Raw genomic sequence first — 72,089 nt, forward strand, 5'->3', positions numbered from 1 at the left:
CTGTAAAGAGCACTGAGCCATTTTCTTTGGTTTCTTGCAACACAAGCACCACAAGATGCAAGGACAGGATCACTGTCTATCCGTTTACTTATTCTTTAGGATAGAGCATTGGTTCCTAACCCACGATGCAGCTGTTCATCATCGCTAGCGAGCAATGTGACGAAATCTGGAATTAGATTGGTCTTAAGTGAACGCTGGTTGCCATAGTTTGGAGGGGCTAAACAATTCCTGCCCTAAGCTTGAGATAACTGCCAGGCAGTGCCATGCTAAGGGTTTTAGGGGCCTCTGGCAAAACATATTCTGGGGGCCCCTATATTGAATAAAATAAATTTTTATAACCAATATCCTTCCTATTCAAGCTCGAATGATGCCAAACAGTATATGTTAAACTTTAACAGGGTCACGAAAATCAGTTGAAATATGTCTTGCCCGAGACCCTAAAAATATTTATGATGGTACTGGTTAGAGAGAGTCCGAGATGCATGTAGGCAGAGAGGGAGAGAGGTTTAGAGGGTAAAATAGACAGGAGTTTAAAAGAGAGGACGTGCACTTTCCTAGGGGGCCTCTTGAAAAGTGGGGGCCCTAGGCACTTGACCACTTTGCCCATTTCTTAAAACGTCCCTGATGCCAGGGTGTTTAGAGGATGCAGAATTGGTTCTCCACTTATAATATTACCTAGTGCCATCTTCCCCCTCTTAAACACAATGGTTGACTGCTCACAAAGGTGATGCTACACACTTTATCCTAGGTTGATAACTCAAGACAAAGAAGACAAAGTGAATGTACTCGGATCTCTGGCTAACCAGGGATCCATTAAATTGTTTATTAAACGTAGTCTGGAGAAAAGCTGCACTCCTCCTCAATTCTTCACAGTCTTGTTAATGATTTTGTAAACTACTCTTGAGATGGGGAAGACATTCCAAAGAGATTCAGTTTGTACACACCCAGGTTGGCACATTCAAAAGGAAATGTGATCTCAGAGTGAGTAAACAAACCTTTAATTAAACCCTTCACTTGGCACTCTGAAATTAACTAAATGAACCTGATAGGGAGTTTCCAGGATCAGGTATAATTGCCTTAAAGGAACTTCCCAAAGGAGCTGTGGAATTCCTTAACTCTTGTCCTTTTTCCTCACCCTCCCAGTATATCAATTCAGAGTAAGCGAGGCAAAGTGTTACTCAAGTGTGAGGCTAGATTTGTTCAGTTGCAATTTAAAACATGTATTTATATAAATAACAATCACTGCTCATTTGGTTGCAAGTATTTATCATTAACCCAACATTGGTGTAAGATTTCAATTAGGGGTAGACGGAATGTTCTGTTCCACCAGCGGATTTTTTTTTTTTTTTGTTGTTTTTTTTGAAACCGTTTATTGCAATCTCAAATATATACAGGTATGGGCCTACAACCTTCCGGCCGGCCGCTAAAATGACGACGACAAATGGCATACATACAATGAGGCACTGAACTTTACATAGACACTAAGGCAGGAGGTATCCACAACGCGGGCCATGTGGCTCTGAGCCCACAATACGGTTTCATTTTATACAACACAACAACATAAATAAACACACACCCGCAAGGCAACCCACGATCAAAAGCGGCAGCACGTGCTCCTCAAATGGGGGACCCCAAACCATCCACTGAAAACCCCCAAGCGGGGAAGGGAAACAGGTCCGGGACTGGGAGAATATTGTGCTCGGAACTGAGGGAGGGAGTAAACTAGGGGGATGGAGCTGGGGAAGCGGGAGGCAGCAACGGCGGCTCGCAGATACCCCCGCGGTAGGCGTTCCAGGGGCCCCATATCTTCACCCATGCCCCAGGCTTACCCCGCGCCACATACACCACCTTCTCTCGGAACATGCACCAATCCATGTGTTCTTTCCAGGCCGACACCGCCGGGGACCTCTGGGATCCCCACAGCCGCGCAACGTCCCGTTTAGCCACCATATAGCCCAGAGTCACCCATCGCGTCTGCGGAACCGAGTAATCGGTCGGTTCCCACACATTCAGCAAACATCTCCTCGCTTCAGGCAACAGCGCGACATGCGTAACCGCTCGCAGGACCTCATGCACACCACGCCAGAATCGCTCCACCCTCGGGCATTCCCACAAAATGTGCAAAAAGGTCGCTGAAGCACCACACCCACGCCTACACAATCCGTCCTCGGCATAGCCCATACGCAGAAGCCTTGGCCCCGTCATGTACACCCGGTGGAGTATCTTAAGCTGGACGAAACGAAGGCGAGCCGGGATGGCCACCTCCTTCGGAGAGGCCACCGCGGAAATCCAGTCCTCGTCGTCCAACTCCAGCCCATCGGCAACCCAGGCCTCGCGGAGGCCAGTCAGTAAGCCCGAGCGATCATTTATCAATTTCTTGTAAATGAGGGAGATCGTGCTGTCCGGAACATGGCCATCTAGCACTCGATCCTCCAGGGGGGAGGACTCCGGGATGGAGGCCACGTCTGGGAAGACGGAGCCCAGCGCGTGACGGACCTGCAGGTACCGAAAGTATTCACTGCCCCGCAGCTGAAACTCCGCCTGCAGCGTCTCGAATGTTTTAAATCCTCCCCTCGTCCAGAGATCCCCCACTGTACTGATGCCTATAGTGTCCCACTGCTCAAAGCCCTTCGAGGTCCACAGAGAGCCCAACCTCTCAGACGCGTACAGCGGTGACGCCCGGGTCAAACGGTCCTTCCAGCCCATAGCTGCATTAGCCGCGTGCCATACTCGCACCATGACACGCGTGGGTCCCGTCAAGCGGGAATCGGGCACACTAGCGTAGAGCGCTCGATTGTAGTCGCCACCGGGCAGGAGCATCTTGTCCATTTCAAATGCCGGGTTTAGGGCGGGCCCATAGAGGCCCTGATTAATTGCAGCCAACTGGGAGGCCCAGTAATACCGTTTAATATCCGGGAGGGCAATCCCTCCATCGTACCACGGGAGCGTCAACTTTGCCAAGGCTATACGCGGCCTCCCATCCCAGAACAGGCGGCGCTGTAGACCCTCCACTTCACGGAAGTAGCGCGCTGGGACCAGGTCCATAGTGTTCTGGAGAGCGTACAGGAAGCGCGGCAGTGACATCATCTTGAACAACGCCGCCCGGCCGAGCGGCGAAAGTGGCAAGCGCCGCCAGCGCGCGACGTCCTCCTTCAAGCGCTGGAGGGGGGGAAGCAAATTTCGCTCGTAGCGGGCCACCGGGTCCAGCGTAATGTAGACACCCAAGTATCGAAATCCCTCCGAGGCAATCTGGATCGGACAGCCCCGCGGGAGGACAGGAGCCTCCCCGGAAAGCACATAGACACAGGATTTGGCCCAGTTGATGACAAGGCCTGAATTGCGGCCAAAAGAGCGCAGAACATCGACCAGGACAATCAGTGATTTGCGCGGGGAAGCTAAGTACAAAAGGATGTCGTCTGCATAGAGAGACACGCGGTCCTCATACTCAGGGGTCCAACGGAGACCTCGGATAGAAGGGTGCCACCGCAGCCACTCTGCCAGGGGTTCCAAGGCCAGTGCGAACAGGAGCGGCGACAGGGGGCAACCCTGTCGCGTGCCCCGTCCCAGCACGAATGGGGCCGAGACTCGACCATTCACCACCACCTGCGCAAGTGGGTCCGAGTACAACAATTTGACCCAGCTGATGAAACCCGGCCCGAAGCCAAACTTCGCCAGCATCGCCCAGATGTACGGCCACTCGAGTGTGTCAAACGCCATAGTGGCGTCCAAAGCCGCCAAGATGGCCGGCTCCCGCACGAACGGAACACGCGCTAGCACGCCGTGCAGGCGTCGCAAATTAAGAGCCGTATTGCGATGGGGGATAAAGCCGGACTGGTCTTGGTGGACCAGGTCGCCCACCACGCCGACCAGCCGGTTGGCGAGCACCTTGGCGAGGATTTTAGGTTCCGCATTCAAGAGCGAGATAGGCCGATAGGATGTGACCCGATCTCGAGGTCTCCCCTCCTTGTGGATGACCACGATGGTAGCCAGACGCTGGTCCGGCGGGAGGGAGCCCCGCGAGTGGGCCGCAAGGAACATTGCGCGGAGGTGGGGTGCCAGTACATCCGGTCGCAGCTTGTATAACTCGATAGGAATGCCGTTTGGGCCCATGGCCTTGCCAGAAGCGACCGAGCGGATGGCGAGGGCGATTTCGTCCGAGGTGGGGGCGGCATCCAGCGACTCCCTGTCCTCCACAGAAAGGGAGGGGAGCGCGATGTCACGCAGCAGGGCATGGGAATCCTCCTCCGAGCAGGGAGAAACCGGGGAATATACCTCGCGGAAATAATCCGCAAAGCAAGAAACAATGCCTTCCGGCTCAATGACACGCACGCCATCCGTCCTCTCAATCAGCGGGACCACACGACTCGCTCTCTCCTTCTTATCCAGCCACGCAATCAACTTGCCCGCCTTATCACCCACATCATACAATCGCCCCTGTTGCTCTCTGCTGAGGCCCCTGGCCGCCTCCGTGACGAGGGCCCTATAGGCCGCCTGCTTAAGGTGCAGAACGTGGAGCGCAGCGTCAGTCACCCCACTCCCCAAATCACCCTCCAATTCAGTAATTTCGGCCTCCACCCGGGTCACCTCCTCCTGTGCGTGCCTCCGGGCATGGGAAATAAAGGAGAGGGCCTCCCCTCTCAGTACCGTCTTGAAAGCCTCCCACAGGGAGATAGCCGACAGGACTGACCCCACATTCTCCTCGAAATACCGTTGCAAGGATTTAATCAAGTCAGCGCGAATAGTGGGGTCGCGCAGGTACCAAGCGTTGATTGGAGCTACCCTGCCCTCCCCCCTCGGGAAGACATCAAAGTGCAACAGGAGCGGGGAGTGATCTGAAATGCCCCTCGCCAAATGGCGCACCTCCCCCACCCTCCCGGCATAGGCCGCAGGGACAAGGATATGATCAAGCCGCGAAAGGCTACCATGGGCACCCGAATGGAAGGTGTACTGCAGCTGAGTGGGATGCTTTAAACGCCAGCAGTCTACCAATCCCAGTGTGTCCAAAAGGCCCGACAGCCACGCCTGTGCCCGGGGGAGGTCCCTAGGGGGATAACGATCCATGGTCCCAGAAACCACCGCGTTGAAGTCCCCCCCAACCACCAGAAGCCCCCCCGGAAGGTCAAGAAGGAGGCGTCCCAGGTCCGCAAAGGTGGTGGACTGTAGCCCCGGTGGGACGTACACTGAGACAAAGACGACTACTTTGCCCTCCATTCTCCCCACCAAAACAGTGTAGCGTCCCCTCTCATCATGGCGCACCTCGTCTATTTCTAGCGGGAGCGAGGTCTTGACCATAATGCCCACCCCTCGTGAGCCTGACGTAAAGCCCGAGTGGGCCACCAAACGATAACCACGTCGATTCATGGCACAAAAGGAGTTACCAATAAGGTGTGTCTCCTGCAGAAAGACCACATCAGGCGAAATCCGTTTCAGATACTGCAGGACCACACCCCGCTTAATCCTATCCCCCAGCCCGTTAACGTTCCAGGACAACAAAGTCAGGTCCCTACCCCCCATCACATACAGAAGCCATCATTTGTCCCCCCGAGAGCAACTCAAAAACACCAGTACAATAAAGGGTTTGCCTTGCGGTAGAAACGAACCACACCCCACCCCAACCCACCCATCCCAACAGAACTCCCCCCACCCTGCACCCCTGCATGAGCCCGAACAGCCCCCCCAAAGTGCAGTGTGCCTGTCGCCCCGTAGAAGAAAACTAACTAGTCCCCCAGAGGAGGAGGGAGATCCCCCAAGAGACCCCGCACGACCTCCACAGGAGGGGAACTTACCCTAACAGTCAATGGTGACAATAACACAGCCCGGAGCAAGGCCTACCATTAGTCCCTTAGTCCTGATCCGGCGGGCCCTCCCCACCAACCGCGCCCCCCCCGCCCCCCCGGCCCCGATCTCCAGGCAAAGTGTCCAGCCAGTCCCCGGCCGCCTCGGGACGATCAAAAAAGTGCGTGCGGCCATCTACCTCCACCCTCAGCTTAGCTGGAAAAAGCATTGAATATTTGAGATTCAGGTCTCGTAGGCGACGTTTGACACCCAGAAAGCTTAGTCTCTGCTTTTGGACCGCCGGGGTGAAGTCAGGATAGAAATTAATATCCATGTTATCAAGTCTGACTGGCCCTTGGAGCCTAGAAGTCTGCAGGATAGCGTCTCTGTCCCTAAAATTGAAGATCCGGGCGATGAGAGGCCTCGGAGGGGCGCCGATCTTAGGCCTACCCCCGGGGACCCTATGGGCCCGTTCCACTGCAAAGAATTTGCTCAGCCCCCGAGGCTGTAGGTGGGTGAGGACCAGGTCCTCCACGAACAGATCCGCTGCCTCCGCCTCTCGTCCCTCCGGCACCCCGATAATGCGGACGTTGTTTCTCCGGGCCCGACCCTCGGAATCCTCCAGTCGACAATTCATCAGGGCGCTCGCCTGGCCAAGCCTGCGCACCTCCTGTTGGAGGGCCGCCACGTCAGTTGTGAGGCCCGAGGTAGAGTGGGCCAAAGAATCGACCCGGTCATTTGTTTTAGACAGATCGGCTCTCACGAGGCCCACGTCCACGAGGGCCGAGTCGATCTTCTGCGCCAGAGTGTCAAAGCGCTGGTCCACCGAGGCCTTCATCTCGGCGATGGCGCCCATGACGTCCCGGAGGGTCAGGTCCGTGGGCGGAACAGGAGCATCAGTCGGGCCCGTGGGGGACCTACGCAGCACCTCTGGAGATCCCTTCTGGAGGGTGTAGCGGTCCATGTTATTGGATTGTTGGGCCGTGCCACGACGGGTCGACTTCACCTTGGCCCGGTCGCCATCTTGTTTTGTGGCCATGGTCGCAATCCCCAAATCGAGCCAATCTCCTCAGAAAAGGGGCAGACAATCCCGTTCAAGGGCTCCGGGGGGGGGCGACCACCGCTCCTCAGGACGGATCGCAGCCGGCGGGCCGGCAGGGCAGCCCAACGAGGCCACAGCACCGCACACCGCCCCGCAACCCAACCTCGCCTGGCAGCAAGGAGGGCGCAAAAGCGAAAGTGAAAGCGCGGGGTACGCGAGCCACCCAGCCTTGCCCGCCGCTGTTGTTCACTTTGTGTCCGGATCGCCCCACGACTCCAGTACGGGGGGCCGGCGTGGAGAAGGCCGCAAACCTCAATCGATGCTCCTGCCGGTGTCCGAGGTCCGATTTAAAAACGGAAAACGGGCGTCACCTCTGCACGGGTTCACAAATACAGTCCCCTCATCTGGGACAGGATTCTGTCAGGATTTATACAGGAGGTCGCGGAGGTCCTCGGGAGCCTCGCACCTACGCGGCCATCTTGGTTGCGCGCTCTCCACCAGCGGAATTGGTGGAATTTTGGCGACTCCACGTCACTCTTTAATGCGGAGTTCTGGCCAAATTGTGCCACTCGCCACATGGCGGAATTATTCTTCTGCTGGGCTCCAGAACATGTGGGATGGCGAGCCAGTTTCTATGTTTTTTCTGCTCAACGACTCATAATATGCACCAAAATTTTCAATTTGTGGTAGAAACTGTGTTGCATGTTAAATTCCACCTCCTTTTCTGAATCCCGATAAATCAGAAATTGCCTTAGCCAACAAGCTATAATAATGCAGCCGCTTTGACAATTCAGCAAGAGGTTTATTACCCGATAAAGGAAAGGCTACAGTTTATGCCCCCATACACCCTGCAAAATTTGTATGTAGGCCATTAACCAGGTATCCTAATAGTAATTCAGCAATTTAAGCAACCTTTGACCTACTCTCTGCTGTTGTTCCCCAACATGTCTTCCCCTGCCCTATTTCAAATCCCATTAAATACACATCAAAAGCAAATTCACATCACCCCAACCAGGATTGGAAAGAAACAACTGTAAAAATGAAAGAATAGCAGTGGCGGCCTCTGCAGGTAAGCATGGTGGGCGGTGGAGCAGGGGGTACGTGGTTTTATTTATTTATTTATTTATTTTGCCTATTCCGTCGTTTGTCACTTTCACCCCCTGACTCCCGCTCTGCTCCACCGCTCACCGCACTTACCTGCACGGGCCGCCACTGCTGAATGGTTAAAGCTGGCAGTTCTTGAGCCTCTCATTACTCACTAGAGACAACCTCTTCATACCGTGGCCTGGTCTAGTTACTTATGGACTAATAAACTGCTCTCCATCCCAAAAGAGAATCCGACTTTTACACATACACCTGCACTCTGATGTGCTCATATCACTAACTGTTAGCACATAATTAGTTGTTCCCAATACTCTAATAGTTTCTTCAATAGTATCATGAGTGTCCTGTATATTACACTGTGTGAAGTTGTTCACTGCATGTCCTACTTTCTAGTTTCGATGTTGAGATTGTTGAATTAAACCCCAATTAAAAGTTTTGTAGAGCTAAAGTGCTTGAGCTAAAAAAGAGGAAACAATACATTGATGAGCAGTTGCATGGATTTTATGCAGGCTCTTGCATGGCACCTGGACTGCCTGGACTGAATTGACATTGCCTGCAAAACCTGTGATTTTATCCACAATATATAAACATGTTGATAAGAAAATATTCTTATGCCTCTACCTTTAAAAAATATTTGAGTAGAAACAACACCTCCCATTCACTCCCACCCCAGACCTTCACCTGGTTTGAGTGGTTCACACTACTACACTTTAATAAGTGAATAGCATTAAAACATTTGCCTCGGCCTCCTTTAGGTGTCAACCCTGGTTCTACGCCCACACATTCCGCACTTTGGAACTGTGCCCTCAGTTACCAGCCTTACTGGCACAGGCACTTGCATTGTACTGGCTGATGCTCCCACGCTTGTCTGGCTCATCGCCATGACCCATATTGTAGCAGACACTCAGATCTAGCTTGCAACAGTGTTTACCTTATCTGATATAACAAACAGGGCTACAAAACAATGCACACTTTACAAAAGTTTTCAGTGTATCCCAAATCCATGTCTTCATCTTTCAATCATGACCTACTCACATGTATATGCCTCTTTGACTATTGGCAAACCCAACACCGCATACTTCTGTTTTGATATATCTCATCTTTCTTATCCTATTCCCAGCACTTTTCTTTGTTTTCTTCTCTTACTTAAACATATATTGACCTTCAAGTGATTGATTTTAATTAAACAACACAATACAAATCTTTTAAGATACTTAAACAACTGCCCTATTCAAGTCACAGGGCCAAAACATTGTGATCTGGATTACTCATCCTTAAATAATAATTCATCTAAAGAAGTGCAAACCACCTTTTTAACATGCATAGTTCTAATAATTGGAAGATGATGGAACAGAAGAAGCCACAGCAGAAAGCTTTGACCTGGTTTAAACCCAAACCAACCCCAGACTGGCAGTAAAGACCTTCTCTTTCAACAAAATTATAGTCCTCAACACAATTATTTCCAGCAAATCTCTAGGACCCATCATAATCTTCAGGCCAAAATGGGGAGGAATGAGTCTTGTTTGGGCGATTGTTAATGTTTTCTCACAACATTTCGATAACAGCAGGTCCGAGCAGTGTACTACAGTCAGTTGGAGGGAATCGTCCTGGCTAGGACTACGGATCCAATCAAAAACAATTGCACAACATGTATTTGTTAAGCTCACATTCACCTGTGGGAGTCCTGTGGGTGGATAACAGATTTCTTCTTTTACCCGCTTGTTAGACCCATCAGCCTTAGGGTGGTCTTTCCCAAACCTTTTGCCTTCCTCCTCCATTTTTTGATGATCTAATTTTTGTTGGCCTTGGGACTCTGCGCGCTTTGCCACTCCTAACCAGGGTTAAAGTGCTGTCTCCTTAAAATATGGTAACACTGGCTTGTTCCCAATTTGCATACTTAATTTACTTATAAGTTCCTAGTAAAGAGGTACTAACTGTATTCAGAGCCTGTAAATTAAATGTTATTAGTGGGCCTGCATCACTGATTCTGCCACCCACTTGAGAATCCCTTTTAAACATGTCTCTGACCTGCCAGTTCAAAGCCTATGGGTGCAGTTTAAACTGTCATTTCGATCTGGCAATGAATCTTTTGCCAAGCCCAGGCCTTCCTATTTAATATATATATATATAAGTCACAACTAAAAAAGGCCCAGGACATCTTTGAGGGCAGGGTGCAGTGCATTTACAAAGTAGGACATGTGATTTTAGTTTTTACATGTTCTGGTAGTAAAAAACTCTTACATTTGTTTTTCACTACTGCAGGGCCTATCCCTCACATATGATAACATTGTAGTTACCTTATTACATTTTGTAAGTGTAAGTTCCAAATGGATATAGGTACCCAATTCACGTTTTGTGTCTCTGAAATCCTAATTTGAAATCCTAATTTATAGTGAAGTTGAATTTAAAATTGCAATTTTAAACATGCCACTTTTAGAAAGTTGGCATTTTACTGACTTAGCCATTTAGTGCCTGTAGCTTCTGTCCAGTCACTTGACTGGGTGTAGCTGACAGTTGGACTTTGTGTATTTCTCCTAGACAGCCACACACAATAGGGATCTAAGGTGAGTGTGGATGGGCCGTCACTGGCATGATGGGAGGGAGGAGCTGGGCTCAGTCCCACTTACACCAGACCAGGCTGTGTCCTGCCTCCACACAAAGGGCTGCATACCCCTTAGAGTTAGTCTGGAGCCAGGAAAGGGAAGACAGGATGCCCGTAGACTTCAAAAGGAAACCTCTAAAAGCTTCTCGTCCACTTCAAAGGCACAACTGGGTATGAGTACTGGCTCTTTGATACCAACACTTCAGTACACATCTGGACCTGTGGATACTCTGCCAGGAAGAAGGACTGTTATGCTACTGAAGGACTCCCACTCTGCTGGACTGCATTCTGCTGGACTACTGCCTTGCTGTGCTGCTGCTTACCTGTGCTGACTGGCTGCCTGCTGCCCTCCTGCCTGGGTGAGAAGGACGGAACCTACATCTCTTGAACCCAGATCCCCAGAGTGACTTCAAGAGCTAGCTGGCTGGCCTCCTGATTTGAGTTTCAGAGACAGAGGCTCCAATAACCTTGCACCTGCACCTGGACTTGCCACCCCAGACCTGGACCCTTGGAAGTTGGCCTAAGTTGCTTTGCCAGCATCTGTAGATCCAGCAGAACCCATGCATTCCCTCTGCTCCCCCGAGCAGAACTGATGCATCTCTGCTGATAGAAGGATCGGACCTGTCGACTCGAAAAGACCCGCAGTGCAGCCGCAGCCTGCATGGAATTTGGAATTGCCGCTGATTGATGCATACTCAGTGCAGGCCCTCGCATCTCTCATCGTTGACATCCCTGAAATGACTACAGACTCTGCATCTCAACCTCGCAGCTCTGCGGAAGCGATGCATCACCCTGACTGCGAGATGCATCTCCTACTGCGGACTTTACAATGCATGCCATCATCAATGAGATCTTTAATGACTATGCAACAAGACCTCGCAGCGCAGCCTAACTGCATCTCGGAACCAACGCATCACTTAGTTCAGCGAGCCTAACTGAGTGCCTGTATCCAGCCCGCACTCCATCGCGGTCGGCCTGAACTTGTGATTATGTCCCGGTCTGGCGCAACCCAATATCCACAATTGTTTTTTTATGCCCTTTGGCACTATTTTTACTAAAATCTTGAAAACTGGATATCTTTGTTTCTACTGATTGGATGTTTGTCTTTTTGGTCTTGTTTTAATAATTAAATATTACACTCTGTTGTGGGCTTCTTTTGTGGTGCGTGTTTACTGTGTTACTGTTTGAAGTTTTGCACAAATACTTTACACATTGCCTCTGAGTTAAGCCTCACTGCTATGTGCCAAGCTACCCGAGGGTTGAGCACAAGTACATTTAGGGTTTGCTTCTGGGGGTTTGCTTGTGAGTTCACCCTGAAGAGAATTGTGTTTGTTGCTTGTGGATGACTTACCCCCCTCAACCGGTAACCAAACTTCTTACACCAACTCTACCGATTCACTACATTGTCCTCAGAAGGATGAAAGTCTGACTGAACCTGCTGAAATTCAAATTTGTGATCATTGGTTTAGACAGAGGATTTTGCATTGGATGCATTAGCCCTCTGAGTTACCGAAACATAACATGCTACCACATGAAACCAATAGCATGAGTAAGGTCCCCCGCTCCATAGCAATAAAGAGATGCAAGAATGAAAGTGCCTCTAATCAAGATCAAAAATGCAGAACAAATCAAAACTGATAAAGATAGTGCTAATTGGCATGGAGATTTCTCCATAAGTGTAAACTGTACTTAGTGTCTAATTTTGGAAGAGGGCTACAGACACAATTTGTCTCACAAATGTGGTGATATGGTATCTTGTCTCAAAAGTGCAACACTGGCCCAAATTAGAGATCATTGAAATTAGTGAAAAATCTACTATGAAAATACCAAAAGTACATCATCATTTGCACCTGACATAAGAGGGCAATAAACTGATGTTGCCACTTTTGCAAAATGTGCCATGTTAAAAGTAAAAAATTGGTGAAAAATTGGAAAACTTTGCGCTGGTGTTTACTGCCACATATGATATATCATAAAAAGATGACATTAATCCTTGCCATCTGCTCGCAAGGTATTACTCATCATCAGTATTGTTTCTGCAAGATACAGATCATGAATCTGAATGTCAAAATAATGATAATACTATTTATCGAGGAATTAATATCGCAGATACCAGAATATTAAGATTAGAAAATATCAAGGCTAAGTATATTATTTCGTTTAACTGTAATATCAAAGTTGTAAATATTATTAACCGTTTGAATATGATGTTTAATACATTATGAGGTTTTTATTATATTGTTTAAGGGATATTTATTTTAATTTTACTTGAATGTTTAATTTTAATTTTTTGGGTTATATTTTATGGGGTATTGGGTGAGTATTTTAGTATTTGGTTTCTACGTTTTTTTTTTGTTTAATCTTTTTCTGAATTTTTGAAATGTATTTTTAATTTTAATTATTTTTTTTAGATATGGGGTTTAAAAGGGGTATTGAGTGGTTAGTACTTTAAAAATCATTTCTTTCAAGTATTTGTTTCGGTGTTTAAATAAATGTTTTCATTTTATTTTGATTTCTTTTTAAAACATTTTTTATTTATTAAGCTGTGGGGGTTTGTTGGGTTTTTGGGAATATTATTTCTTGATAATGTGTAAAATGTGTAAAATAATATTTTGAACATTGTATTTTTTTGCTCCTTTAGTTAAAATTTACATTTTCTTAAAATGGTTTAATATTTAATGCATTTTAATTAAGTCTTAACATTTGTGTTTATTTTTTAGTAATTTGCACTTTTTTAAAAATAAGTTTGGAATAATAAATAAATATATAACTTTCTTTTTAAAGTAATAAATACTTGAGTGTTGGATTTTACATAATCACGGCCAAACGTCTCTTCTGGTCTCTGTTTTTCACGTCACCCGCGTCTGTTCCTTGCAAGATATTTCCAACATATATCACTGCTACTTTATGTGAACGGCTCTATTCACTCAATATCAAAACACACCAGTGCAAGCTTTGGTCTGTGTGCAACTGGCAAAAAGTACAGAGACATAGAGCACAGTGGAGTATAGTAGATTGTTTTAGAGTAGAGTGTAGTGATGCAGGGTAGAGTGGACTGGTGCAGAAAGAGTGCAGGGGGTAGAGTGCAATGGTGCAGAGTATATTAGAGTGGCATAGAGTGAATTGGAGTAGAGTTCAGGGGTGTAAAGTGGAGTGGTACACAGTAAAGTGCATTGGCATAGAGCGTATTGGCCTAGAGTGCAGTGGCATAGAGTGCAGTGTTGCAGAGTAGAGTGGCGTAGAGTGCAGTGGTGCAGAGTAGAGTAGAGTGGCATAAAGTGCATCTTCATAATGTAAAGCGGTGCACTGTAGAGTAGAGATGCGTAAAGTGAAGTGGCACAGAGTGCCGTGGTGTAGAGTGAAGTGGTGCTGAATATAGCGCAGTGACGTAGAGTGGAGTGATGTAAAATGGAGTATGAATGGTGTGGTAGCATGCTGCCATTACAGACATAACATTTTCAATTGACGATAATGAGTGGAAATGTCATCACCTAGTGTATTGAAATATTTGATCGTATTAAAATTATTGTTTCCCCCACACTTAAGAACTGCAAAAAAAATTGCTTAATTTGTGCTTTCCTAATTCTGATATATTCTGAAATATCTGCACAGTTCATTTACAGACATTTACATTTTGTTGTGTGCTAGAAAAAAGTCTTTCTTTCAAAGCAACATTGTCACATATCCTTTCATAGCACAATTGTCACATAAATCCTCTTACTCTGAAGTCATAGAAAGAAAACATCAAGCTCCCTCAGAAGACAGAGCCTGACATCTGACCTCTGTCTTTGACTGCACAGGATATGCGACAGATAAGAACAGGATTTAAAGACTTGCTTACAGAAATCAAACAATCGGTAGAAGAATACAGTAGATAGGGTGTGCTCCATGGGAGGGACGAACTCAAGCTGAACACCCTACATCAAACACAGTTAGCAAATAAAAAGCAAGCAAGTATGAGTTACAAAGTACAAAGCGAATGGTAAGCACTGGCCTGAATGCATTACCAGAGAAACGTTCCAAATTGTCCCTAGATATCTTTAGCAAGCCTCGAACTAAAAATTGACCATTTGCCTCATTTAGAGTAATTGTCAAGCTGCAGTTTATAGGGGTGTTCGTACTAAGATAATGAAATGAATTTGTACTTGTATAGCACACTTATACCCCGGACCGGGGTGCCCTGGCGCTGTACTCATACCACTGTGGAACCCTGCCTGGCTTTTCCCTGTGAAATGTCCACTTCTGGGCACCCCCAAGGTGAAGCCAGGCATCCCAGCGCTTTTGGGGCAGTTGTGGAGATTAAGCAAGCTATTGCCCAGAGTTGCAGAGTAGGACCCATGATTAGAATAGGCACTGAGGCAAGAATTATCAGGTCCAAGGAAATTGAGCCCAAGACCCGCCAATGCGGAAATTGAACCCTGGTCCCAGGCCAGACCTCTGCATCAGGGTCTGCCGCTCTAACCATTGAGCCACACTTCTCCACAGATATGCCATGAAATGCATTGCTGTCTGCAGGTGATGCTGCTGGCATGCTGGAAGACACCTTCAAGCTTCTCAGGCCCACTGTAATAAGCATATGGGCACTTTCCTACCCTTTATGGGTGCATTGCCCATACCCACATATTCTACAGATGCATGGTGGCATTGACACAACAGAGTTTTCCTCTGCCATGGAGATTGAAGCTTCCTTGTGGAACTCCACTGCTCCCCTCCCTTCAAAGCATGACAGCCACCTTTTAGTAGAGGTGGCTTTCCACCACTGGTGCTATGGAGGTGTTTCCTTCACCGCACCAATGAATAATACGCCCACCTTTGCAAAATTACAATCTGAAATCAGTGGTCCTGAGTGTTGTTTTCCCATGGATTATTTATTTATTCATCATGTAAGTATATTTTAAATTATATTAGAACGTAGGAATGTTGAGCGCTCCATTGAAGAAAATGGAGTGCTCTGGGCTTCTAGGCCTAGTGGAACCCCGGAGTATCAACATTCCAATGTATATTCACAGCAACATCTGCTAACAAAAGCCTCATGGAGCCCGAGGGGATTTCAATCCCGTTGGGCTCCATGAGGCCTTTGTTTTGCAAATTAGAATAATCTGCCCTCTAGGTGCGAAGTGTTCTAATAGCCTTAGAGCCCTCCGTATTAGGCTCTACTGGCCATTAAACACCCGCTGGAATTGTTAAAGGCCCTCTCCTTCGGCTCGGTCCTTTAACACTGGAGCGGGCCAGTTAATGGCTGATAGAGCCCACTATGTCGGGCTGCAAGGCTATATTCTATGCAGATTATCCAGGTGTAACTATTGGCGAGCAGACAAATACATTGCTTGCCAAACCATGCAGTAAGTAGATAAAGAATTGATTGTGTAAGCCAAAAACAAGCTCTGATTTACTTTAAATTCAAACTAGTCGCAAACGGAAGATGTCTCACTCTTATACACCTGGGCTTATTTATAGCTTCTTGTGTGGATGCCAGCACCCTAGGCTTCAATAAACAAACTAAATCAATGATAAAAATAGAAGACATAATCATAATATCATAAATGCACCCTGGCGCTAACTCACTCTTCCAGTTGCATGGGTTTTCCCACAAGCCTGGGAGAGCAGCATTCCAGGACTCTGCACTCATCTGCCAAACAGAAGCATGCCTTCCTCTAGCTGCTGAAGTCAGGGCACAGTCTGCCGGATCCTTCAGTCCTGCTGGTTACACCGATACACGCCAACTGCTCTGCGTTGGAGAACAAACTGCTTGAACTCGGCACTCAGATGGGGCAGGTGTGTGAAAGAGGACATTGATTGGGAGTCTCCTATGCCACAGTATGCAGGTAGGCAATATTATCCTGATAGAATAGTATACTTATATTATTGGCTACCATTATATCATATAGGTAAGCGTAGAGTTAGTATTCTTACCTTGAAGACACATATATTGCCAAGGTGTATTATTATTATTAAACCTAAACCGCCCTATATTCAGTTACCTTCACAATGTAGCGGTAGACGATATTCTGGGGTGAATATTTCTGCAGGATGATATTAAATACTCAATAATGTTGGACAACTCCTACTGGGAGTTGAGTTAAGGCACATACATGCAACGAATGGGGAAATGGTAGGCATGATGAGAAACAAACCATGTATGCACTTGGAAAACAAGCATTACATTCAGCAAATACTAGATTCCTCAAATGTGTTACATGCACCTGTGCCTTCCTCATTGATCCATCTTTAGCATACAGAATGCCTGCATCTGATTTGACTCACAAATGCTTTATCTAATTCTGAGTCTGTGGACTCTAGTCGGGTAAAGAAACCTGTCCAGACATCACTGTGGCTAAACTGAGTCGTGTAAAGTAACAACTCATATTTGTGTAGATCCAAAATAAATTAATTTGTTACATATAACGCAGTTTTGCCCATTCTCAGCAATGTAAAGTAATATTGCGTAATTTAAAGGTACTCAATTTATCGACTTCCGGATACATTGAAACTGACCTTGGTGAGATTCTAACTTGTGACCTTCTGTTATCACTGAGTTTGACCCATCTCTACTGTCCTTTAAAAAAAATGAAAAATTACTTGTTTCAGAAATATTTTGGTTCTTTTTTCTCCTTTGGTGACGCAATTATTGTAAACAACTTTGGAGTTGTTTTATTCTGTGCAGTTGACCATGTATAGTAAATTGTTATACCTTTTGAGCTGCACAGTAGTCCTTTAGCCAATATTTGTCGTTTACTAAATATCAGAGAGAAGTAAAAAATGACCACATGACTTGCTGATCATCGCAGAAGCCAGCATCGAGTGCAGAACTTGTTGGGCTATTTTGATGGCTGATGGAAAGACACTGGTGAACTGTCACCGAAAAAGGTTTGTAGCACCTCATCACTCGTTCCCACTGTCAATGAAGGGTGTCGCTGCAGTTTAAAAAGTGTTATTACTTTGGAATAGAACTCTGACTCAGCAGTTAGAATTCTACGACTTCTGTTGGACTCATTAGAGCCTAATTCACAAAACTCCCAGGAGACTAAACAGAAATTTACCCTGGAGGCATGTGACTATTGCTTATGAAAACTGTGGCTGTTGCAGCATCCCAGAACTGCTTACGTTTATGCGTACGGTAATCTAGAAAATGTACATCAAGTGTGTGGAAATCTAGAAAATGTGCATTTACACTTGTGTAAATATAACACACAATGCACTTGGACTGAATAACTATTTCATTTGTTTGTCCACGAGGAAGTGATTTTTGTCTATGTAGAAACTGCTTACAATTCTACCCACTAATTCTGAAGTGTCTAGTCTTCCTTCCCAACCTGAAAAAAACTCAACAAGCCACCTTTTGTTGGTGCCCCCCACCCCCGCCCCCCCCCCCCCTGCAGCACCACAGGCAGCCCCCAGGAGTAGACTTACTCAGAAAAGTCTGTGATACCTGCAGGGGCTTTACGCAAGCCCCTGCACCCCCAGCACTTCAGGGCCCCCCAAACCCTTCAGGGTCTCCAAACCTTTCAGCCCCTCCCCCCCAATTAGGCCCAAGGCCAGTCAACTGTGATATATGAAAGACTAATGGGGTGCCCTTCACATTCTGGTTGGGGGGGGGGCATCATGTAGTGTTATGCCACTGGATACCGGCGGAATTTTTGTAGTGAGTTAATCACTTTATGAGCTAAAGTCCCACCATTCATGGTTTTGTGATTCAGGAACAGGTTTAGTATTGTAAGTGCTTCTATCTGAATTATTTAAGCATTACTGGTGAACTAGATTCTCAATACGTTTTGTTGAATCTATGTAGCTTCCATAAATTGAATTTGACTTAATTTGATTGCGCTGTAGTGCTGAACGGCTAAAGGTGTTTTGAGAAAGCCAATATTTTTAAAAGGAAGTAAAAAAAGAAAAAAATCAAATGGCACGTGATGAGAAATATTTCTGACAATGGGTTAGAAACAATTATGAAAGAGGAATACAAAACGAAGAGGTTTTATGCTTTTCTAGCCTGGTAAATGATCACTTATATCTTTGTTATAGCATAATATTCATATCTCTGAAAGGCCTGAAAGATGCCCATGGGAAGCATGTCAAAATAAAGAGCTGCTGATCCCGGCAACCATAGCAAAAGTCTGTTTTCCCTGGCGGCAGTAGTCAGAGTAGGCTTGGCACCAGATCTGACGATGATGATGTCTAGAACCAGCCGGTTCTAGACATCAAAGTAGAAGTCAAAGTGGAAGTCTTTCTTTGCTGTCCATTGTAGTCCTAAACCAAAACTGAAGAAGATGCACTGGTGTCAAGTTGGAACAAGCATGAATTGGACCCAGAAATAAGGGTCTAGGATGGCTACAGAGAGGAGTATGGGACTTGCTAGATTGAAAAATGTAATCGTGAAAATGAGACTAAAGTGGAAAGTAGGTAAAATTATTTTGAAGAATAGAAAATTTGTGAGACAAAAAGCAACTGGATCCGATGGAAACATTAATAAATGAATGGTGTGAGCAAAACTGACTTAGGGGTTCAGTTGACAGTAGAATTCCTGGCACTGCCTGCAGAAAGAATTGATGACACTGAAAATTGCTTCATTTTTTGCGTAAGAATTTTAACTGACCGCTGGTGAAAGGACCTCTGGAGTGCACGTGCATCAGGTTAATAATACATGTTTAGGAGTTATGCAATGTGGTCAGTGAAGTGTGTCACACGAGTTACAATATTAAGGAAATGGTTGTATGTAAATGTGAAATAATTAAAGGGAGTGTTAGAGGCTTAGGTGTGGGCGTGCTTTGAGAGATGCTGGAATCTACATCATCTTGCTGGAATGTGTGACACCTGTGGTTGTAAGGTGTTGGCAATGAGGGCTTGGGAGATGTTGTGCAATTAGGCTGAAACTGGCAAGAATGTACCCTGAAATGTAAAGGTGCATGGGGTTTTTTGGGGCACCAAGCCAAGGTGGGTTTCTCCCACAATTGTGTGCACTATTTCCTGATTTGCAACTGGCAAATTGGCCACAAGGATATATCCATCCGCAGGTATTACAACAGTGTTTGTGTTCCATGCTATTCATTAACAAATAGGCATTAGATCAAAGAGAAGAGAAGTTCACACCTTTTATTACGTAGACCATAGACTTATATCTATGCTATCTAGGATAGTACAAGGAATGAAGTTTCTAAATCAATGGGTCTAGGAGTCTCCGAGAGGAAGGAGGCAACATGGGAAACCTTTCTTTCACTCTTGAAAATATTGATGCACCTATCATCGAGGTACATAGGTGTGGAGTTAAGAACCGTCAATCTGTAATTGCCTTTATTCAGGTGACTGCCGGTACTAGTAAGAGCAGTGGGGCAGGGTGGGGGGAGTTGACAGACGACGACGAGGGAAAATTACATTAAAAAAAGAAAACCACTTACCTTGCGCTCGCCGCATTGCCGACTTGGTGACTTAAAAAAAATTGATATTTTCCCTCGTCGCCACCTGTTATCCCCCCCTCACACCGCCCCCACGTTTTACCGCTCTTACCTGCACCGGCCGACACTTTTGTATTCATTAACTTCCTTGATATTTTGCCCTCAATATTATGGTAGTGTGATAGCTTTGAAACTATATTGGACACAACTTTTTGACTGCCTTCTTTAGGGTCTTTGCAAGGAATCCATATAAACGAAATTCCAACGAGTGAAAAAGAGCTAGCTTTATCCAAAAAAGATTGCTCCTTGCCCCAAGTTTTCAGTTTAGCCCCAAGAATTTCCAAACAAATGAGCGTGCTACAGTAACAGTTTACTGTAACATAGTCAACCCCAAAGTTACAGACATAAGGAATTTATAACAGGGCTCTGGATGTCTTGCATCTGATAATAAAATAAGACTTTAACCCATATTTAGGATATCAACAGTTACCTATAGCTGTAATGTGATGAATGATGAACAATAAGACATAAAAATAGGAAAACAATGAGATTATTTATTTTCAGTCCTGCTCCTTAAATACAGGAAAGGGATATGAAAAAATTCGTAAATTGACGTAACCACAAGCAGTTTGTTTGGGTAACACCAGTGGAATAAGCCAAAATATCCCTATCTCCTCTACTGACATCATTTGCTGTGCAAAAAAGATGTCGAAGCTTATGTTTACTAGTGGTGTGGGATTACTGACCATCTTATTTCTCACGTCATTTAGGTCATGATTACTCGTGGCCCATAATGTGACATTGTGCTGATGGGAATTATTATTATTGTACTGATTTTTTGGAGTAAACAATTCTAGTGTTTATAACTCCAAAGTGCACCTGTCTTCCAAAATAGCAGGCCTTTTCCCCCTGTTTAATTTCAGGAGGTTGGCCTACTGAAATTTCACAGACTTCATTACACACATGTGGCCTCATTCATGAGGAATTGGCGTAGGGCAGTGCAGCAAGTCTTGTTGCTCTGCCCTACGCCAATGTGAAAGGGCAGGAATGCACCGTATCTATGACATATGGTGCATTCCTGTTGTTTCCCCTTGTTCTGGTGCACAATTTGATGCCTAGCGCCAATGTAGCCCCCCTTGCACCATGGTGTAAGGATGCCTCCGTTGCAGGCAGGATTATTTTGGGGCAGGAAGGGGTACCTACCAGCTCAAAAGTAATCCCAAGGGGCGTGGTCAAGATGGCGGCTGAGTAGGACGTGCCTGTTCGCCGCTCCAACCTCCGATCTGGGCCCAACCTGCATAGCTGCAAACAGCGGATCTACAGACATTGCCTCGGACTTTGTTTGGGTCCGGGACCCGCTGAAACACCGCTACCCTGAATCTGGTGCGGATCCGGTGCTTAATCCCGGAGATCAGTTTGTGCCCGCCCAGGCGAGTCCCGCGGTCTGCCTCGCAGCCGAGTAGGGAAGAGGGTGCGAGCGGCGATATCCTAAGACAGACCAAGCTGGAGACTCACCTCCCCCCGAGTGTTGGTGCTGGAGTCGGGGGGGGGGGGGAGATTGCAGAGATCCGAGTCCTGATGGCACGTGAAACTTGGAGTACTGCAGTGTGGCTCCGGATGTGGCGCGGGCATGGCAGCATGGGCCTGAGGCCGCTGGTGGAGCTCCGCTGCGCCCTACACAGGTGAGCCCCTCCTGCAGCGACGACGAACTATGGGGCGATTCCTTGGAACTGCGCCCCTTCCCTCCAACCCCCGCAGAGTGAAGCGGAGGTGATTAGAACCGTGCTGGGGCCTGGGGGACTGCCGAGGGTGGCCGCGCGGCGACAGACCCGCACCAGCACCCGCCCCCCTGACAAGAGCTCTGCATCGGTGGGCGATCTGTTCTTTGCTGCGCAGTGTGGGAGGCGGATGTGAGGCCCTGTCCGGGGCAGCTGCATCGACTGAGAACCTTGCGCCCCCAAGGAAGGAAGAGTGGTTGGGCAGGCCACTCACCAGCAGCCCGCCGCATTCATCGTTGCAACCTCTGCTGCAGGGACTTGAAGCACTGAAACACTACAGAGGCCTCCATTGGATCACCACGGGGGGGTCGGAGCTGGCCTTCTACGCGGCGGCGACAGCAGCACCTGGCCGTGTTAACTGACTGGGGGCCCCGCCAAGCTTACTTGGGCACTGAGACACTGGTCCTATGATCGCTAGAGAGGGCCTTGTGGCTAGGACCAGGAGAGGTATCCGGAAGGGGGGTCCAACGCCGCCTGGGTTGTGTGGCCCCATCTGACAATCCCACGCTTCTTCACTGGTGGCCGGGGGGGGGGGACTCCTACCCTACAAGGGCCACCAACAAGTCCCGCAAAGATAGGTCAGTCAAGGACCTATTACTCAAGGCCAGGGCTGGAGGTGCCGAGATGGCCCCGGCGCAGAACGAACTTTCAACAGGAAAAGGCTCGGAGGATCCGGAGGGGCCGGTTACGCCCAGTGTCCTGGAATCTTTCTTTCCAACAAAGGAATTCCACACTATGAAGAAAGATTTGACTGCAGAGATTCGAGAGATGCGCAGGGACATTGATTCGGTGGGGGAGAGAGTCAACGAGCTGGAGAACCAAACGACAGCCAGAGACGACGAAGTATCCCAACTTCAGCAAGAGGCCCTGCGCCTTAGGGACCAACACTTAGATCTACAAGCCCATGCGGAGGATCCCTAAAACCGTTCCCGCTGGAATAATATAAGAATTCATGCGGTGCCACAGGGGACAGAGGCACAGGATATCGAGGCCTTTGTCATGGACCTTTTTCGCCACATCTTAGGGGGCCCTCCTGACCTAAAGATTGAACTGGACCGGACACACCGGGTGGGACTTAAGGGGCCAGTGACTGCCCCCCCAGACATTTTGCCATGCGTGCATGACTTCAAACTTAAGGAGCGTATCCTGCGGGAGGCTCAGGCCAACCTTCCCATCGAGTTCCGCTCCTGCAGGCCTCTTCTCTTCCAAGACCTAGCAACATCCACGTTGCAGAAAAGGCTTCAGTTCCGTCCAGTTACGACGTTCCTGCACTCAAAGGATGTCTCCTACTCCTGGGGCCATCCATTCAGACTCATTTTTAAATGGGAGGGCAAGCTTTGCCAGGTTCGCTCCCTTCAGGAGGCTACAACGCTTCTCTGTCTCCCAGAGGACGACTGCCCTACGTCGGAACGGGGTGCTCCTGCGAGGTGTCGAGCGGACCCCACACAGTGGCAGCCAGTTGGAAATTCTCTGTTGGGCCTCTGCCCGGACACGGAGACCATCGCCAAAGAACATACGGCTGTCCTACAATCCCTGTCAGAAGACTCAAACACGGCTGACTGAACTATGCTGGTTAAGGTGATGTCATATGCACTCATTCTGGGATACACTTTGCGGTATTTGATTGGGCTCTGTGCGGGGTGGGAGCAGCGGGGAGCTCCTGCTTTCCATCTCACGTCTCACCACAGGGCGACTGCCCGGGACTTTTGTGAACTTTTAAGTAAATGTCCTTCGTTGTTAGTTGTTTGTTGAGGGTTTTCGGGTTTCCTCCTCCTGCTCTTAACTCCGCTGGGTGGTTCTTAACTCTTACTGATGACTCTCTTCTGGCAGCGCGGGCAGGGGGGCTCTCATATATAGCGCACTCAGGGACCTTTCCACATGCTTTCTAATATCCATGTCCTGTCCCTTAATGTCAAGGGACTGAACAATCCCACCAAACGGAGGGCTGTCTTGTCTTTTCTTGAGCAGCTGGATGCCCATATCTGTATGCTTCAAGAAACACACCTCCTCTCCACAGATACCCACAGATTGAGGTCCAGGGCCTTCCCTCACCAGATGTTCTCTTCTAATACTTCTAAGACAGCGGGAGTGGCGATCCTGGTCTCTGCTAAGTTCCAGGGACAAATAGGTATCAAACAGGCCGAGATTAGGGGTAGGCTCCTGGCACACTCTTTTACTTTGGGCGCCTGTGTATTCACGATTGCTACAGTGTATGTCCCTAATGGTGGACAAAAGCGTTTTATTAGGGACGTCATACACGAGCTCACTAGTCTACCAGACAAGAATATACTTCTAGGGGGTGACTTTTATTTAGCCTTTGATGACGCAGTGGACTGGGCGGGGCAGCGGTGGGGGCAGTCCTGGGCCCTTTCGGGGGATGAGAAATGACTTCTTGCAGAGGCTGGACTCGCAAACATATAGAGATTGCATCATCCAGGAGCCAGGGAATATACCTTTTACTCACACCCTCACAAAACATACGCCAGAATTGACTATGTACTCACCTTTGATTCCCTGACGCAACAGACATGGGACATAGAGATTCTTCCCTGCCCCTTATCTGACCACTCGGCTGTGCGGATATCACTGTCCCTCCAGGATCGACGACCTACTCACAGGTTTTGGCGCCTATGCGAGACCATGTTGCAGCGCCCCTCAGTAATAAGGTAAACTCAAAAGTGCATGACTGATTACTTAGAGCATAACGACTCCCCCACCATATCTGCAATGACCCTATGGGAAGCACTGAAAGCGGTAGTTAGGGGGGAGTTTATGGTCATAGCAGCGGCCGCCAACAAGGACAGGATGGAGAAACGGGAGCGCTTAATGGGAGAGGTGGCCGAACTGGAACGCATTCATCAGACGACAGGGGCCCCTAGGGTCTGGAAACTCCTTAAGGCAGCCAGAGCGCAGCTGGCAGGTTTAGATGTTGACCAGACTGAGTACGAAGCTCTCTGCCTAAAATACACATTTTATGTGGGGGGGGAGACAGGGGCAGGCATCTCCTTGCTAATCGGCTCTGTGCGCAGTGACAAGCGTCCCAAGTCACTGAGATCCAGGACCAACAGGGGCGAGATTTGGATACAGATCCCGAGATCGTGGACACATTCCGACAATTTTATGAGACCCTCTACGCGGCACAAGCCCTTCCCAAGGATGGGCCAACTCACTATCTTCAGGGAGTCGCCACAGCCAAATTATTACTGCGCCAGGCGGAGGAGCTTGAGGCTCCCATCTGCCTGGAGGAGGTCATTTCTACAATCTCCCGTTTGAAGCTTAATAAATTACCCGGCCCAGATGGGTTCTCCTCAGTTTTTTATAAAAAGCTCTGCGCAGTGCTAGCCCCACGTCGGGTATGGGTTTTTTATTCGATCGGGTCTAATCCGGCTTCCTCCCTCCCGCCCTCCATGCTAGAGGCACTGATAACTGTGATCCCTAAACCGGGTAAGGACAAGCGCCTCTGTGGGTCTTTTTGCCATATACCCCTTCTCAAGGTCGACCTGAAGATTTTTACAGGTCTTCAGGTGAGCAGACTCGCTCGACACCTCCCCGAGCTGGTCGATCCAGATCAGTCCGGGTTTATCCCTGGACGCCAGTGTTCCAAGAATACCAAACGGCTTCTTCATCTAGTGGACAGGTCGGAGCGCTTCCCAGTGGAACGCATGATCCTCTCAGTTGACGCTGAAAAGGCGTTCGACCAGGTCCACTGGCAGTATCTCCAGGCGACCCTGGCCCATTTCGGCCTTCCAAATCGCTATATCGACTGGGTCTTTAGTAGCTACACAAACCCCACAGCCACGGTGCGGGTGAATGGGACGGCGTCATCGGCCTTTCCTATCTGCAGAGGGACTCGGCAGGGATGTCCGCTGTCGCCGCTCCTGTGCGCCCTCTATATGGAACCCATGGCTCAAAGGGTCAGAGATGACCCCGGTATTAGAGGGGCGTGCTTCGGGGGGGCGGAGCACAAGCTCTGCTTTATATGCGGATGACGAGGTGGCTACATTGGAGCATCCTCGGGAATCCTTACCTGCTTTCTTGGATGAGTTGGACAGGTTCACCCTTGCCTCGGGCTTCAAGATTAATGTGCACAAGTCACAGGCCCTGGATCTCTCCTTGGGGTCGGAGACGCGGGGGATCCTACAGCATTCTTACCCGATTCAGTGGGCCCGTGACTCCATTCCTTATTTAGGATTGCAAATTTCCGCCACTATTACGGGCTTCACAACGTCAAACTACACAGGAATCCTGAGACAAGTCCGTGCTTCCCTTAGGAAGTGGAGAACGCATCCTCTTTCATGGTTGGGCCGCATAGCGGCGGTGAAAATGGTGATATTGCCTCAAGTTCTCTACCTGTTTCATACGCTTCCGGTGGGGTTATACATTCGCTGCAACGAGATGTGGAGCGTTTTATCTGGCGGGATCAACGGGCTTGGATGCGCCGGGACCCCACCTATAGAGACCCAGTGGAGGGGGGTTTGGGTGTTCCTGACCTTTTAGCTTATTAGCGGGTGGCCCAAATGAGGGCGCAAGTGAAGTGGTCACGCCCGGAATCTGAGAAACACTGGCTGTTTATGGACAGGTCACTTGCTGACCAGCCCCTATACGGAGTGTCCTTTCTCACGCATGCAGGGCGACCTCGCAATTTGTATCTCTCCGCGGTGACCCGTACTATCCTGCTAGCTTGGGACAAGGTTGCGGTTCCTAGGGGCCTTACGAAACTTCCGTCCCCGATCACGCCCATAGTACAAAACCCTGATTTTAAGCCGGGTCTCGACCCTAAGAGGTTTCACCACTGGACCACAGAAGCTTGCCGCTCCATAGGCCATCTTTTTGATCTTCCCGGACCCCGTTCTTTTCCTGCGCTTTGAAGAGATCATGGCATTCCGGAGACAGAACAATACGATACTTACAGATCCGCCACTGGGTTCTCCACAGTGATGTGCGGGAGGGCGATGAGAGTCCCCTTACCCTGTTTGAGAAGTGGCTGCTCACACAACATAGTGACACACGATTATCGTCCGACTTATATAAGTTCACTAGAAACACTACTGAAACTGGGAAGACTCCTGGCCAAGTTCGATGGGAGGGGAGCTGGGTAGGGCCCTGACACCGAAAGACCGGACGGACATTTATTATAGGGCCCAACGCACAGCACGTAACGTCTCTTCCATTGAAACTGCCACTAAAGTGGCCACTTATTGGTACCTAACACCTGTGCGGTTTCACAGAGGTAACCCCTCCCGCAGCCCACTGTGCTGGCGAGCCTGCGGTTTATTGGGCACCCTTACCCACTTGCTGTGGGAGTGTCCCTCTTTGGGGGCATATTGGCAGTAGATCCTTGACGACGTAGACTCCCACTTTGACACTCAGATCCCTAGATTCCCGGCCTATGTGCTTTTGGCCCTCCCTAACGCCATCACTTTTCCCCTTAAATTTCAGAGGGGTAAACAGATGGCCCTTGCCCTGGGGGTGGAGATCCAAAATGTTCTGACTCATTAGGGTACCAAGACAGTTCCTACACGCCTGTGGTGGTTTCATAGGTTGTGGGCCATTTTGGGAATGGAGAAGATCTCTCTCTGACTCACCCAGGGGCTTCTTTTCCCAAGCTGTGGGCTCCCTTCCTCACGTTATTCACCTCAGAATTCACGGAACTCACCTGCCCCAAACACCTGCGACAACTGAGACTGACGGACCCCCCTAGATTGTCTGCCCCGGCCACCCCCACTGCCTACTGTGTCCTATAAGGCTTTTTCCTAGTTTGTTCTTAATAGGCCCTTCTGATAGCGATGTGTTTTTCCTTGGGGAGAAGGAGGGTGGGGAGGGAGGGTGGTTTTTCTCTTTCTCTATGTTCTCTTTAACTGGTCGATCATAGCCATACGGATGCCGAGTTGCAGCCCGAAGACCATAGAGTGTGCTGGCTCGTTCGCTATTTTTCTGTGTTGGAAATCAATAGAAGAAAGTTAAACAAAAAGTAATCCCGAGATGCGTTTTCCTCTTTCCATGTGTGCTGCAAAACATTTCTCCTCGTTACTCCTGCTCTGGGAGAAGTGAGGTTTTGGCCCTGCCCCAGGTGTACATGATTAAGTAAATCTGTAGCAGTGTCAAAATCCATGGGTGTTGCATGGGAAAACCCACCGCAATGACCATTGAATGTCTCCTTAATGCAGACTAACGCAAGACAGTGACATGCGCTTTTTTGTCTTACTCTATATCTGTGAAGCCATGCAAATACATGCAGAGTGATTTTGCGTCACCTCATAGATATGATTGAAAGGCTTACGCCGCCTGACCATCAAAAAAAGTGACGCTCCGGTGGCGCAAGCCTCTCATAAATAAGCCCTTTGATGCCATATACATATCATCATGTATAATTGTGATCCCAGCGCAAACAGTTGTCTGCATAGGGACACAATATAACAGGCTACTTGTAATCAGGCCTTTAGAGTCGGCTGAACAGTGATTTGCAGGCAGATGTGTCTCGTTATTGTATTACTGTACATCAGCATGGTCAAGTGATGTGCAATATGCTCATAGTAATTGTGATGGGACTGTGGGGGGTGGTATACAACATATGCCTCATTTACTTGAGCAATAAAAATACAATATAACAGGAGTGTAGAGAGCTAAATGTTTCCAGAATGTCCATCAATGCATACAAACCTAACACTGTGTAGGCTCTAGTTTCTAAATTTCAGACATGAAGATTACTACCAGCCGAAGGTACCCGAATGGGTTATACTGCATTTGACAAATAATACACGACTTAACAAGCTAACAGCATGGCCAAAAACATTGTCATTCCCTCAAACATTTATAAATAAACAGAAAGCAGGTGGTAAATCCCTTTAATGCGGTCTAAAGTGGCCTATCACCAGAGTGCACACTGTTGTCACCATAAATGGAGCTGCTGCTCACACATTGAAAATGGGGTACTAACAAAAACTTGGGGACATATCAGCAACAACCGGCGATAATTATGGCTAAGCGCACTTAGCGCTAGGATAATTATCGCCGGCTAGCGTGGATTTTTATCGCTGAGATAGCGTGCTATTAGAAACACTTATCTCAAAAGCGATAAAAATCCTAGCGCTAACTGCCAAACGTGGGATTATCGCTGGAAAGCCAGCGATATTCCCACGAAGTTTGGCGATAGCTTGCTGATAGGGTCTCACATACTTAGCCATGATATCCACCTTCCATAGGATATCATGGCTAAGTCAGTTTCAAAGCAGGCGTAAGGAAAGTAGCGATAAAAGAGGTTATCGCTACTTTTCTTGTTGCTATGCTGCTTTGCGTGAGGCTTGATAATAGGAGAAATGTTATTTCTCCCGTTATCTTGGGGAGGAACGCCCATTAGAGATGCAAAGATGGGCGTTAGGAATTCAGGCGCTAAGGCAAGGTTTCACGCGATAGCGTGACCTTGCTGATATAGCGATAAAATTATCGCCATTTTTCGGCCGAAAACGGCCGCAAAAGCGGCGATTATTTTATATCGCCACCTTGTCGATATGCCCCTTGGTTTTTTACGTGATGCTTTGTGCTGCAGTCCTGCCCTTCCTAAGCATTGTAAAAAGTAAGCCATTTGAAGCGGGTGTTGGGTGCTCGCAGGGTTGGGTGCAGGACCTGACCATCCCGGTGCAAAGCACAGTGATGGATTTTACTTACATATGTTTACTACCCCTCCTCGGGTATAAGACATACACTAGGAATCTCCAGCAATCTCTGTCCTCGGCCAGTCAGTCAAAATTCCTTATTTTGCTATTTCATAAATAGCATTAAAAGCATTTTACATACAAGTTAAATAGTAGGTGTTCAAAATTACACATTACAATAAAAGGAGACAGCTGCAGGGCTGAATCTACCTTCATCCCAGCTCTCACCCCTCCTTCAACACCCCCTTCCCGTCAGTGGCGACGAACTTTTAAGGGGCCCCTCTGCAATGTACACAGAGGGGCCCCTGCCCCGGATTTTATCCGGAGCGCTCATACCCGAGCGCTGTGCTGAGGGGGCCCCCTGCAGCTGGGAGGCCCCCACGCCCCTGCTTCCCCTCCACCCATCGCTCAGCCTCCTCCCATCACCTCCTCTAGCGTACTTTCCTCTCTTCCTGTGAGATCCCGCTCCTGTTCTTTTCCTTGTTTTAAATCTCTCTGGGTGCTACAAAGACTCCAGCTCACCTTCGAGACCTTCAATCACTGTTCGGTACTTGCCCCATAATGCATCAAGTAATGATGCGTTTCGCCCTATTTACTTGGCCACTTCACGTTTTTAGGTCTCGGGACCATCCGGTCTGCCGAAGGCAGAACCGGTAGTCCGGACATTTAATGTTTCTTAGAGTGGCTATTTAGCCCGCCTCTCTTTTTGGCTCTCCTCCATTAGCTGGCTTCCTAAACGGAGGCCAGCCATTAGAGGAGAGAGCCGTCCCTCCAAATAGGCTCTGTCTTTTTCAGTTTCGGGGGCGTGTTCCGTGCTGTTCTTTCCACTTTTTAGCCACGCCCTTTTTGGGCGTGTTTTTCTCTCCTCCTGCCAATGGCAAGAGGAGAGAAAAAGAAACACGCCCCCGAATCCGAAACCGCTGCTGCGTTTCTCCGAGGCATTTCTGCTTCGCCTCGGAGAAAGGCAGCGGTGTGCTTGTTATTGTGTGTTCAATTGAAATAAACTCGGTTTTCTTTTGTAGTTAAGTGTGTTTTCTATTGACGGGTATTTGTGTGGAGTTTGACTGGGGAAAGTGCCTCCGTATTTAAATGCAGGGCACCTTTCTTGGGTGCCTAAAAAGAGCTATCTCTGCGCCGGGCACACACATTTCGCATGTCCGTAGTGAGGGGGTCGGATGGTAAATACTTTGTGAACGTGAAAAGCCCCCCCCTCCCCTGATCTATCTCACTCCCAAATATGTAAAAAAATAACTTCCAGAATCTTGAACGACAAAGACTCCGTAACCCTTTTGCGTCCTACGTTGCGCATTTTTTAATACACATTAAAATGCAGTCATTTAATATCCTGGAGTCTGTTTGCGTGGTTTATGCAGGGTGCACACACCGCAGTGTCCACGAATCCCAGCAGTGTGCGTGTGTACGTGCACGCGCTGTCTGTTGAACCAGCCCCTGTGTGAGACCATCTCAGTGCCATCCTCGTTGCGGGCCATAGCTACCCACCTCTGCCACGCTCTGACCCGCCCCAAAGAGGCGCGAGCGGGGAGTGTGCGTGGGGGCAGAGGGTGCCAGGCCGTCTGCTGACCGGTTGCTGTCACTGTGTGTTCATCCTCCCGGAGCACGGCATTCCAGAAACGGTTGCGTCAGGGGTGTTGGGAGAACGTGACGTTCATAAGCATCAAACATGTTTCTTCTTAAGTGTGAAATCCCCCGACATTTTTCTGTGTTTGAAGTGTTCTTTGAATAGAATAAATGGTGATGTTTCCTAATTTGTGATTTGTTGTCTGTTGCTCTCCAGCATAGTTTGGGATGAAAAGGAAAGCGCAGCATTGTCTCGAATAGAGGAGCTAAGCTTCAGGACTGTCTCTTCCGCTCTGATCTAACACTATGCCTGATGGACTTTCCTTTTCACGGTGTTACGTTAGTGCGTTCTGCAGCTCAGGGCGCATTTGGATAGACAGACGGAGCACTTGTATATGACACGTGTTAGACCTGGCACCTTGGCGTGAGTTTCCCTTCCACTTTTTGATGGTGTGCCTCGATTGTTTTGCTGGTGTTGTCCGCTCAGGGCACTGCGCCACGGCTAATCCGTGCCGCAGTGCAAGTGCTCCCTAGGTAAAGTGTACCTGTAATTGATGTTCATGATTGATTTATTGGATTCACTGTCAGTCCCCAGTAAAGTGCACCAGGGGTGCCAGGGCTTGTGAATGCCAATGCTGCTGGTGGGCTTGCAGCGCTGGTTGCGCCACCCACAGAAAGCGGCCTTGTAAAATGTGTCTAGGGTCTGCCACCGCAGACCCTGCGTGCAGTCTGGGACTGTCGCGCTGACTGCGCAAGTGCCCCCACTTGCCAGTCCCTAAACCTTCCCTTACCTACATATTAGCCACCCCTCTGGTAGGCCCAAGGGCAGGGTGCATTGTAGGCATAAGGTAGGACATGCCCTGATGTGTGTGGCATGTCTTAGTAGTGAATTACAGCCCTTTTCGTTTTTCACTATTGAAGGCTACCTGCTCTCCATAGGCCAGAATGGGCTGCTGGGATCACGCCGACGCTGTGACCCCAGTGGACTCAGAGAGCAAGGTAGAATGTCAAGTTTAGTATGCCTGAACTCAGAATAATAAAATACTTCTTGTAGTCAAGTTTATTTTAATATCCTGGGTTTGTAAATACTACTTTTTAGAAAGTTAGTATTTACTGACCTGGCCATTTCAGTCCGCCTCTGCTGTGTGTATGTGTTCTGCCTGGCAACAGTAAGGAGCAGGGTTGGGGAATCCCCCGAGACAGGTTGGCTACCAGGTGGTGGGTAGAGAGGTGACACCTGGATGGGTGGGAGGAGTACACCTTGACTCTTGAATAGACCTGTGCTCTGCCCCCACAAAGCCGGCGCCGCCCCCTGTGGAGCGGCTGATGTCTCTGCCCTGCTGCTGAAAGGAAAGAGCAGAGTCACCATAACAAAGTGCTCCAGAACTGGACTGAGCCAGGCCCAGGCCCCCTGGCGCTAAAGAACAAAAGAATCATGGTATAAAAGTAGGAGCCTGGCTCCTAAGAAATCAGAATCCTGTTTACCACAAAGAACCTCTGCCCGACTAGAAGGAGAAGAAGACGCTGGAGGAGCTGGCCTGCTGCTTGCCTTGCTGAGAAAGGAGAGGAAGAGACTTACTGAAAAGACTTTGCTACTTTGTGCTTGAACATTCTCCAAGGGCTTGATCTGAGCTTGCCCCCTGAACTGAACCCCAGGACCAGTGGGTTCTCTGTGCTTTTGCTCGTCCTCCAATTCGAGCCGTGTGTGCATCCCGCTGGAAAGAGACTGCGCCCCTCATCGCCCCTCCTAGGGCCGTGACACTCAGAAGCTTGCCTGCCTCAAACCCGTGAGAGCCCCGCTCCGTCCAGAGCCGCTCTCTGTCCCCGGGCCAGGTCGCCTGCATCCCTGTCACCGCCTGCTACTGGAGCGCGCTGACCGCGCAACCACCCCTCCCGCCGGAAACCGTCCGACGACTGTGATCTACGCCAGGTCATCCAGCTGCACTGACCGTGCCCTGCGACCCCGCTTCGCTATCCCCGGACATCTCAGGCCGCGCCGCCCCCGCTGTGGAGACCCTCCGGCACCGCCGTGCTAAAGGGTCGCTGGCCGCGCCTGCCTACTGCCCACACCTGCTGATTGAGGACCCAAGAACACTTCCCAAGCTGAGAGTCGCACCGACCTGTGCCGACTCTCCACATCACGAAAGAAGTTCCAGTATCGGGCTCGGGGCCCGCAACGCCTTATTTCCCCGTTCGCAGGAGCCGATCTCTGTGAGTACTGGAACCACAAGTAACATTTGCAAGAGACTACAAGGTCTCCATTTGAAGCTACGAACAAAGAACATTGGCCTGCTTTATAACCTGGTGGCATAGCGAAAACGTTATTGGTCTTGTGATAAGTCTGCTGAGATATATATACTTATTTTTACATAAAGAAGCGTATTTTTCTACATATCCAAGTCTGGTGTCCGTTTCTGGAGGGATTGATGCATTTACTGTGTGTACGATTGTAAGTGCTTAACCAACAACGCCTGAGGAATCGCCTTGGCTGCTCACGCCACGCACCTAGAGGGTGAGCAAGGGTCATTCACGAGGGGTTATCCTGCGCCCTGACGTAGAGGAGAGGGTTCCTGCTTGACACAAGGGCAACCTTGCGCCAACCGGAGATCCCCGACTCTAACAACACGTATTTTTACGGTACTCTTTCGAAGTTGGAAATTACAAATGTGTTAACATATCTCGGAGTTTCGGGCAATTGGGCGCTTGTTTTATTTGTAATGTGTATCATTAGCGTGGGTTATGTTTGAGAAGAACATGGCTGTCTTTGTAAACTCCTACCTGACACATATTATAGATACACCATGTTTACTAAACCTCACTAGGTCTGGCGCGAGCCTTACCAAGACCGGGGCAGTTCTTTTATAATGCCTTTCGCCCCCCAAGGAATGTTGCCCCGGTACCGTTTACTGTTTAATGCGTGGTTTTACATATACCTTACAATGCACTCTAAATAAACCAGAATGCACACCTTCATTAAATACCAACACATTCTATAAAATATGTGCAAGTGCATTTCGTCATTGTTTAGTTGCGTGCACTTTTCACAGAGATTTATTTAATTTTAACAGCGCTTATAACGTGCACAGATTTCTAGGTTATTATACGTACATACCAAACAGGAACAGTACGAAGACTTTAAATTTTAATTGTGCTGCATAGAAAATTTAGCGCCTTACGTCGACTTTATATTTTGATTCTGCTGCCGCCATTAATGTTAGCGCCAATTCATTGCACAGCTCACCTCCCCCCTCCACCCACTGCCATAATGCTGAGTAATGGCAGGCTAGCCTGTATTTGTAATATGTTGTTTATTTCCGTGCACTTTTCACAGAGATTTATTTAATTTTAACAGCGCTTTTAACGTGCACAGATTTCAAGGTTATTATACGTACATACCAAATAGGAACAGTACCACTCTGCTTACATCTCACTACCTCACAACATTACTCTCCCTCACTACATCACTGTTTCACTACCTCACTCTCTCTCACTACATAACTCTCTCTACCTCACTACTCCACTCTCTCACTACCTCACTATCTCACAACTTCTCTCTCTCAAAACATCACTACCTCACTCTCTAGCTCACAACCTCACAACTTCACTCTCTCTCACTCACTACCTCAATCACTCTCTATCTCACTACCTCACTCTTTCTATCTCACTAACTCACTTTCACTCTCTCTTTCACTACCTCTCTCTCTATCTCACTACATCACAACATCACTCTATGCTTATATATCACTACCTCACAACATCCCTCTCCCTCACTACCTCACTCTTTCACTACCTCACTCTCTCTATCTCACTACCTCACTCTCTATCTACCTCACTCTCTATCTCACTACCTCACTCTCTATCTACCTCACTCTCTCTCACTACCTCACTCTCTATTTCAAAACCTCACTCTCTCTCTCTATCTCACTACCTCACTCTCTCTCTGCTAATGCAATAGGTATCACATATGCAAAAAAATCTAATGCCAATAGAAATGACAATGCCATTTATTTAGGGATACAAAAATGATAAAAAAATAATGAGCAATACCAATAGCTCTACCTATAATATTGCCGAGACCATTGCATTGTAAATGCTTGTTTTGGTATATTACTATAAACAAAGTAAAGCGTGCTTCATGTACGCCGGATAGAACATAATGCAGGAGGCGGGATAGCCTCAAAGATATGCAAGTTACATCTACCGCAATGCCTTCTAAGTACAAAACTATCTCTTTGCAGGAAGAAAGGCATTCATAAAAATGCAAATTCCCATAAAATCAGCATGATGTTTCCTGTCAAGTGGTTCCCACATGTACTGCAAAAGAGCGCTACATGAAGGTGGTGGTCCCAGGGCTGCAGGGGAGCCACGTGGCCCCCTGCATTCTTTTTGGCTAAAGCCCTGGGGAGGTGGTGGTCCTTGGGGCCCCCACACTCAATGTTAAGGCTCCAGAGGGGTCCACGCGGGAAAGCAGCATAAGTAGCTGCTCCCTGTGGGTGGGATCAATGCCGACTCTGGCTCAATGCAGGTAGCCTTGCTGGTTCAGCAGAAGACCGGGTACTCCCCCCACAGCCACCTAAGAGTGTATGGTGGGTGCCCACCTCTCAATTATTGTGGGCCCCAGTGGATGACGTCCACAGGGCTGAAAAAGACTCGGGAAGGGGGACCACACAGCCCCCTCCCCTTTATTTAAAGTAGTGGCCCTGAGGAAGGGGTCCCCGGGACCTAATAAGGCTCTGGGAGTGGGGCCACGTGACCTCCCTACTCTTTTAAAATAAAGGACCTGTGTGACAGTGTCCCCAGGGCCTCATAAGGCTCTGGCAGGGAGGCGTCTTTGCCCCCCTCCCCCTTTAAATAGCATAAGGCCCTGTGGTCCCCAGTGCCTCATGGACTTAATGAGGCTCGGGTGGAGGAGCACTTGTTATTAACAAATCTCAATGAAACTTTCCAAAAACAATGTACATCCACCTCAGCTTCTTCCTGAACACTTTTGGGGAGATCTGTGAAGCTGCGGCTGTGAAAATTAGGGGGTCCCTAAATGCAATTTCCCCATACAGCAATCTATAGGAAAATTGAACAGCGTTACCGTAAAAACGGCTGAACGGAATTACATCAAGTTTGATGAAAGCCTAGATCTTGGTCAAGAAAGCATGGTTTTTGTAATTTGGTGTAAATCTGTTTATTAGTTTCTGCAAAATTAAGGTTAGAAAACTTTGCATATCTAGATGATTGGGTCGGTGGGTGGCTATCAAGAGTCCCACAATCAAGCAACTTCAAATATTAGCTGAGGGGGTTTTCTTCCCTTTGAATGCCAAAGGCTCTCGACACACTACCTGTGCTCTGATTGGCTGGCCACGACATGAAGAGGAATGTTGTGCTACCAATTCAGGACTACGGGGACTCTGTCCCTGTGTTCATAAAATTAGAAAAAGATAAGGTAAAAAGGGGCAGTGTAGGGGAATCTTGACCCCCTAGACCCAGTGGGTGCATCCCAATGGACTCCCACTGGGGCCAAATTTCGAAAAAAAGAATTAGGGGGTTTCTGCGATCCCAGCGAGTGCCTCTGAACTCCAGGGGAAGTCCGACTGGAGTGCAGGGGCTGCACTGCCTCCTACAGGAGTCGTATGAGAGTGGTGGATCTGAATGTCTGAGGTGGCTTAGTGCAAACAGATGAAGTTAATGCGTAGCATGGGTTTGGCTGCCCTTGGGGTTGGGGCTGGATGCAGGGCCAGTTACTAGTTCCATTGGAAACTGATAACGGGGTCTAAGTGCGTCTTATTCTGTGGTGAAAATCACCCTTGGCAATAATGACACAGAAACCTCCACTATAGGGAGAATGAAGCATTAATATGCGCCATGCCACTAGGCAATAGTTCTCATCTTCTATACCGATAGGTCCATAGGTTCAAAAGTAATAAGGGTATCAAAAATGCCTTTGCAATGGAAAGTGCGGGTGAACTGCACAGTGGCGTGCCACTGTGAACTATATACAGGTAACTAGGTATGTACATAGATGTGGAGTTAAGAATATTAAACATACTTACCATCACAATATTGTGGCAATTGATGTTCTGGACACGAGATTTCTCTTTGGAACAATCCTATAGTCAAAATTCATGGGGAACCAGTTTTCTGAACACATTGGGCATCCAGGCGCATTCAATTAGTGAAAAACCTTGGCTCACCGCAGACACCTCTCTCATTCAGTGAACTACGACTTCACTTCAACCCATTAGACCTAGGCCTTTACGACTTTCTTAAACTTATCCAAGACCAAGCCCCCAGCTGGAGATCCCTCCCTCTTCAAAACCATACCGACCTTCAATACATCTGTCCACCAATGGTCTAATTTCTTTTACCTCTTAAAACCAAAATCCACTAACTTGGTCTCAAAACTTCAAACAAAATGGGACCCCTCAAAGACTATTTCCCCAGACTCTTGGGGGCTGATTCACAATGGTAAACTTAGACCAAAAGTCTAAATTTAGACCTGAAATCTAAGTTTAGACCTAAAGTCTAACTTTACTACTAGTTAAGTTAGAATTTTGGTCGAAGTTTAGACCAAAAGTCTAACTTAGACCAAAAGTCTAACTCCACTACTACTAATGTTAGACTCTTGGTCTAAGTTGAGGCCAAATATCTAACTTAGATCAGAATCAAACACACAGAGGGACCCTGGGCCTAGAACAAAAGAAGAATGCCAATGCTAGTGGAGTGTGCCTTTTACAGGACAGTTTCCCTCACCCACCTGAAGGTGGCATGCTTCATCATAGGGCAACCTCCTCGCACTATGAACCTAGTCATAATGCGGGCAACACCCCCTCACTGAGAGGGAGGAGCTCAGGGATGTTTTGTTTGTTTAAAAGAGGTATAATAAATACCTTAAGTGAAATGAGTGTGGTGAAGGAAGTGAAAAGGGATCAGACAAATGTGAGCTGAAACTAGTTTAGAGGCACACAGTTAGTTTTATTCAGGCGTCCCCTGGCCAGGATTAAAAAATATAAACTATGACAGAGAGGAATTAAAACATGGGCAACCGTGCCATGTTTAAATGACTCAATGAGCTGTGTGACTACACTTTCTCGTCTCTGTATATGTGGGTATTCCCAGCTTTTTGCCTTTAGTGGTTCGCTCTGGGCAGCAGCACCTTCTGCAATGCAAAACGTGTTTTTCGACCCTTCGTAAAAAAAATACATGTGAAATGTGTAACTTTTTCCAGAATATTCCAGGACAAGAGTTAGAATAGTCAAATAGTTTATTGTATATGATTACTTAAAATCGTTACAATGTACATTTAAATATATATATATATATATATATATATATATATATATATATATATATATATATATATATATATATATTATCTACTGGCGGTCGCCAGTAGATAGTTATAGTTACAACCTAGTTTCCATAGGAAATCTCAAAATTCTATTTTGAATAACTTTGGCGCCGGTTGACGAATCCTCGCGAAATTTTCAAAAATAATGGGGCGCTCCGTTCAGCTCCTACCCTGAAAGTCTCGGGGTGATTCGTCAAGCGGGCGCCGAGAAAAAGGGGGGGTCCCAAAATGCGTTTTCCCCATGCATTTTTCCATAGGACCTTTAGTCGCAGCTACAGCCCGAACGGCTGAACAGAATTACGTGGAATTTGGCAGAGAGGTAGCCATAAGGTCAAGGAAGTGCCTTTTGCAGGTCTGGTGTAAATCTGTTCAGTATTTCCTGAGAAAATAGCATTTAAAAGCATGTCAATATCTATACGTGCGCACCGTGCGCGCACTGTGCGCGCACCCTGCCGTGCGCGAGCGCAATTCTGATTGGTTGTTAGATGTCGGTAAACATTTGAATCGGTCGAAACCAGGAAGTGTCGGCCGCCATTTTGTCTCTCGCAGTCTGAGGGGGTGAAAAACAAAGGTGGAGAACGTGAAAAGGGGGCAGAGTGGACAGTTCCTGACCCCCTAGCCTTGGTCAGGGGGTCACAGAAGGACCCCCAAGGGAGAAAAAAACAATTCTTTTTTTTTTTTAAATCGCGAGGTGCGCGCACCCTGCACGCACGGCGAACCGTGGGTGCTCGGCACCGAGTGCCCACAGTGCACGCACGGTGCGCGCACGGTGTAAAACCTGAAAAATAAAATAAAAACATAACTTAGTATTTAAAAAACAGTACAAATTCACTGAAAAAACCATAGGTTTCACACACGTTATAGTTACGAATTAGAATTTAGCTCCGTTAACAGGGGAACGCTTGATGCTTCTTTTGAATGTTAATACGGAGCTAGGTTCACTCGCGCCTCCTAACCTACAAAGGAATGCTACGACAGCAAAAAGGTTGGCGCGTGGAAGGGATTCAGACAGGGGGACATCCTGTCATGATCTTGCAGTATGTAAACGGCTTTTCCAGAGTCAAAATTATCAAATATGAGCAGCGATAATAATACTCTCACCTGACTGTTTAAAACGAAAATTCCACTCTGAAATCGTGATTGTGCAAAAAGATGGAACTGTTGTCTTGTATTGTTTAACCTGCACAATGCACTTTGGGAGCAGTAGTTCATAACTGCAGTCACGTGACGCATCGTAATTAATTAGGCTCGAGCGCACCTGGGCGCTTGTGATCCAGTCTGTGAACAAGGCAGGAGCCGAAACGTTAGACATATGGAAGCAGGCGCTTTGAAACTTTGGAAATAAAGCGAGTTACAACTACATGGGCCTCACCTTGTTTGTTTGCCAGGAAGGTGTTAATGGGCTTCCCTGTGCCCATCTTGTGAGGCCACCCTGAAGGGCCAGGAGCTCCGTTAACAGGGGAACGCTTGATGCTTCTTTTGAATGTTAATACGGAGCTAGGTTCACTCGCGCCTCCTAACCTACGAAGGAATGCTACGACAGCAAAAAGGTTGGCGCGTGGAAGGGATTCAGACAGGGGGACATCCTGTCATGATCTTGCAGTATGTAAACGGCTTTTCCAGAGTCAAAATTATCAAATATGAGCAGCGATAATAATACTCTCACCTGACTGTTTAAAACGAAAATTCCACTCTGAAATCGTGATTGTGCAAAAAGATGGAACTGTTGTCTTGTATTGTTTAACCTGCACAATGCACTTTGGGAGCAGTAGTTCATAACTGCAGTCACGTGACGCATCGTAATTAATTAGGCTCGAGCGCACCTGGGCGCTTGTGATCCAGTCTGTGAACAAGGCAGGAGCCGAAACGTTAGACATATGGAAGCAGGCGCTTTGAAACTTTGGAAATAAAGCGAGTTACAACTACATGGGCCTCACCTTGTTTGTTTGCCAGGAAGGTGTTAATGGGCTTCCCTGTGCCCATCTTGTGAGGCCACCCTGAAGGGCCAGGAGCTCCGTTAACAGGGGAACGCTTGATGCTTCTTTTGAATGTTAATACGGAGCTAGGTTCACTCGCGCCTCCTAACCTACGAAGGAATGCTACGACAGCAAAAAGGTTGGCGCGTGGAAGGGATTCAGACAGGGGGACATCCTGTCATGATCTTGCAGTATGTAAACGGCTTTTCCAGAGTCAAAATTATCAAATATGAGCAGCGATAATAATACTCTCACCTGACTGTTTAAAACGAAAATTCCACTCTGAAATCGTGATTGTGCAAAAAGATGGAACTGTTGTCTTGTATTGTTTAACCTGCACAATGCACTTTGGGAGCAGTAGTTCATAACTGCAGTCACGTGACGCATCGTAATTAATTAGGCTCGAGCGCACCTGGGCGCTTGTGATCCAGTCTGTGAACAAGGCAGGAGCCGAAACGTTAGACATATGGAAGCAGGCGCTTTGAAACTTTGGAAATAAAGCGAGTTACAACTACATGGGCCTCACCTTGTTTGTTTGCCAGGAAGGTGTTAATGGGCTTCCCTGTGCCCATCTTGTGAGGCCACCCTGAAGGGCCAGGAGCTCCGTTAACAGGGGAACGCTTGATGCTTCTTTTGAATGTTAATACGGAGCTAGGTTCACTCGCGCCTCCTAACCTACGAAGGAATGCTACGACAGCAAAAAGGTTGGCGCGTGGAAGGGATTCAGACAGGGGGACATCCTGTCATGATCTTGCAGTATGTAAACGGCTTTTCAAGAGTCAAAATTATCAAATATGAGCAGCGATAATAATACTCTCACCTGACTGTTTAAAACGAAAATTCCACTCTGAAATCGTGATTGTGCTAAAAGATGGAACTGTTGTCTTGTATTGTTTAACCTGCACAATGCACTTTGGGAGCAGTAGTTCATAACTGCAGTCACGTGACGCATCGTAATTAATTAGGCTCGAGCGCACCTGGGCGCTTGTGATCCAGTCTGTGAACAAGGCAGGAGCCGAAACGTTAGACATATGGAAGCAGGCGCTTTGAAACTTTGGAAATAAAGCGAGTTACAACTACATGGGCCTCACCTTGTTTGTTTGCCAGGAAGGTGTTAATGGGCTTCCCTGTGCCCATCTTGTGAGGCCACCCTGAAGGGCCAGGAGCTCCGTTAACAGGGGAACACTTGATGCTTCTTTTGAATATATATATATATACATATATATATATATATATATATATATATATATATATATATATATTATCTACTGGCGGACGCCAGTAGATAGTTATAGTTACAACCTAGTTTCCATAGGAAATCTCAAAATTCTATTTTGAATAACTTTGGCGCCGGTTGACGAATCCTCGCGAAATTTTCAAAACTAATGGGGCGCTCCGTTCAGCTCCTACCCTGAAAGTCTCGGGGTGATTCGTCAAGCGGGCGCCGAGAAAAAGGGGGGGTCCCAAAATGCGTTTTCCCCATGCATTTTTCCATAGGACCTTTAGTCGCAGCTACAGCCCGAACGGATAAACAGAATTACGTGGAATTTGGCAGAGAGGTAGCCATAAGGTCAAGGAAGTGCCTTTTGCAGGTCTGGTGTAAATCTGTTCAGTATTTCCTGAGAAAATAGCATTTAAAAGCATATCAATATCTATACGTGCGCACCGTGCGCGCACTGTGCGCGCACCCTGCCGTGCGCGAGCGCAATTCTGATTGGTTGTTAGATGTCGGTAAACATTCGAATCGGTCGAAACCAGGAAGTGTCGGCCGCCATTTTGTCTCTCGCAGTCTGAGGGGGTGAAAAACAAAGGTGGAGAACGTGAAAAGGGGGCAGAGTGGACAGTTCCTGACCCCCTAGCCTTGGTCAGGGGGTCACAGAAGGACCCCCAAGGGAGAAAAAACAATTCTTTTTTTTTTTTTAAATCGCGAGGTGCGCGCACCCTGCGCGCACTGCGAACCGTGGGTGCTCGGTGCGCGAAGCGCACCGAGTGCCCACAGTGCGCGCACGGTGCGCGCACGGTGTAAAACCTGAAAAATAAAATAAAAACATAACTTAGCATTTAAAAAACCGTACAAATTCACTGAAAAAACCATAGGTTTCACACACGTTATAGTTACGAATTAGCATTTAAAGAACCTTGCAAATTCACTTAAAAAACCATAGGTTTCACACATGTTATAGTTAGCTGGACATTTCACTTGTAAAAAACCAATGAAATTCCCCCGTTATAGTTACTGCAGGCAACTATAACTCACGCAACCGCAATCCTCTGCTGATCACTGATGACATATGTGTCTTTCTGAAAAATAAATATTTGTAATATATGTATAGCTAAAGATTAATGGAAGAAGACATGGGTAAATAAGTGTCTAAATACAGTGATGTAATATCTGACGTCATCAGCAGAGGATTGCGGTCGCGTGAGTTATAGTTGCCTGCAGTAACTATAACGGGGGAATTTCATTGGTTTTTTACGAGTGAAATGTCCAGCTAACTATAACATGTGTGAAACTTATGGTTTTTTAAGTGAATATATATATATATATATATATATATATATATATATATATATATATATATAAACGTAATCTTCCATTGAATACTACTTTTTAGTGTCATAGTTACCAAGATTTAAAAATCTGAATAACATTATAATACACATAGAATGTTATCTAACAATTTAAAACGATCTGTGCGGCTTCTATTAAAAACTTTCAGAGTTGCGCAATTTCTTTCAGCTAGTTCCTGTTCAAGATATAGTGTCCATTTTAAATTCCAAACTTGACCATTTTTCTATGTTTGTTCCCGTCATTCTATCTAGTGTATCTTTTTTATTTTTTTATTTTATTTGTTTATTGATTTTTTTACTTGCTGTTTGGGCTAGTAAGCCATGTACGCGACGCCCCTGCCGTCCGTGATCATGGTTTATTCATGGCCTCTAAATCGGCTTGCCTTAAAAGTTTCCTTACTTTTGCTAGGTATTTAACAACCCCGGCATGCCAGAATAATTGAGGATCCTTCCAGCCAACGTATCACTGCTTGCCTGCAAGTGCGAATATTCAATTCGTTAAAAATTGATTTTAAAAACCTCCTCCTTATATCCTTAACTGCTGGGCAAGCGCACAGCAGGTGTATTAGTGTTTCGTTACAGAAGCCGCATAGTCGACAGTGTGCAGCTTGATGATTGCTTTGCCAGGACGGTTGTAGATCTTCCGAATCGTGCATGCCCAAGCGGTATTGTATGAAACTCTTTTTTAGCTCAGTACTGAAATGTGTTAATAAGTATGCCTGAGGTTTAGTTGATATGTAAGAGTTAATCACGGTCCACCCATGTCTGCGTTTCGAAGTTGTTATTTTGTCTTCCAGGAAAGACTTCATCTTTGATGTTTTATTTACCAATTTACCAAAAGCTACCCGCTCTAACTGGCTGTCCCATGTTGTTTGTATATCAAGTTCCGCTAATGATTTTCTCAGGTATGCTCCCCATGAATGTGTAATGTCTTGGTCTATCTGGATTTTGATTTCTTCCCAGCAAGTGTTGTTAAATGGCCCCGGCTCAGATGCGCGGAATTTGTGGCATAGTTTCACAAAGCCACTCATACTCCGAAGTTTCTGATTCTGAAGGCCGAACTCCAGCCGGACCTGAGCTGGAGCGGCGGACTTTGGTAAGTTAAAAACAGCTTTATAGACCTTTGTCTGGAGATCGTTTAGCAGTTCCGCCTCTTTGCCGCACCAAACTACTAGGACATATGACAATGTCGGTACAATTTGTGCTGCCATCACTTTTAGAAGATGTGCATAACTCGGACAGCCCATTTTTTTATTCAAGAGTCTATACGCAAAGATTAACGATTGTGCTTTTGCCTTTAAGTCCATTTTATGTTCTTTGTGTGTTGAGCTTCCCCCTAGTTTTAAACCAAGATATTTGTAGGCCACTTGTTCTTCTATTGGAGTCCCTTTCAAGTACCATTTGAACTTGTTTTTTTTTGGGTCAACAAGACGTACAACCTTGGTTTTGTCTTTATTTATTTCCAAGCTGTCTCTGACCAGATGGATGACTAAGTTGTTAATCGCTCTTTGTAGCCCAATAGGGCTTTGGCTCAGTACCACAATATCGTCTGCGTACTGTAGGAAGGGTATTGGCTCCTTGACTAGGTTTGGCAGATGGCAGTTGGCTGATTGCATATGTTTACTAATATCTGACATTAATAAATTAAATAGACTCGGGCAAGGACACAGCCTTGTTTTAGCCCTTGCTCTGTGCAGATACTGCTGGTAGTGTTAAGTCCATCGCCTAGTTTCACTCTAGCCCAGGTTTCGCTGTACAGGGCTATTATTGCATACAGTAATTTGCTCGGCAGCCCCCATGCCCTTAATTTTTCCCAGTGGCGATTTCTGCTTACTTTGTCGAATGCGGCTTTCAAATCGACAAAACATGCAAATAACCAAGTTTTCATTTTTCTTGCCTTTTCGGTTAGGAGTGCTAGCGTGGACAGATTTTTCAAGGTACCCATCCCTTGTCTAAAACCAGTTTGAAACTTTGGAATTATGCTTGTCTCGTCCATCCACTCTTGAAGGTGAAGTAATAGGCATGATCCGTATAGTTTGGCCTCAACATCAATCAATGATATCAGTCTGTAGTTTTCTGGTTTATTATGGTCTCCCTGTTTAAATATTGGGTGAATGATATTCCCTTTCCAGGATTTGAGGATGTTGTTCTCACTGTAGATCAGATTAAATAATGGCGCGAGGTAATCAGCCCAAAAGTCTGGCGCGTGTTTGAATAGTGCGTTGGGCAATCCATTCGGGCCTGCCGCCCCCTCCGTTTTCAACTCTCTTATTATTCCTCTCAATTGTTTATTATCAATTAGGAAATTTTGGTCGTTGTTACTTTCTGCTTGACCAGTATATTCTACTACTACCGGTTTTAGGTCCTTTAGTGGTTTTGCCATTGCGTGCTTATCATTCCTCGCACTGCTGTACTTATTATGTACGTGCTCCATCCAGGTTTTTTCACCAATTCCCGCTTCTTGTTGTAATTTTCTACCCTTGGTCATGTTATTTATAATGCCCCAGAATTCCCTGCTGTTTGGCAAAGTGCTTGCCCACAGTAGCTGTGTCCAGATTTTTTCTTTATATTCTGTCTTAGCTTCGCTCAGCATTTTCTTATAATTCTTCTGTAGCTCCTTTAATTTATTCTTGTCTCTTTTCTTACCCGTTTTGGCCGCCATGGCTTGAATTTGTGCCTCTTTTGCCATCTTTCTCTTTTCATCTCGTAAAGAGAGGTTAAACCATGGATCCTGTCTGGTGTCTATTCTTTTTGTGTTTCTTTTAGTGGCCAGAAAACTTCGGGTAAGGAAGAGGCATAGATTTTCCCAAGTTCTTATTCGATTTTCTTCTCTCCGCGGCCCTATTTATATGTTCTTTGAGGGTATCCATTATGTTCGCCATATTTGTACCTTGCCATTTTAGTTTCCTCAAGTTAAACTTTTCTACATGTTGTCTCAGCGTGTTTATTTTTTGCGCCCCCCGGGCTAGCTTAATATTGAGCTTTGTAATTTGCGGGTGATGGTCACTTTCTATACGTGTGAGGATTTGAAATGAGTCTATTCTTGGGACTAGGTTAATGCTGATGATGGTGAAATCTATTGTAGATCAACTTTTTCCGTTGGAGTACGTTATGGCTGAGGGTCTATCCCCTGCGGTGTTACCATTCAGGATTGACAGGCCGTACCTTTCTAACCCTCGCGTTATGATTTGATGTCCCCAATCATCCTGCCTCCTTATTTTATTTTGTTTTAGTAGGTTATAATTAAAATCTCCTCAAATGATCAGAGGGCAGAATTCGTGCGACTTTTTCAATGCAATTATCAGATTAATTAGTATTGTAAATTTTTCCTTCTGATTTATTTTTTCGGGATGAACATATACGTTGACTAAAATTAGTTGCCAGTCCATTTTACTTGAGTTTCGCTTTCCAGTAACTTTTGTAACTTGGAGCCAGTTTGCCCCGGCATCTAACTCTTCTGTTTGCCAACCGTGTTTGTGTGTTATGTATGTTGATAAGCCTCCCCTCGGGTGACCAAACCTTGCAAATTTTTCTGCTAGGATGTGATGTTCAATGTAACCAGATATTGCAGTGGGTTTCATTATCCACGTTTCTTGAAGGAGTATTATATCTTGTTGTTCGAGGAAGGACAGAGTTTCATGGTCATGACCCATGTTTTTAAATCCGTGGACGTTCCATGAACAGATCTTTATCGTGTTCTGAATTTCATCCTTCAACTCTCGGCCCTGCTCTTTAGCCTGAACAATCTGCCCACACCTTTCGTCAGTCGTTGGGGACTTTAACTGTTCATTAGGTACGCGTGTTGCTTAATGCTTTTGGCACCCAAGACCAGTCGGTGCCGTCGGCTGTGTGGTAATTTAGCTGCCTGCCGGTTTCTTTACCCTCTTTTAAAATTGTTGGCCCCGGAGGCGTGGTGGATCGTGTGCCGTGTAAGCATGTTTTTTCCTTTTTCGCAGATGCGTCTTCCAATTTTTGAATCCTCTGGTTTATTAAGAGGCGGTAAGGATACCTTGGATGTTTGTGCGGCCGCAGTATGATTCCCCAGAGTTCGAAAGTCGTTCTGGTAGCATATATCCTGTCGACTAGATCCTTTGAGGACCAGGTAGTCAAAGTCTCTTCAATGTCTTCGTTTTCCGGGGAATTCTTAAATTCCACGGCTAAAAGATCTTGCGAAGTTATTCCGTTTAGTTCAGGAATTTCTTTGAACAACCTTAAAATATTCCCTCTGTTTAGTGTGTCTTGCCTTCCTTTTGTACAATATTCTGGTACAAATGTCAACTTGGAGGTGTTCTCCCTCTGGTTATTTTCAGAGCAGCTGACACTTCCCGAACTTTCCTCTATTCCTGCCAGTATATTTTTGGCATACGCAATTTCCTTATCAATCTGTCTTTCTTGTTCTATGCTGAACTGTTCCTGCAAAGTTACGGGATTTTTTACTTCTTTTATCCCTTGCTCCAATTTTCCAGCTTCTTTTTGTATTGCAGGCCCTTTTGGCTCGCTGTGCTTGTCGATAAATTGCAACTTGCATGATCTTCCTTTTCTATTTATTGTGATCTTGATTGAATTTTGGCTACTATGTTCTTTATTATCTGTTATCTCGTTCGCCTTGTTGCCTGGTGTTATTTCCCTTCTTTCCGATTGTTCTCGTTTTTTTGCACCCTTTTCCCTCCAAACTGTTTGCCGTCCATTCTCTGGTTTGGTGCCTCTCTTATCCTCGGTTGTAATCCTAGACTGAGCTTGCGGTGTATTTTCGGCCCCTTCTCTCTTTTCAGTATATGGGATTTGTTTTGGTTGTCTTGTTTTGTCCTCCTTTTCCCTGCTGTCAACTTTTGATCCATTTTCTGAACCTCCTTACTCATTAGGTCTAGTTTTTGTTGGGTCCTGCCATGTTTTTTCCGCCCCTTCTCCCTTTTCAGTGTATTGGGTCTGGTCTAATTGCCTTTTTAAACTTCCGGGGGTTGGTGCGGATACTGCAGTCGACCGACAGTTAGATGTTATGTGCAGCGTCTGCTTTGTATTCTCTTTGGAAGTCTCGGCCAGAATTCTTGGTGCATTTTGCTTTGTGTTTAGTCAGTTACAATCCGTTGTATAATTTAGTTGGTCTGCACCCAATATTGGATCTTCCGTTATACCTATTATCAATGCTTTATTTTCTTTCTTTTGTGTTTTTTGATTTGTGAAAATAGGAAAAATGTTCCCTACTTTTGTGGTTGATTGAATATTATATTTTTCCCTACCCTTTCTAGCACGTTTTCGTTGTCTTTTTGTAAGTTTTATAGTTTTTGAGGTATCAGTAGAGCTCTGTGTAACTTCGAATTGCTGGTCCCTTATTTCAGATTCCTCTGTTTCCACTTGTTCTGTTGTCAGTAACTTGTATCCCCTTGGATGTGTACTTTCCTATGAACTCGTCCTTTCCCTCTTCATCTCTTAGAATTGCTCCTTTTTGTTTGTGATTTGTTGCTAATTGCACTGCCCCTAGGATATCACTTAATATTTCAGGCAATTTTGCCAATTTATCTATTATTTTACCACAACTGCAGTTGAACTCCTGGTTGCGATTGTTTGGCTGTAGTTCTGGGGATCCCCTGCGCTTTACCAGGGAAGTAATTGAATCCAGCTTTGTATTTATGCCTGCAATATGACCAGCTATTAGATTTATGAGGTCTATCTGGACTTCCATTTTATCTGACTGAAAGTTCAGAACCCTGATTGCTTGTTCCAGTGTGCTTAATAGAGTATTACTCCATGGGGTCGTATGCAGTTCATCAAGGGAATTTCCAATATCCTTAGACTTGTAATCACTCCTGCTTGCAGATGAAATTGTTATCGGGGATGAAAAGTTTAATTGATTTATATTCATCGGAAAGCTTCCTTCCTCCTGTGTTTTCACCGGTTTGTCAATCCTGCTGACTGATGCAATTGTAATTGGTGATGAAAAATGTAGTTGCTTTTTTCCCAATTACAAACTTCCTTCTTCCTGTGCACTTATATGTGGGTCTTTTCTTTGGATCTGATGGGGTAGATACCAGCATTCCTGCTCTTCCCGATACTCCCTTCTCTTTACACGGTAATGCGATATTCCCTTCAATTACCTCGTTCAGGGATACCTGGGTTTGGGTGTTAGTTTCTAATATTTGCAACATGTTAGCATCATTTGATATTGAGAATGAGCTTGCCCAGGCATCGTCCTGTTGCGTTTCCTGATCATCTGATTTATTTTTTGTTTCCTCCAGGTACTCTTTGTTGTGCTCCTTTGAGCCTCTCCCTGGTGTTTGATTTATTGACGTGGTAATGCAATTTATCTGTGCTATTGCTGTAACCAGTCTATTTGCTTGCGCTTCCATGGTTGGTTTCTGTATGTCGGGAGTTGTTTTTTGTGTGCTGGGGGTACTTAACTGTCGCTGTGTGGAAGGGGGACTTGTTTTACTGGGTGTACGTGCACACTTTTGCTGTTGCTCGACTGTTCCTGAATTATCATAACCTTTGTTCGCCCTTTTTGCTGGTTCTATGGGGCATGGCAAGCGGGCTGTCTCTGTAGTTGGTGCGTAAATGGCGGCCATTGGGTCCTTTAGAAAGAAAAATTTCTGGATCCCGGTTTTATTACCCGGACTAAGGGATATTGTTTCCGGCGTTGGTGCCGAGACCAGTCTCTCTCTCTGTCTATGGGCCTTGCTTTTTGTACTTGTTTCTGGCCCTTGCTCTATAACGTTTTTTATCTTACTTAATTGTTTTTGTTTTTACCTATGTTCACCTGCCGAACTTTCCCAGATCGCATATTTCTTTATTGCAAAATTGCGTTGTTGGCTTGTTTCCCCTTAAGGGCGCCACTGGTATCCTTTATGTAGTTGCAATAGGGGATGGAATTTAGTATTGGGGTAAGACTGCGATTGCTAGACCAATTTTCACAGATCTACCGCGCCGCTGGTGACCTTTATTCAGTTGCAATAGGTGGTGGGATTAGTGTTGGTACAACGCTGCAATTGTTGGACCAATTTCCTCAGATCTACCGTGCCAGTTAGTGTAACTTCGGTACTGGCACCCTTCTGTGTGTAATTAGGCAGGTTCTTTCGCTGCTCCCACCGCTTCTCCCACTGCGTTCTGTCGCACTAAATACCCCCCCTTAGTCAAAACCCCCTAGCAATCGCCCAATCACCTCGCCTCACCTCACCTCTGTAGAGGGAGGGGGAGGGTCAGTCTGGGGGGGGGGCGTCTGTTATTCAGTGTTATGCAGAGTTCACTGTATTTACAACGTTTTGCAGTGTTCTCTGCAGTGCTCTTACTCACTGTTTGCTCGCTGCCACTACTCAATCCTCTCACCAGTCCACTCCTCTCCACTCCGAGCACTCTTTGCTCACAGCCGCTGCGCAGTCCTCTCACCAGTCCTCGCTCCACTCTGCTCCACTTTGCTCCTCTTTGCTCGGCTCCAAGCACAGAGTGCAGTCCTCTCACCAGTCCTTGCTCCACTCTGCTCCACTTTGCTCTGCTCCAAGCACAGAATGCAGAGCACAGAACACAGAGCGCTGACACCGGCGCTTTTTTCACGAGCTCCACAACCTTCGCTCTGCTCCGGGAGCAGGGCACAAGCAGGGCGCAGAGCCCAGAGCGCTGACGCCGGCGCTTTTCCACAACCTCCTTCACAACCTCCCAGGGCCGAGGGTCGGGGTCAGAATGTCTCGCGGCACCAACGCGCCAGCAAGGCAGGCAGGCAAAGCGAGGCGAGACGAGGCAAGGCAGCCCACAGCCCACCGGCTCCGTGGCTCACTCTGCGCGACTTGCGCAGGTCACCAGCGGATTACCAGCGAATTACCGGCACACACAGATCGCCGGCCCACACAATTCACCGGCTGCTGCCGCTCACTGCCGTACACTGCCGCCCGCCTCTCTGCTCCGGAAGCGAAAGAGAACCAGTAGAGGGAGCTCTTCCAAAACAGTCAACCACGCGCAGTCAGAATTAGAGTTAGAATAGTAAATAAGACTCCTGGAATATTTTGGGGAGAGTCGCACTTTCCGCAAATTGTCTAAGAGTATATTTGTCAGGTCTTTGCTTTGATTTTGCAGGACAACAGAATGAATACTAGTGTATCTGGAGAAAAGCAGTTCTTCATTAGGTAGCTAGCATAGTCAGCTGAACCATCTGTTACTGGATGGAATGTCTATACTCAATGGAATGTCTATACTCAATGGAATGTCTATACTCAATGAAATAGACAAAATGTATCCAACAAAAGCTGTTTTTGAAACACTGCTGAAGAAATGCGTACAATGGTTGCCTTTTTTTTCAATTTACAATAATGCAAGCTTCATTTGTTGAAAGAGCGTCAAGTGAGTACCACTGTGAGCTTGATACTCATACAATACCATGCAATATAGAGAAATAACGTTATGTTGGTTTTTCTTTTCAGCCTATGGAAAATGTTACAACTTCCTACCAATGGAGTACAAGCCTTGCGACCACAGGAAACTGGACAACTGATGATGAACCTGATCTCATTCCATACAAATGCATATACAATGAGGACTTCAAATACCTTCTCATTCCCATATCCTATGGCATTGTGTTCATTCTTGGCCTGGTACTCAACTGCGCTGCACTCTATATCTTTGTCTTTAGGATGAGACCATGGAACGCATCCACTATGTACATGTTCAATCTGGCAATATCGGACATGCTTTATGTTGTCTCTCTACCACTCCTGACCTACTACTACTCGAAGGAGAATCATTGGCCATTCGGCAAGGTGTTGTGCAAACTCGTACGTTTCTCATTCTACACCAACCTGTACTGCAGCATCTTCATCCTTTTTTGCATCAGCATCCATCGCTTCTTTGGCATCTGCTACCCCATGGAGTCTCTGCCGTGGCGGAAGGTCCGCTATGCAAAAATTGCTTGCCTCTGCGTCTGGGTGATCATCATTGGGTCCCAGTGTCCCATTCTGTACTTTGTGACCACAAGCACCAATGGTGACAATATTGTCTGCCACGACACCTCCAGTATTGACCTGTTTGATCAGTTCATCATTTACAGTGCTGTGAAAATGGCTGTGTTGTTTTGTGTCCCCTTCACCATTATCATTGTGTGCTACTGCCTAATAGTGAGAACCCTGATGCAGCCTTCAGCAGCAACCTCACAGACCTCTGATTACAGGAATAAATCCATCAAAATGATAGTTATTGTCTCAGGTGTTTTCATTGTGTGTTTCTTACCTTTTCACATCACCCAGACTTTATATTATTCCTTTCGGAAGCTGGACCTTGACTGTGAAGCCCAGAATGCAATGAATATCGCATATAAAGTGACCCGGCCCCTTGCCAGTGCTAACAGTTGCCTTAATCCATGCATATACCTACTGGCAGGCAAGTGCTTTGGAAGCCGCCCTCAGCAGCAACGGAACAACTGCAATCCTTGAGGGAATGTCTCTTCCTCTCACAAACTGAATTTTGCCTCAATAAGTTGCTCATGGAAAGTATTAGGCAGGAAGGAAGAGGTGGTATCCAATGAAGACACTCAAATTCTATTGGGAATGGTCTGTGCTTGACATACACCTATCCTGCATGTATGGACAAAAATGTGTCCGAAGATCTGTGATAGACCAACCCTTCCATTAACAATGGAGGATGGGTTAGTCCACAAACAGGAGAGATTTCAGTTAATTTCAGAAATACAGGAGCAATGGGACACGCCTGTTGTGAGTTGGAGTTGAAAACCAGTGATGGCGGGTTGTCACCTAATTTTTGACTTGTTTTAACTTCTTTACTTTGAGAGGAGCAATATATTGCCTACTTGCTTTAGGACAGCATCCATTAATGAAAGGCTTGTTCTGCCTGTCACAGCTGTGCATTGGTTGTTACAGCTTTGCATGCAATGTTTGGGATTTGAAGATCACTAAGAAGGGGAGGGAAAGCCAGTGCAGATCTTTTAAGATGGGGCTGAGGGAATTATTTTTACTTAGTGATTTGATGAGATGACTGATGATGTGGAGGACTCCCTTCATTGGGGCCAGTGTTCAGTTAGGTACATCAGTTAGTCGGACACTTCCACCTTCCATTTGGGACAAACTGTTGCCTAACTGTATCTCTTCTAATTGCAGAGAGCTTCCTCAGCCATCTTGATGACGTGTTTTAATTGACTGAAGTAGCCTAGAAAATATGTCTAGTGACATTTCAGTTTCATCAAATGTCTTCTGGCATGGCACGGCATGGGTTGTTGTACAGGCCTGCGCTCTGTGATTGTTCGTACATTCCATTGAAATGCTTGATTTGGTTAGACACATGTTGTGTGTTCTTCCAGCAACTATTTTGTCGTTGTCACATATGTTTTACAACTGCCACCAATAAGGAGGTGGTAAACCTCCCGAACATGTTGCGTCTGTGCAAGAACACAACCGTTCTGGATCCACAGCCTATGGCCTGAATGCCAACATGAATGCATGGCAATACAAATCAGAATTCCACTTTCTCTTGAAGTAAATTTGCATGTACTGCTCATACCACCCTGTTTCCTGCTTTGGAAATCATATGTAGAAACAATGGCTGAAGACAATGCATGCCTTGGAACACTGCAGTTGTTAGATACCTCTTGACTCTGCGTGATGGTTATGCATTTGGTATGTCAAGCCTATGATAATTGGTGAGGAGTGTTCCACGTAATTTATTGCACAATGTTTTATTGTTTGCAGGATAATGATATCAATTTTGGTGCCAATAGCAGAAGCACAAAAGGTTCAAATTATTTGGAAGAAGCTATTTATGTCTGTTTCTAAAACAGTGTCAACACCAACAAAAGTTGTTCTCTCCTAGGTACATCACTGCAATCCTTTCCAATGATCCTATTTCCTGCATGGATGTCTTGGCCACAGATGTTATGACCATGGTAGAAATCTGCGTTAGGTTGGGCAGGTCAGGCTCAATAATGGGGGTTCCTGTGTTTTTTGCGTCAATAGTTGAGGAAGGGCACGGTGAGCTTTCGTTGGGCAAGTGAGTTAAATGATTTAGTGCGGAGGATGGTTATTGACTCTACGTTAAGGTGACAGGGAATCTTTAGACCAAAGGGGGATACGGCTAGTAGGGGAAATGCTAGCAGCCAATGCATCCATTCTTGGAGGAGTGAATTAAGTGTGGCTAGCCATTCGGTCAGGAAGCGGACAAGTCAGGAAATATAGCAGGCCCAAGGAAATTCAAGTGAGAAGCACAATGGAAATGTAAAGTCTGGGAACAGGAAGGCTACCAATAGGGAAACAGACAAATACTGCGGGTAGATTCTTGTTTGCAGAGCATGAAATCAGTAGAACCAGCTTGTTTTTCCAAGGTCAGCCACCAACAAGAGCAGTGTTTCCCACAGAAAGAGAGCACACTGTAGCTCATTGGGGGAGAGAAGAAATTGCAAATCATTTGAATATTGTAGTCAATTCTAGTTGCTAGCCCTGGGCTAGTGCGCTCACAAAGGGAAAGGGAATACTCACAAGGCGCCCTAAAATTCACATGAAATGAAAGAAGTGGAGACCCTCAAAGGTTCATAATTGTGAAATACAATTATTTGACCTAAATTGAAAGGCAAGCCTTTTTCAAAAGAGCTTATCAAAGTTGTCAACAGAAATAAAAATAGACGTCAACATAAAGAGGAAGGGAACACGAGTTTCATGGCACCCACTGTCTGCTTGGGGCAAGAAAACGTTTCACAAATGTTTGGTGAAATTGCCAATGTGTGGAGATAACTGGCATAAAAACACATCTTTCACAAAAGTAAATTTACCTCATTCACTCGCGTCAGCTGTGATACACATGAGAACGCGGCAGTGGATGTTGCAACACCCCTGTTGGCTTCTGTATCACATGGACAAAGTTAGAGCACACCTGGTGGGCGTGTGCTGTTCTGTGATATGGCACAGACAGCAGTAAAGTCGACTGGGGGAAGAAAGTTCACGGATGTAGCAATAGAAATTACACCACACCTATGCTGACCTCGCTATTAGCTGCACAAGCTGACCTCTTTCCACACCCTTCATCCCATAAATAACCCTCTATTTGCTACTAGGGGCATGATTACTAGTGCCCTGGATTTTAAATGGGGACGGTAAGTACTGACTTATGTCAGTATCTCTGTATCAAACCTTCTGACACCCCTCCATTTAGGAGAACCAGTTAGATCTAGATTCCCGAATCTGAGGGGCATATTATCAAGAAATTTCCCTTGAGAATTCCCATAGAAGCCCATGTTCTGGTGTCAACATGAGCTTCTATTGGAATTCTCTGCGGCATATTCTCAAGCCCATTATCGCCGCTTTAGCGGCAGTTTTCTGCGATAATTTTAACGCGGTGCTTGATAATATGCCCCTAAATGCGCATGGTTATCCTAGATTTCAGGGACAATTCTGTTCCCATTCAGTACCTCCTCTAAGCTCTTCAGCTCAATATTTGGACCTATTGGCATTTGCACATCACACGTGAACAGTCTTTTGTGTCAAACATAAGTAAACACACTAACCTGTATTTTGATATGGTCTGACACTGATAGATTATTCCATAATTCTAAAATCTGATCTGAGCTTGCATTCAAACACATGTAGCGAAGACACACTCAGCTCAGTGGTAGGGAAGGTTAGTTGGATGAAGAAAGAAGAAAACCCACTTGATACTGAAACCTCTTCAGACAACACCCAGGATTCCAAACTTCCTAACAACATGAATGGTTTTCTGTCAAAGAAAAAAAAAGAAAAGATCTTGTCTTTGTATGAGGACATTCACATAATACTTACCATAGGACCAATTTAGTACCTCATGCTGTTGGAGTACCATTTAAGATGTCAATGACTGCTGGATGTGTGGAACGCACACTATGGGCCTCACTCGGAGTTCGACGGACAGGTTACTCCTTCACAAACATGACGGATATCCCGTTTGCCATACTACAAGCGGATTATATCGAATAGTGCTTTTAATATGGCGGACGGGATACTAGTCACGTTTGTGATGGAGTAACCCGTTCTCCAAACTCTAAATTGGTCCCCGTGTGACTTAATTACTCTCAATGTCCTTTTTATGAAGTCAACCGTAACGTCTCAGTATTGTTAGCTTGGTAGGCGATAAACTCAAAAGGCCTGATTCACAAAGGGCCGCCGCACTCGTGGCGAAGGACCCACAGTTATGGGGAAGTCTACACACTCGTGGCGGAATCTTAACAATGGGAATTCTCATTGCGGCATTTCCGCCCCAAAAATTGAGACTCCCACACGATGGTGGGGCCTCTGCCACAATTGCAGACGCCCTTTGGGAATCAGACTCAAAAAATGCAGTTGTTAATTTGTAAAAAAAAATAAGTGCTGGGGCTCTAATTAGAAGACAGCTTGCACCTGCTCATTTCTCCTGGTAGCGTCGCCTAAAACAGAACCTGCTACTAACCATAAAAGTGGGTAGAGGATGTGGTGTAATGGCCAGAGATGCCAACTTTGAAGCTGGGAAACCAGGATCGAGTCTCAGAGTCGGCTCAATATCCTGTGATATTGGGCAAATCCCTTAATCTTCCCATAAATAAATGTGTCCCTAACTAGTGTTCATGAAAAGTGCCAGTGTTGATGATTAAGTGCCGGTGCTGAGCACCGCAAACCACTGGCTCAAATTAAGCACTGAAAGAATGTACCTTATAATTACTGCTTCTATGGAAGACCTGTGTGTTCCAATGCCGCAATAGATGTTGTTATGCTGGACTAAAGCATATTAACTGAAAAGGAAACAAGTGATACATACAATATTCTGCATATCAACCAATGCACAAATAATCAATTAATCAGCACACTGAGCATCCTAAATTATCCTGTGACACTTCAAATAGTTATAAACCAGAATACAAATAACTTTCGGTGTTGAAGTTCCCTGCAAGTGTTTATCAAGTCAAAATCACTCTGATGATTCTATTCCACAACGGAAGTCTGATAAATTAGGCCAGTGAAGTTACTGTGCATGTCCGCCTTAGAAACCAGTGCCAGCGCGTCTGCCTTAGAATAGATACCAGTGCCATCAGGTCTGCCTTAGAAACCAGTGCCGGCAGGTCTGCCTTAGAAACCAGTGCCGGCAGGTCTGCCTTAGAAACCAGTGCAGGCAGGTCTGCCTTAGAATAGAAACCAGTGCCACCAGGTCTGCCTTAGAATAGAAACCAGTGCCGGCAGGTCTGCCTTAGAAACCAGTGCAGGCAGTTCTGCCTTAGAAACCAGTGCCGTCAGGTCTGCCTTAGAAACCAGTGCCGGCAGGTCTGCCTTAGAAACCAGTGCCGGCAGGTCTGCCTTAGAATAGAAACCAGTGCCGGCAGGTCTGCCTTAGAAACCAGTGCCGGCAGTTCTGCCTTAGAAACCAGTGCCGTCAGGTCTGCCTTAGAAACCAGTGCCGGCAGGTCTGCCTTAGAAACCAGTGCCGGCAGGTCTGCCTTAGAAACCAGTGCCGGCAGGTCTGCCTTAGAAACCAGTGCCGGCAGGTCTGCCTTAGAAACCAGTGCCGGCAGGTCTGCCTTAGAAACCAGTGCTGGCAGGTCTGCCTTAGAATAGAAACCAGTGTCGGCAGGTCTGGCACTGGAATAGAAACCAGTGCAAGCAAGTCTGCCTTAGAAACCAGTGCCGGCAGAGAGCCCAAAAACCCGCTAAAGGGTGCAGATTTCCTGACATAGACACTCAACCAATCGGGTGGAATTCCCTTGCGAAAAATCCCAATTGTGAGTCTGGAATCTCGCTATCCGATATTTTGCCATTGTAAATTATGCTTTTCGATCAGCTAATTTGAAAGTACATGTGCAAATAGATTATTTGATAATTGTTTGCAAACCTATCTGCATCCATTGTATCCACAAAGCTTCTGTTTTATGGAGATTGGAGATGGCACCTTTTTCTCTCATTAAATGCTAACCGTGTTCTCAACCATTAACTAAAGAAGTGAAATATATTGGTGTTAGAAAGGTTGTATGAAAATGCAGCCAATCTATTATTCATATTGGTTTATGTATAAACTGTGAATAAGTAAGGTCTTGCACAAGTATAGTCATTGGCCAACGTGACATTTTCCTAAGAAAAAAAGATATATTTTATTATTGGTGAAAATATAGATTTTATTTATTTTTGTATCCCGTAAGATGTACGATATATTTATGTTATTTTTTCATAAGTGGTATTGAACAAAAATGTATGTTATAAATAAAGTTCTTATACTAGCAATATCTTGTGTCCTTATCGTCAAATCCTATATTCTGTCTTTTTATCACAGTTGTATCACTCTGACATGTGCCAAGGTACAAAGCTTGGTTGCTTTTATGGCAGTGGCAATGAGTTTAAACTTATTTGTGTAGTATAACAATATACCATACCATGCTTGCATATTTAGCTGAAGTCCAACCTAGTTATCAAACATTCGAAAATGAAATAACTATATATAAATATGTTTTGTACAGCTGTTTCAATCTGTGGTCCTCACACATGCCAGTTGATCAACCAATCTTGTTAATTTTACTCAGCTACTCTGGGTCCTTTTTTGTCAAAACATGATCAATGATTAAGATCGAGACAATAACAAAAATACAGAAACAGAAAATACAAATATATTGAAAACTGCGATTGGCAGTCCTTCAATTCAATTATGTTAATCTATCACAAAGATTTAAGCTACCTTTCAGCTCTAGGAAGTCATAGCGTTTTCACCAACCTCAGAAAATGGGTTACACAGAGATTGGCATAAGGTACATCACACGCCTCAGATTTGCACAGACCAGAGAACGGTAGTGAGTAGGTCAGTGCAGACTTTGTGAAGGCGCACACTGTGATGCCCATTGCTTCTTTTCCAGGGTGGAGAGCAGATGAGGCAGTGGTGGAACTGACCATCTTATGGCTGGTGCTCTCCAATTAAACATGATGAACTTGGTGCACACCTGATTGGCACTTTTAACTCACATATCAGTCCCTAGTATATGGTACAAAGTGTACACAGGGTTGTCAAATGTCAGCAGTGGGCTGCAACACACATTGTGCCATCCATTGCAGTTACACAATAAACTCCACTTCAGGCCTATCACTGTAGCCTGGAAAAGCAGTTCTAAACCTGCCAATTCGACTTCTCAAAATAAATCCTTTTGACAGGCCTACACCGTCCTTCTAAATACTAGTGAGTCACCCCTAAGGCAGGCCTTATTGCCCAAAAAGTGAGGGTGCATCAGTTCTTGACATGTAAAAGAATAAGTGCCATTGACCTCGTCAGGAGGTCACTGCAGCTTCCATAACCCGTTGCCCCTGCCAGTGCTACCAATGACAGTAGCAGCACAATTACTAACCATACCGCCATTTTGTAAATATGGAGCAGGGCATTGCGCCACAGGTACGTCAGTAAAAGTGACGTTCCTGTGGCACAATCCCCTTGTAAATATGCCCCCCAGTGCTTGGCCCACTCACCTTAGTAAGAAAAAAGGGCATGATAGACTATGTGATTGGCCTCCGGAAATGAATGGTGCAGTACCTGACTGGGGTGAAAAAAAAATCTTCATGCAAGCCCAGAGCATATGAAGGAGTGGAATGACCACAATGCACCCCTGACTGGACACCAGGAGAGCTAAGAGCTGTGGGACATACAAGATAGTATAAAAGACTTCTGAGGTGAAGTACTTGCTGAGCGTAGGTGCCACACATGAACCAAGAAGAGAGTTCCATGCAAAACCACTGAAGCTAGATCTCCTGAGAGATTTTGCCATAAATATCACGGCAATGACAAAGGTGTTGAGGAGGATAGTGATCCGCCCACTGACCTATTGCACAGTGATGAGAAGGAAGGTTCTATTAAAGGGGTCCAACTTACCCTTAAACTGATTCCTAATCAGCAAGAAAGGTGTAGAGAGTGAATGGTATAATTTTTCCAGCTCTTCTCACTGACTCCAGGGTTGACAGCTCTTTGTGTGTTTGGCATAGGCACAGGAGATAGATTGCCAAGGAACAGCAAGGTCCATGAGGTATCAGACCGCTCCAAGAGAGCATAAAAGCAGAGATTGGTAAGATGTTGGACCTGGGAGTGATCGTGATTGAGCATTCCAGTAGTCCATGGAACAGTGCATTGGTATCAGTGCCCAAGCAATGGTCCATTGATCCACTCTTTGAAGGTGACTGCTGGTCCCTGGCCACTGAGGTGACCAAGACTGATATACACCCTATTCTTTGAGCTGACGAACTGGTGGACAGACTGGATGCTGCCAGCTTCTTGAGAATCTTTGATCTGACCAGTGGCTGTTGGCAGATTGCATTCATGCCTATTGCCAGGAAGACTATTCACAACCCCATAGGGCTTGAACCAGATTAAGGGTATGACTTTCGAACGTAAAGTTTCTCCACCCACCTTTGGTGAACTAGAAGAGTCCTGTATAGTTTATCTTGATGACATTGCCATATTTTGCATTTTGTGCAAGGACCACCTAAGGCACCTGGTACAGGCGTTGGTAGGATAGAGGGAGTAAAACTGAACAGCAAGATAAGCAAGTATCAGGTTGGGCTGCCCTCTGTGGTCTACCATGGGCATCAGACGGTGAATGGGAAGATCTTCCCATTCTGTGTTAGAGAGGGCCGTACCTATACCCAGTACTAGTTAAGAGTCTTTCAAAGACTACCTGGATACTATAGGAACTTTTTGGCCAATACTGGCACCCTTGACAGATATCACATCCAATTAGTGACTAAAAAAACTGATTTGCATGGCTGAATGTCAAAAGGCCTTTGAGGACTAGAAAACATGACTATTCAACGCCACTGTGTTTAAGGCACCTAAGTTTGGTCAGCCCTTCATTATACAGACTGGTGCTTCTGAAAAAGTAATGGCTCATCTCTTTGACAGGGGTAGAGAGTATCCAGTGACATTCATCTGTCACAGACTGCTTCCTCAAGAAGAGAACTGGACTGCCAGTGGAGAAAATGCTTTCCAATAGTGAGGGGGCAGGGAATGGGGCTGATGTTTTCAGTCCAAACACTTCACCAGCCACTCAAGTTGTTGATGACAATGTTGGGTAAAAATCAAAAGTTTTTGGTGTGGTCTATTTCAATGCAAAGCCTAGATTTCTCTGAAGAGCATAAAGCCAGAATGCAACTTGGAAATACGAATAGTCTTTCCTGCGGGTTTTGCTGATCTGACAGTCAAACATCACAAAACTGTGAATTATGGTTTAGGGCAGGCTGATCTGGTAGGGGCATCTGTAGGTATTTAGGCTTGTACCCTTGCAGTTAGTAACTCAAATGTATATGAAATTGGTATCTTGACTTTTTAGCAGCCCAACAAACATACTCATTTAGCAAGTGTGCAGTGGCCTAGGCCTATTCATGGTAATGCAAAGGTGAAGAAATGATTCTGTGACCTGGAGGGGCACTCCAAGCTGCCCTCTTTTGTCCACATAAGATTACTGTCATCTTGTGGCTGCCTGACATAAAGCGATTTTGGCAGTACAAGAATTTGTATGAATTAATAGAGCTAAACAGACCTTGAGTTAAAGTTCTGCTTTTATGTGGTGTTGGAAAACGAGGCAGCATCTGTGAGGCCTGCACAAATAACATGACTACATTTGTCCTTCACTGGGAACCAAACACCCAATTGTAGCGCCTGACTCTCAGAGGGTAGCGCTGCAGAGCAGTCTGAGGCTTACTCAAGGGAGGTGGTGTGGGCTAGTAATCGCCATTTGTACATGTGCAGAAATAACACACAATAATTGATTGTCCAGTCTGTACTTTGCTTTATAAAAGTAAGAGTACATTTATTAAACTCGCACACTACTCAATACTGTGCACCAATTTACAAATATACATAAGCTGTTGGAATTACTTTGTGACATTGCATAACACCTCCACTCCTCACGCAAGGGGGTGGGGTCTAGTACCACCACTCCCATGTATGCACATCATCTTGCCCCCAATGCAGTTAGTTGTACATAACCTGGAGCAAGGGCCCTGCGCACTGGCATCATCCCAGTGGCGACCCACCCTATTACCTCAACAAGCATTAAAAAGGGGTACACCTGCCATGGCGACACATGATCCTGACTGAGCATCTCCTACTGACTATAAAGTATGCACCTCTATATCTTAAGGGCTAGCAGTCTGGGGTCTTCACCTAAGCGCAGCAGCAAGAATCCATGATTACGCACACTTTAGAATGACAGTACTCAGCACGTTTGTGGATCTTTAGAATGCATTGCAATTACAGCCCCTAAAGGCATCACAGGTGAAATCACAGGATTACGCCTATACAGCCAGACACCCGAGCAGGAATGTCTGCTCACATAAACCCCCTTTGCTTCTGACATCACCTTCCACCAGTACTTCACTTTACTCATGTGACCTTCAGAGCTACTGGTGCAATTACACCTCTTCGATTCCAGGAAATCCTTTTCTCCAGACATCCCCAACTCAGCCCTTCATTCCTTAGTGCACTTTTCACAACATCGCTAGCTGTAAAACAAAGGTTCCAGCCAAATACACATTCTAATGCTGATTGAGCCCTTGAGGGGTTATTCTTTCAAGTTCCCAGGACACCTAGGATGACTTTTCTCTTCATGCTGGGGAGAGACTGTGCTTCTCCAGCAGCTCCCCCCAGCACCTTTTCTCAATTGAGGGTGACCCGCCTCCTCTGGGGGCCACCGAGCACCAAAACGGCAGATTTCCAAATGCCTGGCAAGGCATTATGGGGTGATTCGTGCTCCTCTTCGTGAATAATAGATGAGCGGCTCTCCCGCTGTGCTGGGGAGAGCCGCGCTGGTGGTGCTGGCGCTTCGCCGCTTTGTCAATCATCGTTCGGGGACCCGGTCCCACCATGACCCCCAGGTGAGTGTATGCGGCACGGGGAGCCCACCCCCGGCTGCTCTGCCTGTTCTCGGGGCCCGGTCCCACCCGGACCCCTGGCACCTGTTCTGGGTCTTCCTGTTGGAGGGCAGCCTGGGAAGCCCACCCCTGGCTGCCCCCGCCAGCTCCCCCGCCGGCCAGCACCCTCGCGTGCAGCCGCGGGAGCCGGCGCTGCAGGTCTAGTCTGCCTGCTCCGGCGGGCAGACACCGAGGCTCATGCTGGCTGCTGGGGAGTGCAACGGCACTCCCCTGTCCCCACTCTGCACTTCGGGGCCCGGAGATGGGGTCCCGGGACCCTCCTCCTCCTGACAGGGTTGCGCGACGGCACGCCCCCATCACCATTTTCGTCGGGGGCCAGGGTGGGCTCCTGGCACCCCGTGTGGGCATTTTCACGGGGAGCGCTACGGCGCTCCCCGGCTTCCCACTTCGCGGGGGGCGCGACGGCACTCCCCCGCCTCCATCTTTAGTGGGGGCCAGGGGCACCTTCACGGGGAGTGCGACGGCGCTCCCCGTCTTTACTTCTCTTTGGGGGCAGCCCCCGGTACCTGGCCCACCCCGGGGGCATCTCTGAGACCCGCGGCGGAGCCCCACGTGCTTCGTTGTTGGTCTTCTTAGGGGTCAAAGGTCGCCTACCTACTGGGAGCCATATCTCAGTCCCTGGGGGTCCATTCTTCCCCATTTTTGCGTCCTCTTGCTCCTGGTGGCATCCCCCAGCCACTGGGAGCCCTCCCCTTCTCCCTCTGGGTCTCTAAGAGGGTGCATCCTGCAGGGAGTGGTCTTCACTGGCTCCCTGCGCCAGCCTTTTGCCTGCTCTTCTCCTGGGCCTCTCTTCTCCCTGCGCAGAGGCCCCTGCTTCTGCGCACTGGTCCTGGACTGGGGGATGGCAGGAAGTCTCTGTTGGTCCTATCAAACAGCGACACATCACTTCCCTGCCCCTGCTCCTTCCTTCTTGTCCAGCCTCTGGGTTTGTTCAAAATGGCATCGTCTAGTGTCTCTGGCCACATGGCTTCTGAAACCCAACTCCTTCCCCCCTCACTGCCTTCCCTCCTTGGTGGAGCCTGGTGCCTGGCACCTAGTGATGGATGAGCCTGTAGGCCCACCCATCATCTCTTCCTGGAGAGGAGGCCTTAGCTTGTGGAATAAAGGTTATCAATCCATCCTGCTGAGGTCAGCCCTCAGCCAGGGTCTGGTTATGGCTGACTCAGAGAAATATGACAGTCCTGTATGACCCAAAAGCAGTACAAATATGACTTTGGACTCTGCAGAACACTTCTTTTCACATCAGCTACAGTGGACTTTAGTGCGTGTCTGGAATCTGTAGGCCTTAGGAAAGTGAAACAAGCCCATGTGCTCCCTATCCCCATAAGAGAATAATGGAATAAACACTGTAAAGCACACTGACTTTCCCTGGCATGTTTCTTCCCACTGGATAAAGCCTATTCCATGTCACCACCCAATTCTGCATAAGTCCTGTCACACCATTAACTTTGTAGCTGCTCCTGGACTGCGCACGCTAGGAATCTCCCCTGCACAACCCGTACCCGTGTGCACACGCATGTACACATGTGTCTGCATGTAACCAGCCCGGTGTCCCTTACTCCAGCTGCTGCGCAGTGGCCTGGTCAAGCCAGGGGGACACCAGTAAAATCCTCATGCAGTCTCTTACATCCTGAGTTCACTGTGGGTGAGTCCCAACTTATGAGGATCCCCCACAGTAAAAGCTCAACAATTAGGTGCTCAAAAAGCAAAAAATCCAGGTGGCCCATTGTGTCAGAACCACCTTCTAACATGTGGCATCCATTCCCGGGTGCCGACATTCAATGTCAGTAGCAGCTGGCAGGGAAAGGGAGTGGCGGGCGGGGGGTGCAGGACAAAATATAAAAAATGAACACACTCAACTTCTCTCTGTTGCCGGCCGCCATCTCTCCTCTGTTGCTTCGACCCGGACGGATGAAGCACACAGGCTCCCCTAAGCACCGCCATAACCAATCACAATGCTGCAGCATTGTGATTGGTCTGAGCACTGTGGTTCTGTGCTCAGATGGAGACAGGGAGCATTACATCCTGGTAGGGTACATGCAAAGTGTGCATGACTATTTGGCCGGCCCCGGCCGGCTGGCCAAGCAGTCATGCACAATTACTGTACACTGTTCAAAGTGCATGTTGATAGCGTGCGCATTGTGTATGTGCAGCACCCACATGACCATTAGACTGTGCAATGTGCGTAATTATTGTGTGACCAGTGCGATCCATGTTGAATGGTCCTTGTTTTAGAATAGCACAATATAGATTATGCATATAGTTTCTGCCAGACAGTGGAAGTGCATTGCCCGTATTCCTGAAGATAAAGGGCCTAGACCCAGACACTGAAGTGAGGGAGGATGAAGTCAGGGCTACCTTCGGAAATTCCTTTTAGCAAGATTATTATGAGATTTCCCAGGACACTGTCATTTCGTGGATGGCAGGGGAGAGAGTGTGAGTCAGCAGATGCTGTTATTAAAGGGGGAAGGGTTCTAGGCAGGGTCTGTCCTTTTGTGTGTTCCTCGTGGCTATTTTAGGATGACTGAAATTGCCAGGTGCGGATCTTCACCCTTTATTATGCCTATGTTATTCATACATCTGCTTGGAACCAGCATTATCATTAGCTGCTGTGAAAGATATCACCTTGCACAAAGGCTGTGTCTGCACTACAGCTTGAAAAGGACATTTGAAAGGGAACCACCAAAGTCCAGTTCCAGCACCAGCAAGGAGATCAACATCTCTTGTATCAAAAATTAGTGTAAAAGGGGGACCCAAGACTCCCCACTTTGTCCCAGTTGCAGGTTACTCAACAAAGGATATTTGAAGAGCAGTTGTGAGGCCAGTGCTGGTATCGGCATGGCTACCAGTCTCCCAGAGGTGAGATGACTTCATCTGAAGTCTGTGCAAATTGCTGGAACATCTGTGGGTCTGCCTGGCACCTAGAAGCATGCCTGCCTGCTCAGAGAGCGAAGGAGAGGGTAAATAGCCCCTCTTACTTACTGAATAGACCCCACTGTCTATTTTTCTTTACACTCTTTACTCGTTACTCCTTTTGGTACATGTTACTCCTTTTGATAACTCGTTACTCCTTTTGGTAACAGATAGCAATAAGGAACATGCAGAAATTGCATTCATGTGTCTTACCATGGTGTATTTCTTTTACTTTTCTCTCAGTATAAAATACTTTCCCTTGAAGGACGACAAAGGAAAATGTATTTGAGAAACGCATTAGCTTTTTTTGTGTCTTCATCAAGATGTTTTTCAGCAGTGTACCGATTTTTAATACGAATTCATCTAACGCTTGGTACTTGAGTTTATAAGTTTAATATATTTGGTAGCAATACATACATCCCCAATTGTCTCTCAGATCTATAGAAAGAGAGGCAGGTAGTTGGAAAGCTGAAGCAATCGAATAACTTGCTCAAACAAATATGTTGCAAGGTGCTCTGTGTCACTGTAGGTCTGGGAGCTGGCTCAAGGGTTCGACTGACTTCTGTCTTTGTCTGCCGTGATTTTCTTTGCTGCAGTCGCTGATGGCAGATCTCCAAAAATATATGAGCCACTTATTTACATTCCAAAGAGTATTACTGGCCATGCTCTGGGCTTCCTTGTGGTAAGGTTGGTAAACTATAGGGGTTCATCAAAGCTATGACCGGTGCATTTTAATTTGTGATGATAAAGGCCAATTCATCTTTAGAGAACCTCACCCTCAAAATGCTTGCATCTCCTCTTGCCCCAGCTTTGGAGTCCTGTTAGAACAGCTGTTACTTTTACTTTTATTTATTGACTTCCTTAATTTTCTTTTACAGTAAATAAAAGTACATAATTATTCTGATGGACAATAACTCCGAGGATGGCGTGATTTATGTAAGCTGGATACATAAGAAGACTCTGTCAGGTACGTTTTGTCTCAATATGAAAAAAAAATACTTTAAATATTCTGTCCACAGAACAAGGCTTAGTCCCTCTTCATTGATGATGACTTTTAGGGCTGCCCTACAGACAGATTTAGCTGGTAGCCAGCCTATTAGGTCCAAAACTTAATGTATCATCTTCATAGTAAAATGCAAACAGAAGGGGTTTTTGGGTAGCCACCTTTTGGTATTGGCTTGTAGGAGCGCCAATCAAAAGGGGGCTTTGGAGACCCTTCTTTTGGTATTGGTTTGTGGTTGTGAAAATCAGTAATTGTTCAGCCCACTGAACAGCATACATGCAGTGGGTAAAAGATCAAACCCATTCAGTCACTAACTGTGTTGTCAATGTGATTCGCTTTTTTAGTCAGCCCAGTGAACAGCTATTGGTTGTTAAGAGTGTCAGAAAAAGAGACGCGTGAGGACGTGTCGGTGGGACCGCCGCGGTCCCGCCAAGTATATTGCACGTTTTTTCTCCACCAGTGGTGTCATGGAGGTACCTACTCCATGAACACTCTGGCGGATAGGAAACAAAGGGGGCCATGCAGGGCTCCCTGTGCCTCTTCCGCATGGGGATGCATGCTGGGGGGCACAGCATGTGCCCCCCTGTATGCATGCACCCCAATTCCTGCACGGCATGGACTTTTCAGTCCATGCTGTGCAGGAACTGTTTTTGACATTCTCATTGCGGTGCCCATTATCAGGGCACAACTGTGGGAACAACAGAAAAAAGCCTGTCAGGCAGGAGAAAAGTCTTAATCTGGCAGGTGGCCCGACCACAGCTTTGGTGTTGTGGCGGCGGGGCGGACCCAGTGTCACACCGCCAAACTCGTAATCAAGCCCTAGGTGAGTGATGGCTTTTTGCCTATTTATGCAATTGGAAGGACACGCATCCAGAAAGGAAAGAGACCAAGCCTGTTCACCAACACTGCATCACACACCACCTGTGATGAAATATTGTGTATGACACAGGAGGTGAGTCGATAGACCCATTCCTTCTTCACAGAAGGCAAGCTTCATTACATTGTACAGCTTAGTGGCAGCTCATGTGACACTGTACCATCAATTCAATTTAACATGAATGTGCTCAGTTCACCATGACCAGCGTAGCGTTGCAAGACGTCTGCACCATCATACCACCAAGCAATTACTCACTGTTTCGCCCTGCCCTCTGTGCTTTCTTCAGTCTGAACACATGTATCAGCACTGTGATTTCTGCTGCTTTTTGCCCGCACATGCCCACAAGCTTTTAGCAGCAAACAGTCTCCCAGTACTGTTTCTTCTTTCTCTGTGCCATTATATATATTAACCTGTGTTTATTAAATCATTGATTTTCATACTTTAGCTAACAAAATCTATACATTTCGTAAGAAATATATGCCTTGTCCCTAGTTTTTATTTGCTAGCCTTCGGTGTTTTGTAGGCCTCAGTAAAATGTTAATTATGCCACAGTAATTGGAGTAATTTCAGTAATTACGCATTACTCTTGTGATTCAAAATTACTTACATTGCGCAATTGCACTAGCTTAAGTAATTTGGTGCAAAACATCCTACCGCAGGTGCACCGGAACAACAAACTAAGAGAAAGTGATAGGTTGCTGGCCACTACTGTTCATGTCCTGTATCATTTAGTGCTATTTTCTTAGCACAAAATGCATCCTCTGGCCCGTTTCGTACATGAGCGTGCATTTTGCACTCAAAATATAGTGCTAAATAATGGATTATGATTCTCACGTAATTAAGCATAATTGAGAGTACTGCTTGTAAAATTTTTATTTTTGTTTCTCCTCTATTTGCTTTATGTTAACCCTTTTTGAAGATACACCAGCCCTTCACTTCCCCATGACCGTTTCCTCGCATAATGCAAGCAGATGACCTAACTCCGCTATTGAAAATTATATTTGCATTCAAGAAGGCTGCATCTGAGATGACCTCAAGAGTGGACTGGCCCTGCTACGCCTCAAAACACTGCATTCTGATGGCCTCACCAATTTATACATCTCCGATTTCTAAGAAAGATCATCAAAATCCATTACTAGTATGCCTGGGTGGAGTTCGCGGAGTTCCAAGTGACCAAAAATCCCTGCCGCACTGCACGGAGTTCCGCAAGTAGTGGAGTGCATTTGCTATTGCCGTTCGCGTTAATTTTCAGCATGGGGGTTTGTCCCGCGCTGTAAAATCTGTGTTAATGGCACCATGTGCAGCGCAAGATGCCGCTGCTTCGTTTCTGGCTGCTTGGTTAGATTTTCTACCCCAGCGTCAGCTTTCTCAACATGAACGGAAGGTTTCTCAACCCGAGCGGTTGCGACCATCCCCGACAGCCTGCGTTCAGAAATCCGACCACCCGTGTTGAGAAATCTCGCCGGGAGGTGGATTTTCCTCACTCGAGCTCGCCAACTTGACGTTGCGGAGCACGAGCAAGGAAAAAACTCCACTCTGCTACACTTTTCAGAACTCTACTTGCTCCGCAGATTGCGGAGAACTCCACAAACTCCGTGAACAGAGCGGAGTTCACCACCCAGGCTTAATTAATAGTGCTTTTCAGTTTTTGCATGGATCTCTAAAAGTACCGCTGGCCAACAAAGCCATCCACATCTACCAATATGTGGAAAAAATAAGCTTTACATGAAAGGTTGCCAAGCTGATGATTTTTTTCACTGTCAATTAAGGCCTATGCCAAACTAAATCTGAACAAGATATGGTTTCTTACCATCACCGTGCCAACAACCAACTCAAGGCTGGGGGTTCGCTTGATGAGAAGAATAAACAATTTTCTAGCTTACGCAACAAGAATTTTTGATTCTGTTAAGGACACTGATTTGAGGATTATGCTTCTTGATCTGTACTGCAACAAGGATAGCAGCCAACAAGAACATTAATAAACAGTGAAAAAACTACAAATTCCATGATTCACCTCCCACCCAGAACACCAATCACAGTCCTCCAATGTCAATAAAACCAAGAGACACCATCTAGCTGCCTTTTTCTTTGAGAGGATAGTCCAAAACTCATTGTAGAAGAACTCAAACAGAAACTTCAAACAGCACCGATAGAACAACCAACAACTCCAACATCAAGCCCCAAGACACCAGAAGAGATCACTCCTGCTTCTGATCTGCTTCACCAATAAGAACATAGGTAAGCAAGTGTTGAAAACAAAGATCACAATCAGAGAAGGTAGCAATCAATACTGAAAAAAATAAGGTCATGGCAAATAAGGACATCACAATACAACTTCAGTATAAATCCATTTAACAAAAGAGGGTGGAATAATATTTGCGAAAGCTAGAACATTTTCTATTCTATGTCTAGACTGGAGGCTCAGAATATGCTAGTTCAAAGCTGATACACTACAGAAGACATACAAACAGCATGCTTATAGTACAATAAATTAAATATGTGTATGATCTGAGGACTAATCTTCACCTCTAAGAATATCCTCCAACCTGGAGCCCAAAGAAAGGAGTGCAACAAACTTGTTGACATCCATCCCTGCTTCTGCCATAACCTATCTGACCTAGCATGCCAGTGTCATGGCAGCAACAAGTTTATAAGTCTTTATCAGGGTAATCAAAAGCTGACCATTGAGATCAGTGCACCACAATCGAGTAGTGTCCTTGCAAACCTTTCACTTCTCATTGTGAGCAAACGCTGGATAATCAAGAGACTTAGAAAATGTCTTTGTGCGTCTAGAATTAGTAAATGAAACCCCTTCTGGAGCAAATGCTTTACCTGCTAAATCCAGTGTTCTTATGTCTGAAACTCTCCAACAAGAAAACTGAGATAACAACATGGTGAACTTCAGTTCAGTTCATACGTCTTTATTTCGATTTTTCATCATAAAAGACAGTCTATAAAAGAAAAATGTAATACATACACCATAGTTCATAAAAAACTGTTTAAAGAGTTAAAGCCAACTGTTTATAATCATTAAAACATTTCATAAAAGATTATTAAACCTCATTTCAAGACGTATTTACAACTTTAAATTTGTATACATATAATTTAAAAATTATCATGGTATATTAGACCTATCTGGCTCTAATAATCCATGCCCACCGTAAAAATTTCGCCACGCCAATAATGATAATCTCTGTAGTATTAAATCTTAATTCCCATAATGCATCTGCACACCGCCTGGAGTTCAACCGTTTGCAGATAGGCGTTAGCCATTTACACCTTGGCGCCGAGTAGGCAGGACAGGCAAAGAAAAAGTGACCAACACTTTCCCTGTTTTCTTTACACCATGGACAGTATTCATTTGACTGGCCTTGCCACTTTTTAGTAAAAGATCTCAGGGGTAATGACCCCACTCTAAACTGATGATATAATTTTCTATCTAGACTCCTTGTAATTACATCCCAGTAATCTTCCATATGGGGATCCAGCTTATGTACTAGGAACTGACCCGTTAGTGTAAGCGAGTCCGATTGCGAGACTAATTGTTGTTTAACAGTTGCCCAGTATAGCATTTTAAAGTCTTTGGTAGAGGGAAAGGCATTTGTGCCCGGGTCAGACCACAGTAAACTAAGTCCCATATTATCCAAGATTGTCCTTATTTCTCTAAACCAGGGAATTTTTGCATAACCCGAAATGGATCTTACATCTTGAATTTCCTTACCAAATAGGGCCAGTTCTTGCGTGGTCCAAATACGTCTCCATAATGCTACCAACCGGTACCGTGCTTGTACCTTAACTGTTTTACAACCCATATCCAACAATACGGGTTTAATTGGTGTGGATTGGGGTAAACTAACCAAATTGCGTAGGAATTTGTTTTGTATTCTATCCAGAGGAGTTACATCCTTATATCCCCAGAGATCAGCACCATACAATATGGCAGGACTAATCCTTGCATTATATATTTTTAGGGCTGGCATTACCCTTTTAGTCAGCGAATTTCGCTGCTCCTGGATTAGGGTACCCGTAAGTCGAGCATATTTTAAGCAAAGAGCGTCCACCTGGGGCTGCCAACGTAGATGAGAATCTAAAATCACCCCAAGATAGGTCATGACATCCACCTGTTCAAGCTCAACCCCGTTCATACTAACATGACTTTTTAAGGGTCGAGTTTTAGTTAGTACCATAAATTTAGTTTTGCTCACATTAACCTGCAGATCATTTAGTTTACAAAAATCCTCAAATCTATTAATCGCTGTCTGTAGACCCTTACGAGTCTTAGAGAGGATTAACGTATCATCTGCAAAAATGAGCAAGGGGAACTTAGTACCACCCAAAATTGGGGCATCAGTGGGGGGTTTCAGAGAAGAAACGAACCACTTGATTAATAAATAACAAAAATAAAGTGGGTGCCAGGACGCACCCCTGGCGAACTCCACGAGTAACAGGAAAACTATCCGTCACCTGACCCTGTCTCCCCCACCTAACCCTAGCAAAGTTACCCATGTGTAGTCTTATCACTAATTCGAGAAGGTCCTGCGGCATCCCTATATCACCTAGCACGGCCCATAACTTTGCCCTGGGCACAAGGTCGAAAGCGGACTTAAGGTCCACAAAGGCAG

General features: G+C 46.2%; 1 protein-coding gene across 1 annotated transcript; it reads left to right on the forward strand.

Moving 5' to 3' along the window:
- Positions 1 to 16,251: 16,251 nt before the first annotated feature.
- Positions 16,252 to 52,213, forward strand: LOC146805961 (P2Y purinoceptor 2-like). The gene is made up of 2 exons (XM_085620571.1): positions 16,252 to 16,348; positions 51,209 to 52,213. Exons 1-2 carry the CDS (start codon positions 16,343 to 16,345, stop codon positions 52,211 to 52,213), a joined length of 1,011 nt encoding a protein of 336 aa, XP_085476697.1. The 5' UTR covers positions 16,252 to 16,342.
- Positions 52,214 to 72,089: the final 19,876 nt, after the last annotated feature.

The sequence above is a fragment of the Triturus cristatus genome, chromosome 8 (assembly GCF_964204655.1).
Source record: "Triturus cristatus chromosome 8, aTriCri1.1, whole genome shotgun sequence".
Classification (NCBI taxonomy): Eukaryota; Metazoa; Chordata; class Amphibia; order Caudata; family Salamandridae; genus Triturus; species Triturus cristatus.